Source organism: Ranitomeya variabilis, chromosome 2 (genome assembly GCF_051348905.1).
Source record: "Ranitomeya variabilis isolate aRanVar5 chromosome 2, aRanVar5.hap1, whole genome shotgun sequence".
Classification (NCBI taxonomy): Eukaryota; Metazoa; Chordata; class Amphibia; order Anura; family Dendrobatidae; genus Ranitomeya; species Ranitomeya variabilis.
In genome coordinates, this window is record NC_135233.1 from 401011653 (window position 1) to 401069566 (window position 57914).

A 57914-nucleotide genomic window follows, 5' to 3' on the forward strand; every position below is an offset into this window, starting at 1 on the left:
ATTTTCCTCTGAGCTGCAGTGGACTACAATTCCCAAGGACCCTTGGACTACAATTCCCAGGGATCCTTGTTTCAGTCAGATGACAGCCTGGATTGGATGAGGAGGGACTTGGAGGGAGGAGCTGGGCAGAAAGTGAAAGCAAGAATTCAGAGAAAGAAAAAGAGCGTGGCATCTTGCTGGGAGAGACTGAGCATGGTGGATTTGCATCGCACCACGCTGCAGGGTTGCTGTCCCCTCGGATATACCCGCGCTGCTGGAGAGACCGCGGCTTTGTTTTACCCTCTGGAGCAAGTTGCATCAAGAACTTGGAGAGTTCTGCCAGCACTCCCACCGTATAAAGGACTGAATCCGGCCTCCCCCAGCTGGTGTCCAGAGAACCATCCGACCATTGGAGACGTGCAGTGAGTGCCCTTCTGAGACTTGTGGTCCTACCAGCGCTATTTACAGTGAGTACATTACAGCCCAGACTATTTCCATTAATATTCGTCTAAGTGCACCAACTGTTCTAATTTGCGCGCCAACATCCGCGGCAACTGGGCCCCAATGTTTGGACTGAGTTAAACCTGGAAGAAACAAAGAAAACCCTGCTACGTTATACTTGCAGGGTTGAAGGAGAATTAGAGTGTGACGTGTATATGACTTTGACAGAGCACAGTTACTTGTATTGCATGTTATTCTTTTAAATCCATCTCATTTATGCTGCATAGCAATAAACCTATTAAACTGTTTTAGTCCTGATCCCTGTGAGTGTGTACTGAGTGTGGCAGGGGCTTCCCGAGTCAGTGTTACACTGGCATTTGACAAATATTGATAATTATGGTAATTCTAATTGACTTAAAACATGAAAGGTTTATTCTGATTTCAGAATATTTTTCAGATATTGAGAAATACCTGCAGATGTGTCTTTATATATAGTGGATGGAAACTTTTGCTTTCAACTGTACATGATCTAGGCGAGCAGAAAAGTCAGTGACTATCGGTGGTCAAGTGCCTGCAGCCGTGCTGTGTCTAAGGCAAATTACAATGGGCACAGCCACTTGTGACCTCAGTGATGGAGATCTCACTCTGTCCCTTTTGGTACAGGATAACATTAATGGGGTTATCCAAGATTTTAAAAACGTGTTTATAGCAATAAATGAGCTAATCCATAAAGTAGGCATTCTTACACAATAATCCCCTCTCCCACTGTCAGTCATTCCAGCATTTAGAGGTCCTTTCTGGTCCTGCAGCGATGTCACCACATCCATCATTCATGACTGACTTCATTGAAGGTGCACTGTACATTTCAGCATGGCTGCTGAGGTCAGTGACTGGCTGCAGCAGTCACATGAGTTTCTTTTCTTCCTCGAGAGGTTTTACTTTATGTGAACGCAGCTCAGACCCGGTGCAGAACTGCAGGACCAGGAATAGTCAATATAAAAACATCCACAATAATGTAAAAAATAAACCTGTAAAAGTCGACAGAACGATCTGAACCACATTCTGTGAATACTGTTTGGTCTTCATATCCGAGAGTTTCGTCTCCTCAGGACCAAAATATTTTTCTTTGATGTTTGCTCGCTCTTTGGTTCCTCTGAGTGGTTGACTATAAAGCTCATGGTCGCAGGTATCATCCGTCTTGGCTGGTGACTTCTGCCGGCTGCTCGGTCTCCGGATGCTTCTTGATCATAGAGTCATCTATGGACAATCCTCGAAAGTTTTGCTCTGTGTTGTTGAGGTCGGACTCGTCTCTGCTGTTCTCCAGGTTCTCCGGTCCCTCGTAGCAGCCCGAGTCTCGGGGAAGGTGACAGTCTTGACTCACAGATGATGTCTCTGCTACCTCTTCATGTTCACTGCCGGCTGTAAGAAGCAAATTATCAGTCAACACAAGGAAAGAATGTTTCTAACCCTTCAGATACAGTAAAAATAAGAGCTCAATTCTTCTAGGAAAATATTTAGTATTCCTGAGAATTTCTATCCTTTTAGCCTCTTAATAATTTCCTTTTTCTTTTTTTGCATCCGTTAAGGCGCCTCATGCAACAGAGCTGTGGTTATCCAATGCTGTGACATACGACCTACAAGGTGGGTTTTACTGGGTGGAAAGTGTGTTGAAGAAGGGGGGGATGGCTGGAAAAAGAGTCTTCCTGCTTCTCAATAGAGCAGCGAAAAGAGAAGAATCATCTGGGTAGAAAGGCAAATGAGCAATTGTAAGTGCAGAGTGCTGTAAATATAATGACGGCAATATATTAAGGGGATAAACATTGATGGGATGAGGAGGATGAGGACGGCCTCTTTAATAATATCTGCGCTCCTGCCAATATACTGCACAGTTATTGTATATAAAAAAGTGCGACCCCGAAAACATATTACTAAGGATTTTGATATCTACACTGACCTACAGTAATAACTACTTTCTTTCAGGACCAATTGCTCTGACAACAGATGGGGCTTTGTTAACTTATCATTGTGACCACCTTACAGCTAGTGATACCAGAATAGACCCCTAACCCCATCTGGCCTCTAGACCCTCCATCATCCTATGTCCTGGCCTTCTTGTCTTCCATCCCATTGTTTTCCCCCTCATCCCATGTCCTGTCCTTCTTTGCTTCCATCCCATTGTTTCCGCCATCATCCCATGTCCTGTCCTTCTTTGTTTCCATCCCATTGATTCCCCCCTCATCCCATGTCCTGTCCTTCTTTGTTTCCATCCCATTGTTTCCTCCCTCATCCCATGTCCTGTCCTCAGCTTCCATCCCATTGTTTCCTCCCTCATCCCATGTCCTGTCCTCAGCTTCCATCCCATTGTTTCCCCCCTCATCCTATGTCCTGTCCTATTTTGCTTCCATCCCATTGTTTCTTCCATGAACATGACCTGCAGCTTCTCTACATGCGTCACATATGGTTTCCTTACTGTCATAGTCCAGCAGGAATTCCGCGGCGGTGAGGAGCTTGACTACGTGCTGGGGGTCTGTTATATTCAGTTCCAGTAGATGACTCTCTGTCAGGTCCTTAAAGTCTTCAGTCGTCTGGTAGCCGTTGAGCATGAGGGTTGCAATATGTTCCTATTGATAAAAACATGAAGATAATCCTAAACACAATGCAATACCTGACGATGAGAGATGGGACAGATACAGAAGAGCAGCACGGTGATAATCAGTGCAGGATGCAAAACTCCGCCCTACATGACCCAAAAAATAGAGGAAGGGTCCTGCATCTGAGCCTGAAAGCTGATGTCTCAAGTGAGTACAAATCTATAGGGTCCATGGAGAAATATCTCCCTTATCTTCGACAAGCCCTGACACTTTGGCCCTGCATGTCCATAGGTGCCACAATAGATAAGAGGGAACATCTTGATAAATGGTGATCTTTAGTTATGGACAAAACCATTAGAAGGGGGACCCCCATTTGGATTTCTGGTATGGACCCCACTTTCCTCTATGCTCCCCTTTGTGCATATGAACGTTTCTTTTAAAGGGTAACACAAACAAAGGAATATTCCAGTCTGTGCAAGCAATCACCTGTCCACTGGACGGTTAGATCGGTGTGGACGTGACTGGTGGGACCCAGACTGATCACCAGAATGGGGGGCACAAGACTGCAGAAATGAGGAGGTAAATAGGTTATCGGGATGTGCAAGCACCCTGCCGTTCCACTCAGAGTCTATGGTACAACAGATAAGAAGATGCCCAAGAGCTGCATTACTCTCGGCTATCATACATGGAGCGGCAGGGCGGCCATTCAACTGCTCCTGGACGTGGTTTTATGACCAGTAGAGGATGAGGGACAGAATTCCATCATTCTGGTGTTTTGCAAGGTGCAATGGACACCAACCTGACGATCACCACCTACTGATTGGATAGGTAACACCTTGCTCTCCTAAAAATCAGCATGGAGGAGGTGAAGTCTGACCTGCATGTTAATCCGTTCCAGAAGTTCCTGTAGACTCTTCGGCTGGGATTTTTTGCTCCGTCCTTGTGTCCGGACTCTTTTTGGGTGAACAGTCTCTTCCGGAAGAATATCAACATAGATGAACTTGAAGGATCCAACCTTGTTCTTTAGCATTCCTGACCAGGTGCCGTCGGGCGGTTTGTCAATGATATCGATGATGTCTCCCACCTGAAGACCATAAAAGACAAGTCAGCCCTCTGTGTGAGCGGATTACTGCATGGGTGAGGTCCACATGGCTGCATGCCCACTATCCCCTACTTATCAGTCCCCACCTCCTCCCTCGACTTTGTCCTTCTTGTCTGATTCTCCTGAAACCCTCCTGTCAAAGCCAAGATTTGGAGTCATTGTTGCATTTTCTCCTTTTCTTGTCAAGTTTTTGTTGTTTTTCAAATATTTTTCATTTGCATCAAATTCTCTGAATTTCTGCTTTTCCTAAAGTCTATTTCATATGTGATATATTATTCTGCACAAGGTTTGGGGTTTCCAGATGTTTTCAGCAGATCAATTTGGACTACTTAAAAAGTCACAACATTTTTGACCCAAATGTTTCCCCGTCCTCCCCATCCTCTTCCCTTCCCCCTCCTGGTGTGATCTATTTTTTTTTATTCTGCTTAAAATTAATGAACTCGGTGCATGGTCTCGAAGAATTTGGCAAAAAAAAAACCTATCAATAACTAAATCAGCAAAAAAAATAGAAAAGTGACTTAATAATGCAAATGAGGAATTGGGCTCTTTGTGTCAATTATAAGGGACTGACATGGAATCCCCGTACCCAATACGCAGATGATGCGGCTCATTAGCTTATTTTACATTCATAACCTCTCCCAATTTGGGGTCATTTACCCCCTATGACCCCGACCGTGCAGCAGGAGTGGGATTTAGTGTATCGCCGCACTGAATTCTCCCTACAGGGAACTATCGGGTCTGTGGCGTCCAGACACGTGGGACGGGGGGCACTGCTGCTGAGAACACAACACGCTCCACATCCCTATGTAGTGATGTGTGCATCCTGCCTGTCTGTCTCCTGCAGTAATAGACGCCGTTCAGTCATTAGGAGCCTTGTTTCCTTCATGACATTCCTTTATAACACCCATATTATTTCTTACGGCATATTCTCTCTATTGAGCATTCTTACTCTGAGCTTCAGAGAATCCTTCTCATAAGGACTTGGTGTGAAGTCTGTATGGACTTTTGCTTTTCCACAAAATGGACCAGTATAGGGAGGAGCGAGGTTCTCCATATTGATGCTGTCTCTATAACTGAGCGATAAAGGGCTGCACAGCTCGCTGCCTGGAGAGAAACACACAGAGAAGGAAGGGTTAATAATAGCGGCTCATTATAATACAGCACCATGCAGAGATACAAGAGCCATCCATCAGTGAATGATGAAGTACAATCGACTCTTAGCCGGCATACGCCTTGTGTTTTGGGGTACAGATATTGGGGTTCCTTGGCTTTCATTTTCCACCAGATATTTTGTGTTCGCTTGGACTTCAGAAGTGATCTTAGACACCGATCCAGGGATCATTCTGGATTTGGAGAAGCAAATGTTAATGTACAGAACTGGTGAAGCCATGGCAGCGCTGAGCCTGACCGGGACACGTCACATCCACTGCTGGAATGTGCAGAGGATCCAGAACTGGTGAAGCCATGGCAGCCCTGGGCCTGACCGGGACACGTCACATCCACTGCTGGACCGTGCAGAGGATACAGAACTGGTGAAGCCATGGCAGCCCTGGGCCTGATCGGGACAAGTCACATCCACTGCTGGACTGTGCAGAGGATCCAGAACTTCAAGCAAAGACTGCACATGAATGAGGGAGAATGTGTTACAATCTATAATTTATTTCCGCTGTATTCCACTATCACATCATGTGTCCAGTTCAACATGAAGAATTTGGTGAAAAGTCGTATTAACACAAAAAAACGTGAAATCTGAACTGTATCCTGAAGGATGATTGGAATTTTATATGTAATATGAGGATGAATGAAAGTTTGATGTAGAAAATGTACTGAACTCACCACTGGAAGTCTGTCTGCTGACTGCTGTGTGATTGTTGTCCTCAGAATCTGAGAATTTTCTTGGAAAGTTTCCATCCATGCTCCCATCGGGGGAAACTGGTGACATAGACCCTTGTTCTCCATGTTCTCCCTACAACAGACCATTATTAAAAATGAAATATCTAAAATGCATAAAAATGTGCACTGTTCACATACAAAATACAAGAAATGAAGGATAAATGGAAAGCACAAATAGTTATGTTTAAAATTTCTCAATACAGGGAGCTCCCCCTAGTGGTGGCTGTAGACAGTATATTATCATGTTTCTCTGTATACAGGGAGCTCCCCCTAGTGGTGGCTGCAGACAGGATCTTATCATGTATCTCTGTATACAGGGAGCTCCCCCTAGTGGTGGCTGCAGACAGGATCTTATCATGTACCTCTGTATACAGGGAGCTCTCCCTAGTGGTGGCTGCAGACAGGATCTTATCGTGTATCTCTGTATACAGGGAGCTCCCCCTAGTGGTGACTGCAGACAGAATCTTATGCATCTCTGTATACAAGGAGCTCTCTAGTGGTGTCTGCAGACCGAATCTTCTGTATCTCTGTATACAGGGAGCTCCCCCTAGTGGTGGCTGCAGACAGGATCTTATCATGTACCTCTGTATACAGGGAGCTCTCCCTAGTGGTGGCTGCAGACAGGATCTTATCGTGTATCCCTCTATACAGGGAGCTCCCCCTAGTGGTGGCTGCAGACAGGATCTTATGCATCTCTGTATACAAGGAGCTCTCTAGTGGTGTCTGCAGACCGAATCTTCTGTATCTCTGTATACAGGGAGCTCCCCTAGTGGTGGCTGCAGACCGGATCTTATCATGTATCTCTGTATACAGGGAGCTCCCCCTAGTGGTGGCTACAGACAGGATCTTATCATTTATCTCTGTATACAGGGAGCTCCCCCTAGTGGTGGATGCAGACAGGATCTTATCATGTATCTCTGTATACAGGGAGCTCGCCCTAGTGGTGACTACAGACAGAGTCTTGTCATGTATCTCTGTATACAGGGAGCTCCCCCTATTGGTGACTGCAGACAGAATCTTATCATGTACCTCTGTATACAGGGAGCTCCCCCTAGTGGTGGATGCAGACAGGATCTTATCATGTATCTCTGTATACAGGGAGCTCCCCCTAGTGGTGGCTGCAGACAGGATCTTATCATGTATCTCTGTATACAGGGAGCTCCCCCTAGCGGTGACTGCAGACAGGATCTTATCATGTGTCTCTGTATACAGGGAGCGCCCCCTAGTGGTGGCTGTCCATAAATGTGATACCATACCACCTATTAGACCAATAGTCTCGGGTATTGGCTCAGCCAACGAGCATTTATGTGAGTGGGTTGATTCTCTATTAAAACCTTTGGTGTATAGAATTCCTGGATATATAAAAGATACCAAAGAAGTGTTAAAAGTGTTTTCGGAGAAAATCTGGCGTTGTAATTATTCCTGGCTATGCTGTGATGTAATTTCATTGTACACGTGCATTCTGCATGATTTAGCGATGCGTGCCCTTCAATTTCATTTGGATGGATTTAGTAGTTATTCTGTTGATTTAAAGAATTTTATTTTACAGGTAATTTTTTTTCTCATGACCCACAATTTTTTTTCTTTCAATGGAGAGTTTTTTTTGCAAAAATCAGGTGTGGCCATGGGTGCGAAATTTTCACCTTCCCTGGCTAATTTGGTAATGGCGTTTTGGGAACACGAATTTATTTTTTCTGCGTCCAATCCGTTTTTGTCCTGTTTAGTATGGTATGGCAGATACATCGATGACCTACTCATGGTGTGGGGCGCCGATGTATCTGCCATACCAGAATTTATAAATTATTTAAATTCCAATGAATACAATATTCGGTTTACATATAGACATAATTCGGACCACATTCAATTTTTGGATCTTAATTTGAGTGGCACAATAGATTGTTTTATTTCAACTAACACGTTTCATAAGTCACTTAGTGGAAACACTATTTTGCATGCCAGTAGCGGACACCCTAGGCATACCATCCGTTCTGTTCCAGTGGGTGAATATGTCAGAATTAAACGGAATTGTAGTAACGATCTTGCCTTAAATAGAGAATTAGAATTGGTATTAAGCAAATTAAAAAGACGTCAGTATCCAGAATGGACACTTAATAGAGCCCATAAAATCCTTAGTCACAAAAAACGTGAGGATCTTATTGCCCGAGAACAATCTAAAACTACGGTCTCTACGGATATTAATAAACCCTATGTGTGTTTTCAATTCAGCCCGCAGTTCCAACAAATTAAGGGAATTATTAATAAATTCCTTCCTATCCTATATGAAGATGAAAAGTTGGCCAGGATATTGCATGCTGGCATTAATGTTGTTGCTAGGAGAGCTCCGTCTATAGGCAACAGGATTTCGCCAAGTATGTTTGGAGCTAATCGAAATATAAATAAAAATAAAAATAAAACTTGGTTGGATTGCAGCGGATTCTATAAATGCGGGTCTAATATTTGTAGAACGTGTGCACATGTAAATATTACCAAAATTTTTTAGAATCATGATAACTCACAGAGTTTTAACATTAAACAATATATTAATTGTAATACTGAGTTTGTTATTTACAAAATTGATTGCATTGCCTGTCATTTATCCTACGTTGGATGCACGTCCCGCAAATTGAAAATCCGCATTGGCGAGCATTTATATGACATCGGTTACACTGGTAATTCCACCCGTACGATTTCTACGGTTTCCAAACATTTTATCTCAGTCCATTCACGTAGCACAAAGTTTTTTCGAGTTCAGGGAATAGAAAAAGTAAATAGACCCCCACGAGGTGGGGATTTGAGACGGATTTTACATACCCGTGAAGCCTTCTGGATTTATTATTTAAATACTCGGTTTCCAACTGGCCTCAACAAACGCAATGAATTGATGTTTCATTATTAATGTTTTTGTTATTATTATAAGTTCATGTATGTTTCACTTTGTTATTTATGTTAAATTATGTATAATTTTAAATATCATGTTTAGGCATTGCGATGTGCAATAGATAGGGGATTCCTTTATATTTGTAGGACCTTATATCGGATCATGTGATCATCATTCTTGATCCTGATTGGTCATGAGGGGATATATACGGGATTCACAATTCTGTGTATATAGCTTTGATAAAGATCAGTAGATCGAAACGCGTCGCTGTTTGTGCCCTGGTGTGTTTAGAAGAGCGTGTTACCACTGTTTTTATTCTGGCAAAAATAAAGTTACAAGCCTGGATTTAAAAAAAAAAAAAAAAAAAAAAAAGGTGCTGGAACAAGTTTTTTCGTTTCCTTACAGGGAGCTCCCCCTAGTGGTGACTGCAGACAGGATCTTATCATGTATCTCCGTATACAGGGAGCTCCCCCTAGTGGTGGCTGCAGACAGGATCTTATCATGTATCTCTGTATACAGGGAGCTCCCCCTAGTGGTGACTGCAGACAGGATCTTATCATGCATCTCTGTATACAGGGAGCTCCCCCTAGTGGTGACTGCAGACAGGATCTTATCATGCATCTCTGTATACAGGGAGCTCCTCCTAGTGGTGTCTGCAGACCGGATCTTATCATGTATCTCTGTATACAGGGTGCTCTCCCTAGTGGTGACAGCAGACAGGATCTTATCATGTATCTCTGTATAAAGGGAGCTCCCCCTAGTGGTGACTACAGACAGAATCTTATCATGTATCTCTGTATACAGGGAGCTCCTCCTAGTGGTGGCTACAGACAGGATCTTATCATGTATCTCTGTATACAGGGAGCTCCCCCTAGTGGTGACTGCAGACAGGATCTTACCATGTATCTCTGTATACAGGGAGCTCCCCCTAGTGGTGACTGCAGACAGGATCTTACCATGTATCTCTGTATACAGGGAGCTCCTCCTAGTGGTGGCTACAGACAGGATCTTATGTATCTCTGTATACAGGGAGCTCCCCCTAGTGGTGGCTGCAGACTGGATCTTATCATGTATCTCTGTATACGGGGAGCTCCCCCTAGTGGTGTCTGCAGACCGGATCTTATCATGTATCTCTGTATACAGGGAGCTCCCCTGGTGGTGGCTGCAGACCGGATCTTATCATGTATCTCTGTATACAGGGAGCTCCCCCTAGTGGTGGCTACAGACAGGATCTTACCATGTATCTCTGTATACAGGGAGCTCCCCCTAGTGGTGACTGCAGACAGGATCTTATCATGTATCTCTGTATACAGGGAGCTCCCCCTAGTGGTGACTGAAGACAGGATCTTACCATGTATCTCTGTATACAGGGAGCTCCTCCTAGTGGTGGCTGCAGACAGGATCTTATCATGTATCTCTGTATACAGGGAGCTCCCCCTAGTGGTGACTGAAGACAGGATCTTACCATGTATCTCTGTATACAGGGAGCTCCTCCTAGTGGTGGCTGTGCGTACAGACTCCTATCATATAACTTTATGCTGAGGATTTGGATCTTTATATAAGAAAAAAAATGAACTCTGTCCCGATAAAGATATATTAAACAGTTATGGAGTTGATGCATATGAATGGAGATCAAGGTCACCCCATTATCCACAGTACCATTCAGAATATAATGATTCTTGGGGTAAGAAACTGAGTGAGAGGGTGCTGGTCCAGGATGGTCTCATAATAGCCTTTGATTTCGATGGTCATATGACCACTGATATGAGGCTGCTCTCTATTAAAATGATTGAATACAGGAAACTACAATTGGGGCTGAGTCATCACAGCATACAGTTCATTCACTCATCTTATTCTCACCATTTCATCAGCCATCGCCTTCATCATAACTTTTCCTGACTTTCTGTTCATTGTCCGAGATATAACGGCTCGCCATTTCTTGCTGAACTTGCCTCCGCTAGTTTTACCTTCTTCTGCTACTTGGGCATCAGATGGATTCTCATTTTCAGGAATCTGCAGTGAAAAAAAAGATCAGAAATAAAAGAAATGAATAATTTGGATGAAAAAATGTTTAGTATGAAGAGTAGGAAGCAGTTGGATAATACGGTGTGGATGAACCTGTCAAAATCCCTTCCTGAAGCTGTTGTCAAATGATAATGTCCGCTGCCGCCTCTAGAGGGAGCTCATTGCTGACAGAATTACTATTGTGTCTATGAGAAACGTGTACCCAGGGGCGTAACTACAAGAGGTGCTGGGGTTGCAATCGCATCTGGGCCCTGGAGCCTAGGGGGTCTTAAAAGTCCCTTTGGTCTATAGAAAAAGACTATTGCTATTAAAGATTTAAAATATTTGGGGGCACCGTTGGCGCTTTCACATCGGGGTCCATGAGTTTCAAGTTAGTCCACTGCATGTACCAGCCATATAAGTGGAACGCAGCAGGTGGGGGTCTTACTAGAGGTCCTGCCATGGGTCCTTGTAACGTCTCACGCAGTCAGCGTCCTGTTTTGGGGCTTTTGAATGTTACTCTATTTGGAATCAAACCTTTGATGTCTCCATGTGCAGGATTTCTTATTTGTGGATAGAGCCATACACATTGAAGAGCCACTCACTACTACAGTCTATTTAACAACGTTTTCTCCAGATGCAAAATAACAAAAAGGTTAAACACCCTGCAACATTGCAGCACAATACCAGTAACCTGCTACATCCGCCCTTCTACCCACTGATTCCTGCCACATCTCTTTGAAGTAGAAGCAGTAAAAAAGACAATAAGCTGTGAGAGCAGAGCAGGCAGGATGGCTGATCACCATTGTGCAACCGCAGCAGGTTCAGCTGCAATCGCAATCACTGAATTTGCCAGAAAAACAAGTTTTCTGCAGAACAATGATTTCAACATGTAGCAGAGCTCACAAGTAGAACTAGTAATGCAGCAGAGCTCACGCACAGCAGTTGTAGTGCAGCAGAGCTCACATGTAGTAGCAGCAGTGCAGCAGAGCTCACATGTAGCAGTAGCAATGCAGTAGCAGTCACATGTAGTAGAGCTCATATGCAGAAGTACAGCAGAGCTCATTTGTAGTAGTAGCAGTGCAGCAGAGGTCACATGTAGCAGTTGTAGTTTAGCAGTGCAACAGAGCTCATATTTAGCCGTAGTAGTGCAGCTCACATGTAGCAGTGCAGCAGAGCTCACACTAGTAGCAGCAGTGCAACAGAGCTCAAATGTAGCAGTAGTAGTGCAGCAGAGGTCACATGTAGTAGCAGCAGTGCAACAGAGCTCACATGTAGCAGTAGTAGTGCAGCAGAGCTCACGTAGCAGCAGCAATGCAGCAGCGGTCACATGTAGTAGAGCTCATATGCAGAAGTCACATGTAGCAGTTGTAGTTTAGCAGTACAACAGAGCTCATATTTAGCCGTAGTAGTGCAGCTAACATGTAGCAGTAGCAGCGCAGCAGAGCTAACATGTAGAAGAACAAGAGCAGCAGATGTCACATGTAGCAGAGCTCACACATAGCAGCTGTAGTGTAGCAGATCTCACATGTAGTCGTGCAACAGAGTTCACATTTAGCCGTTATAGTGCAGCAGAGCTCAAATGTAGCAGTAGCAGAGCAGCAGAGTTCATAATTAGTCATAGTAGTGCTGCAATGTTCACACATAGCAGTAATTGTGCAGCAGAGCTCACATGTTGCAGGGCAGCAGAGCTCACATGTAGCAGTAATAGTGGAGCAGGGTGCAAACGTACCAGTGCAGCAGAACTCACATTTAGGAATAGAGCTCATACCTAGTAGCAATAGTGCAGCAGATCTCACTTGTAGCAGCAATAGTGCAGCAGAGCCTACATGTAGCAGTAATAGTGCAGCAGAGCTCACATGTAGCAGTAGTAGTGGAGCAGAGCTCACTTGTAGTAGGGCAGCAGAGCTCACTTGTAGCAGTAGTAGTGCAGCAGGGCGCAAATGTACCAGTGCAGCCGAACTCACATTTAGGAATAGAGCTCATACCTAGTACCAATAGTGCAGCTGATCTCACTTGTAGCAGCAATAGTGCAGCAGAGCCTACATGTAGCAGTAATAGTGCAGCAGAGCTCACATGTAGCAGTAGTAGTGGAGCAGAGCTCACTTGTAGCAGTAGTAGTGGAGCAGAGCTCACTTGTAGTACAGCAGCAGACTTCACTTGTAGCAGTAGTAGTGCAGCAGAGCTCACTTGTAGCAGTAATAATGCATCAGAGCTCACTTGTAGCAGTAGTAGTGCAGCAGAGGTCACTTTTAGCAGTAGTAGTGCAGCAGAGCTCACTTGTAAGCAGGAGTAGTGCAGCAGAACTCATTTGTAGCAGCAATAGTACAGCAGACCTCATTTCTAGCCGTAATAGTGCAGCAGAGCTCACTTGTAGCAGTGCTAGTGCAGCAGAGCTGACTTGTAGCAGTACTAGTGCAGCAGAGCTGACTTGTAGCAGTAGTAGTGCAGCAGAGCTCACTTGTAGCAGTAATAATGCATCAGAGCTCACTTGTAGCAGTAGTAGTGCAGCAGAGCTCACTTGTAGCAGTAATAATGCAGCAGAGCTCACTTGTAGCAGTAATAATGCAGCAGAGCTCACTTGTAGCAGTAGTAATGCAGCAGAGCTCACTTGTAGCAGTAATAATGCAGCAGAGCTCACTTGTAGCAGTTGTAGAGCAGCAGAGCTCACTTGTAGCAGTAGTGCAGCAGAGCTCACTTGAAGCAGTAATAATGCAGCAGAGCTCACTTGTAGCAGTAATAATGCAGCAGAGCTCACTTGTAGCAGTAATAATGCAGCAGAGCTCACTTGTAGCAGTAATAATGCAGCAGAACTCACTTGTAGCAGTAATAGTGCAGCAGAGCTCACTTGTAGCAGTTGTAGAGCAGCAGAGCTCACTTGTAGCAGTAATAGTGCAGCAGAGCTCACTTGTAGCAGTACTAGTGCAGCAGAGCTGACTTGTAGCAGAAGTAGTGCAGCAGAGCTCACTTGTAGCAGTAATAATGCAGCAGAGCTCACTTGTAGCAGTACTAGTGCAGCAGAGCTGACTTGTAGCAGTAGTAGTGCAGCAGAGCTCACTTGTAGCAGTAATAATGCATCAGAGCTCACTTGTAGCAGTAGTAGTGCAGCAGAGCTCACTTGTAGCAGTAATAATGCAGCAAAGCTCACTTGTAGCAGTAATAATGCAGCAGAGCTCACTTGTAGCAGTAATAATGCAGCAGAGCTCACTTGTAGCAGTAGTAGTGCCGCAGAGCTCACTTGTAGCAGTAGTAGTGCAGCAGAGCCTACATGTAGCAGTATTAGTGCAGCAGATCTCACTTGTAGCAGTCATAGAGCAGAAGAGCTCACTTGTAGCAGTAATAGTGCAGCAGAGCTCACTTGTAGAAGTAGTAGTGCAGCAGAGCTCACTTGTAGCAGTAATAATGCAGCAGAGCTCACTTGTAGCAGTAGTAGTGCCGCAGAGCTCACTTGTAGCAGTAGTAGTGCAGCAGAGCCTACATGTAGCAGTATTAGTGCAGCAGATCTCACTTGTAGCAGTCATAGAGCAGAAGAGCTCACTTGTAGCAGTAATAGTGCAGCAGAGCTCACTTGTAGAAGTAGTAGTGCAGCAGAGCTCACTTGTAGCAGTACTAGTGCAGCAGAGCTGACTTGTAGCAGTAGTAGTGCAGCAGAGCTCACTTGTAGCAGTACTAGTGCAGCAGAGCTCACTTGTAGCAGTAATAATGCAGCAGAGCTCACTTGTAGCAGTAATAATGCAGCAGAGCTCACTTGTAGCAGTAATAATGCAGCACAGCTCACTTGTAGCAGTAATAATGCAGCAGAGCTCACTTGTAGCAGTAGTAGTGCCGCAGAGCTCACTTGTAGCAGTAGTAGTGCAGCAGAGCCTACATGTAGCAGTATTAGTGCAGCAGATCTCACTTGTAGCAGTCATAGAGCAGAAGAGATCACTTGTAGCATTAATAGTGCAGCAGAGCTCACTTGTAGAAGTAGTAGGGCAGCAGAGCTCACTTGGAGCAGTAATAATGCATCAGAGCTCACTTGTAGCAGTAATAATGCAGCAGAGCTCACTTGTAGCAGTTGTAGAGCAGCAGAGCTCACTTGTAGCAGTAGTAGAGCAGCAGAGCTCACTTGTAGCAGTAGTAGTGCAGCAGAGCCTACATGTAGCAGTATTAGTGCAGCAGATCTCACTTGTAGCAGTAATAGTGCAGCAGAGCTCACTTGTAGAAGTAGTAGTGCAGCAGAGCTCACTTGTAGCAGTAAGTCTACGTTCACATTTGCGGTCGGCGCCGCAGCGTCGACGCATGCGTCATGCGCCCCTATATTTAACATGGGGGCGCATGGACATGCGTCGCACTTGCGTTTTGCGCCGCATGCGTCCCTGCGGCGCCCGCGTCCGGGTGCAGAGGATGCAGCAAGTTGCATTTTTGCTGCGTCCAAAATCAATGAAAAAAAGGACGCATGGGCCGCAAAACGCAGCGTTGTGCATGCGTTTTGCTGCGTTTTTGTTTGCGTTGTGCGTTGCGGCGCCGACGCTGCGGTGCACAACGCAAATGTGAACGTAGCCTAATAATGCATCGGAGCTCACTTGTAGCAGTAATAATGCATCAGAGCTCACTTGTAGCAGTAATAGTGCAGCAGAGCTCACTTGTAGCAGTAATAGTGCAGCAGATCTCACTTGTAGCAGTAATAGTGCAGCAGAGCTCACTTGCAGCAGTAATAGTGCAGCAGAGCTCACTTGTAGTAGTGCAGCAGTGCTCACTTGTAGCAGTAGTAGAGCAACAGAGCTCACTTGTAGCAGTAGTAGTGCAGCAGAGCTCATTTGCAGCAGTAGTAGTGCAGCAGAGCTCACTTGTAGCAGTAGTAGTGCAGCAGTGCTCACTTGTAGCAGTAGTAGAGCAGCAGAGCTCACTTGTAGTAGTAGTAGTGCAGCAGAGCTCACTTGCAGCAGTAGTAGTAGTGCAGCAGAGCTCATGTAATAATTATAGGGGATAACTCAGGAGACTCTTTGCATGAAACAAGACAACTACAGGACACAGTTTTATAAGTGGTAAAGTCTATATTATCACATGGTGATTCAAACAGGTGCAGAGAGAAACTCAAGTCCACAACACTTGATGCAAATATCAAATGCAGCTCAGCAGACTATAGGAAACTTCAGAGGAAAATGCAATCATGTAGAAAGTCTATGAATCACAATTATTCTTGAGGATACTTGACACGAATAAGTCCTTGCTTAGTCCAAGAAACAGATAGATATGCTTATAAGGCAGTTCAAATAATATCTTAGCTCAACCAGGGAGGTCTAGGTAATAGTCTCAGGTTCTTGCAGAGCAGAAATAGTTTACATGTCCAGCAAATGCAGATGAAAGCAAACACGAGCAGCAGATGAAGGAGGATTACTGGAACTGGTGTATGCAGCAGGAACTCAGAGCAGAGTAGCAGGATAACCCCACAGGTTCACATGAGCAGGTATATAGCCAGGGAGTCACCAGAGGTCAGGAGCTGGATGCAAGGCAGAATACTCTAGCACAGACTGAAGGCTGGGGTGGAGTTTTATAGCAGGAAGACACAGTGCACATGAGACCAAAGACGCCATCTTGGAAAAGGGCAGTAATGCACAAAAAGGTAATAAAAAATGTTCAGAGTCCTGACATTACTCCCTCCTTAGAAGCGGCCTCAGGACGATCCTGGACCTGGTTTCTCAGGGAATCTCTGATGAAAACGAGAAATCTTCTGTTGGGCATTGATGTTTTCCACAGGTTCCCAAGAGTCTTCCTCAGGGGGATATCCCTGCCATCTTATCAGATATTGGAGCCGATTCCTGCGAATCCTGGAATGAACAATTTCCTCCACCACAAATTGTTCTTGCCCATCAATCACCACAGGCTGCGGAGGTGGCACAACACGTCCCTGGAAGGTATTAGGAGATACAGGCTTTAGTAAAGATACATGAAAAACTTGGTGTACCTTCATAGTCCTAGGCAGCTTCAGCCGACAGGCCACAGAGCTCACAATACCGTTGATCTTGAAAGGGCCAATGAATTTCTGTCCACGTTTTTGTGAAGGAACGTTTAACTTCAGATTCTTAGTTGCTAACCACACGGAATCTCCTGCCTTGAACATGGGTGCAGGTTTACGGAATCTATCAGCCGATCTCTTATAACGTTCTTGAGCTGTGGTCAGGGATTCCTTCAGAACCTCCAGATTTTGCCTCATCGCAGTCAGCCTTTCCTCCACTGCCGGAACCGGAGAATTAATTGGAGACCTAGGTAAGATACACGGATGATAACCCAGATTGGCAAAGAAAGGTGTAAATTTAGTGGAGGCGCTCTGAGAATTGTTATATGAAAATTCGGCTAACGGCAGCAACTCCAACCAATCATCCTGGAGATGGCTGACATAGCATCTTAGATATTGTTCCAGCGTCTGGTTGGTACGCTCAGTCTGACCATTTGTCTGGGGATGGTAAGCGGAAGAGAGACAGACATTAATATTGAGTGCAGAGCAATACCCCTTCCAGAATCTTGAAGTGAACTGCACACCACAGTCAGAGATGATCTCATCCGGAACTCCATGCAACCGAAAGACATTCTGTATAACCAAGTTCACTGTATCTTTAGCTGAGGGGAGGCCGATGCACGGAACAAAATGAGCAGCTTTAGTCAGGGAATCAACTACCACCATGATTGTATTCATGCCCCCCGATGTAGGCAGCTCCACAATAAAGTCCATTGATATATGGGCAGCACGGTGGCTTAGTGGTTAGCACTCCAGCCTTGCAGCGCTGGAGTCCTGGGTTCGAATCCCACCAAGGACAACATCTGCAAAGAGTTTGTATGTTCTCTCCGTGTTTGCGTGGGTTTCCTCCGGGCACTCCGGTTTCCTCCCACATTCCAAAGACATACTGATAGGGAATTTAGATTGTGAGCCCCATTGGGGACAGCGATGATAATGTGTGCAAAGCTGTAAAGCGCTGCGGAATATGTTAGCGCTATATAAAAATAAAGATTATTATTATTATTATTATTATATAGACCCCAAGGGCGGGACGTAACAGGTAATGGTTGTAGAAGACCCGTAGGTGCCACATGAGGAGTCTTGTAACGAGCACATACCTCGAAAGATAGACCATAGTCCTTGGTATCCTTCAGGCAAGTTGGCCACCAGAAGAATCGGCTCAGGAACTCTTGTGTCTTCTGTACCCCCCTGTGACCAGCCAACTTGGAGTCATGTACCAACTTGAGGATCTGCAGACGGACTACCTCAGGGACGTAGATACGTTGATCTCTGAACCACATACCACCCTTAAAGACAAGATTAATATCCACAGGTGGGTTGGCCAGAAATACATCACCGTCATAGGCCTCCCTGCACTCCTTTCACAAGTCCTGATCGTGGAAAACTCCGATGAAATTGGCATCAGATAGAATGGTCTTGGACGGGGCTCCAGGTACGGAATCCGCAGCATGGATTCGGGATAAAGCATCAGCCTTCCCATTACGAGAACCTGGACGGTACGAGATAACAAAGTTAAATTGATTTAAAAATAAGTTCCAACGAGCCTGACAAGGAGAAAGACATCTAGCGGATCTAAGGAACTCTAAATTGCGATGGTCAGTTAGCACTATGATCTGTTGTGCAGCTCCTTGCAGATGATGCCTCCATTCTTTGAAAGCCGCAATAATAGCCAGCAATTCCTTGTCTCCCACGTCGTAATTCTTCTCTGCTGAGGTTAGTTAGCAGACCCTTCTCTCCAGTTCTTTGGGAGAGAATAGCCCCCAAAGCATTATCAGAAGCGTCCACCTCCACAATGAAAGAAAGTGTTGGATCTGGGTGTATCAACAGCGGTGCTGATGTGAAACAGATCTTAAGCCGATCAAAAGCTACTTGAGCCTGTGATGACCACTTAAAGGGCTTTTCCTTCTTTGTCAAGGAAGTAATGGGACGGACAATATCAGAAAAATTTTGAATGAAGCGTCTGTAGAAATTTGCAAAACCAATGAAACGTTGGACCTCCTTAACGTTCTTGGGTACCGGCCAGTCAAGGATAGCCTGAATCTTACCAGATTCCATGTTCAGCCCCTGGGGAGAGATGATATAACCTAAGAACTGTATCTCAGAACAATGGAACTCACATTTCTCCGGCTTAATATACAGATGGTTCTCTTTCAGACGTCTTAAAACAGTTTTGTCATGTTCTTCATGTTCCTGTAGAGAGTCAGAAAAGATTAGTATATCATCCAAATAGATCACTACAAACTGGTCCAACAAATCTCTGAAAATGTCATTAGCAAGGTGTTGAAATTTTGCAGGGGCGTTACAAAGCCCGAAGGGCATCACAAGAGATTCAAAGTGTCCATACCGGCATCTGAATGCTGTCTTCCACTCATCCCCTGGACGAATACGCACCAAATTATAAGCCCCACGAAGATCCAGTTTAGAGAACACCTTAGCATGGCGGACTCTTTCCAGTAATTCGGGAATCAGAGGAAAAGGGTAACGGTTTCGTACGGTTACCTTATTGAGTTCCCGATAGTCAACACAGGGTCTCATCCTTCTTCTTTACAAAAAAGATAGGTGCCCCTGCTGGTGAGGAAGAAGGACGTATGAAGCCTTTGGCCAGATTTTCATCAATATACTCCTTTAAGGCTTGAAGCTCAGGTGCCGCCAAAGGGTATACGTTACCAAAAGGAATAGCTGCCCCAGGAAGCAACTCAATGGGACAGTCATAATGCCTGTGTGGAGGAAGCTGATCTGCATTCTTCTTGTCACAGATGTCAGAGAACTCTTTATATGCTGGAGGTAAAGAAAATACCTGTACATGTGGTTCCGTAGCCGTGGACTCAGGGACAGCTTCTGTTAACGCTGAGTTGCTCTTTGTTGGAAAGGTAATTGGTCTCTCAGTTGATAATTGGGTTCTGAGAACGCAACCAAGGAATGCCTAAAATCACAGGAAAATGTGGAGAAGAAATTAGCAAGAAAGAAAGTTGCTCCTGATGATTAGGCTCCAACAAAATTTCAAGGGGTATGGTCTCCTGATCCACAGGCCCAGAGATTAAAGGTGACCCATCCACTGTTTCCATGGTAATTGGAGAGGCTCTTTGCTGAATTTCAATACCATGTTCCTTGGCAAATGCGATATCCATGAAATTGCCACCTGCACCAGAGTCAGTCATAGCTCCACTGTCCTGAACACAGGATCTTAATAGGGAGAGAACAGTGAGAGTTCTTTTCCTTAAGCTCCTTGGGGGTGAAGTCATAGAAAGTGAATGGAATACAGCGTTTAAAGGCAGGCTACATTTAGAGATGTCAGATTCATCATCACAGTTGTCATACTCCCCTACTGCTTCTAGCACCTTGTTAGGCCGTCTAGGACACTTAGGACAATTGATCAAGAAGTGGTCAGACTGGCCGCAGTAGAAACATAGACTTTCACGAAGGTGATGCTCCCGGCGCTCATTGATCTCACGCCTCTGAACGGAATCAATTTGCATGGGCACCTCCTCCACCTCCCGAGATGTTTTACCTGCAGGCTCTTTGGAAGGAAGTGAAAAGTTAGAAATACGGTTATATGCAGCAAACTTCTCCTGCCTACGCTCAGTAAGGTGAATGTCAATGCGCACACAATGCTGTATAAATGTCTCTAGCTCTTGTGGTGACTCAGAGCGAGCTAGTTCATCCTTTACAATACTAGACAGACCCCTTTTAAAAATAGGCAATTGTGCATAACTGTCCCAATTGGTATCTACCGCTAATCTCCTGAATTCAGTAGCATACTCAATAACAGAATGTTTTGCCTGGCGTAAAGACAATAAAGCAGATTCAGCGGTTGCACGGCGATTAGGATCATCAAACATTAATGCCATAGCGGCAAAGAAATCATCCAAGTTATTTAACCGTGGGTCACGAGACTCAATCATCGGATTCGCCCAGGTGAGCGCTCATGCGGTCAGCAGCATTATTACACACAATACTTTGGATCTATCATTAGGAAAACAGTCAGCATGCACATCAAAATATAGCATACATTGATTCACAAAGCCACGAAATTTGTCACGATCACCATTAAATCTGAATGGGGGCAACTTAGGTGGGCTAGCTGGTGGCGGTTGCCCAGAGGGAAAAGTCGCTTGTGCAGCTATTTGCGTGCTTATGTCCTGAAAAGCCCGTCCATACTGGGACTCTATGCCAGCAAGTTTGTTTTCCTGTGCTGCCATGCGGGTGCTTAAGTCCTGCAAAGTCTGTCCAAACACTTGTTGATTGAGTTCAAAGCTTCCAAACTTCTTTTGCAGACCTTCCACATCTTTCTGCAGTGATCTAATTATGGAAAACACTTGCTCTAGTCTGCTTTCTGCAGTCATTGTTCCAGCAGTCTCCTTTTTTTTTTAGGCTAGAGTATCCTGTAATAATTATAGGGGATAACTCAGGAGGCTCTTTGCGTGGAACAAGACAACTACAGGACACAGTTTTATAAGTGGTAAAGTCTATATTATCACACGGTGATTCAAACAGGTGAAGAGAGAAACTCAAGTCCACAACACTTGGTGCAAATATCAAATGCAGCTCAGCAGACTATAGGAAACTTCAGAGGAAAATGCAATCACGCAGAAAGTCTATGAAGCACAATTATTCTTGAGGATACTTGACACGAATAAGTCCTTGCTTAGTCCAAAACACAGATAGATATGCTTATTGTTACGCCGCCGCCATCCGCTTCCTCCTGCTATACTTACCTGTCCTTGGCGTCCCGGCGCGGCTCTGCTGCTGCGGTGTCCCTCCTCCAGCGCTCGCTCCCGGCGTCAGCTGATCGTCGGTTGTGCGCGCACGCCGGCTTCCGTTCTGCCTTGTCCCTTCTATGATCTTGGAGGACCCTCTCCACCCGGAAGTAAGCTCAAGCGTTACTATTTCTTCCTGTCTACTCCTTGCCTCTGTGCCTGATGATCACTTGTGCTTCGCAAGTGCTCCTGGTCGCACGTACTCTCTGTGCATCGTTTTGTGCTCTGATCTTGTGCTCTGTTATTTGTTTCTTCCCGCAGTTCCTGCGTCAGTCCTTGGCCTCGGCTCCTGCATTTCTAGTCTCATCGCTGTTCCTGTGTTTCCAGCTCTCCTTGTGTCTCTAGCGGTACCGTGTTCCTTCTAGTTCCCCGTCTCCCTGCGGTCCTCCTGTGTCCTTCCCTCTACCCCCGGGTCCAGGCTCTCTTCTCCAGGCCTTTTCTTGTTTTCCGTTTCTCTCTTCCTCCTTGGTCCTCCAGCTTCCGTGGCGATAGTCCCTCACGCTCCTGCCCCTAACACTCCCTGTATAGGGGGTGGTCCACCTGGTCAGCTCGTCCGTGAGGGGATCGTCGTCACGGTCTCAGAGGGTCCACCTATTTTTCCTGAGATTTCTCACACTTATAAAGCAGTTCAAATAATATCTTAGCTCAACCAGGGAGGTCTGGGTAATAGTCTCAGGTTCTTGCAGAGCAGAAACAGCTTACATGTCCAGCAAATGCAGATTGAAGCAAACACGAGCAGCAGATGAAGGAGGATTACTGGAACTGGTGTATGCAGCAGGAACTTAGAGCAGAGTAGCAGGATAACCCCACAGGTTCACAGGAGCAGGTATATAGCCAGGGAGTCACCAGAGGTCAGGAGCTGGATGCAAGGCAGAATACTCTAGCACAGACTGAAGGCTGGGGTGGAGTTTTATAGCAGGAAGACACAGTGCACATGAGACCAAAGACGCCATCTTGGAAAAGGGCAGTAATGCACAAAAAGGTAATAAAAAATGTTCAGAGTCCTGACAGCTCACTTACAGCAGTAGTAGTGCAGCAGTGCTCACTTGTAGCAGTAGTAGAGCAGCAGAGCTCACTTGTAGCAGTAGTAGTGCAGCAGAGCTCACTTGCAGCAGTAATAGTGCAGCAGAGCTCACTTGTAGCAGTAATAGTGCAGCAGATCTCACTTGTAGCAGTAATAGTGCAGCAGATCTCACTTAGCATTAGTAGTGCAGCAGAGCTCACCTGTAGTAGTGCAGCAGAGGTCATTTGCAGCAGTAATAGTGCAGCAGAGCTCACTTGTAGCAGTAGCAGTGTAGCAGAGCTCATATGTAGTAGCAGAGCTCACTTGTTGCAGTAGTAGTGCAGCAGAGCTCACTAGTAGCAGTAGTAGTGCAGAAGAGCTCACTAGTAGCAGTGGTAGTGCATCAGAGCTCACTTGTAGCAGTAAATGCAGCAGAGCTCACTTGTAGCAGTAGTAGAGCAGCAGAGCTCAATAGTAGCAGTAGTACTGCAGCAGAGCTCACTTGTAGCAGTAATAGTGCAGCAGAGCTCACTTGTAGCAGTAATAGAGCAGCAGAGCTCACTTGTAGCAGTAATAGTGCAGCAGAGCTCACTTGTAGCAGTAATAGTGCAGCAGAGCTCACTTGTAGCAGTAGTAGTGCAGCAGAGCTCACTTGTAGCAGTAATAGTGCAGCAGAGCTCACTTGTAGCAGTAGTAGTGCAGCAGAGCTCACTAGTAGCAGTAGTAGTACAGCAGAGCTCACTAGTAGCAGTGGTAGTGCAGCAGAGCTCACTTGTAGCAGTAAATGCAGCAGAGCTCACTTGTAGCAGTAGTAGAGCAGCAGAGCTCAATAGTAGCAGTAGTACTGCAGCAGAGCTCACTTGTAGCAGTACTAGTGCAGCAGAGCTGACTTGTAGCAGTAGTAGTGCAGCAGAGCTCACTTGTAGCAGTAATAGTGCAGCAGAGCTCACTTGTAGCAGTAATAGTGCAGCAGAGCTCACTTGTCGCAGTAGTAGTGCAGCAGAGCTCACTTGTAGCAGTAATAGTGCAGCAGAGCTCACTTGTAGCAGTAATAGTGCAGCAGAGCTCACTTGTAGCAGTAATAGTGAAGCAGAGCTCACTTGTAGCAGTAATAGTGCAGCAGAGCTCACTTGTAGCAGTAGTAGTGCAGCAGAGCTCACTAGTAGCAGTAGTAGTGCAGCAGAGCTCACTTGCAGCAGTAAGGCTACTTTCTCACTAGCGTTTTTTTGCATACGTCGCAATGTGTCGTTTTGGCGAAAAAACGCATCCTGCAAAGTCGTCTGCAGGATGCGTTTTTTCCCCATAGACTAACATTAGCGACGCATTGCGACGTATTGACACACGTCGCAACCGTCGTGCGACGGTTGCGTCATGTTGTGGCGGACCGCCGGCAGCAAAAAACATTACATGTAACTTTTTTTGTGCCGACGGTCCGCCATTTCCGACCGCGCATGCGCGGCCGGAACTCCGCCCCCACCTCCCCGCACCTCACAATGGGGCAGCGGATGTGTGGAAAAACAGCATCCGCTGCCCGCGTTGTGCAGCGCTTGCACAGTATGCGTCGGTACGTCGGGCCGACGCAGCGCGACGGCCCCGTACCGACGCTAGTGTGAAAGTAGCCTTATAGTGCAGCAGAGCTCACTTGTAGCAGTAATAGTGCAGCAGAGCTCACTTGTAGCAGTAGGAGTGCAGCAGGAAGATTACAGTATGAAATTTTTGGTGCAGCTTTATATAGGTGTCTTTCTCTTGCACCCTGGTGAACTCTCTAATATCAGTAAAAACACAATAATTTTCTAAGAAGCAGAGTATCGGCTGGGGTCCTGGGGACGCTCATCAATGTGCGGCCCATGTAATACATTCTCATTCTCTGCTCTTGTGCTGAGGACCAGATCCATCTAATCTAAAAGCAAATGTCTGCAGATTTCTCCTGAACTAGTTCTGCACACTGATCTGCCAAACTGTCTCAGATCGGCCTGAAATCCAATCTGAAAGAAAAATACAATTAAACAAACTGGATAATATTCTAACATTTACTGCTGAGTAATAATCTTGTATCTCCGGCCGCCAGGGACCAGCCTGCTAGCCCATCATTGTTACCTGATGTGGTCACATGATCTGTTTAGTTTGATGATGGAAAAACCCATCGGGTGACCCCCAGTATCTGTGGCCACAGGCTGGGGCTGATGGTTTCTGTTTTATTCCTTTCAAGAAATCTTCTATAAATAAAGCAAACTTTCCACCGCTCATTTCTAAATGCAAAATGTAATATCACACTGGTAAATTAAAAAGTTGCTAAATATTTTTATATTAAAAGTATTAAAGCGGCCCCCAGACGCAGGGCAGCGGGGTACTCGGTACCGGGTCCCTCGGTCTCAGTTCTAGGGGTGTCACAATGGCCCGACCCGGTCCGTGGCCCTGCTAAGGATGGCCCAAATAAAGGTGTAGGTGAGAGTTTGTCTAGTGTTCGTGACGCCACCTGTGGTATTCGGTCAGGGTGACCGACGCTGCTGGGGGTCCGCTGGGGTGATGGAATGGCAGCTAGATGGTGTAACTTCCCACAGGTGAAGTATGTCCCCAGGGCTTCCCTTGATGAGTAGATGGTAATGGTGTAGGTCGTAGTAAATGACGAGGACACAGGGTTGCGGTCTCTTTACCTCTTTACTGAAGGCTTCGGCATCTGCAATCCAGAGTACGGTTAACAGGGCTGGCTGAGACCGGCCAGTCCGAAGGCACATCCACAGTTCCCTTTGCAGGTGGAAATCAGTAGCCTTCCTACTAGCGCCTGTGTGTTGTAGTACTTCCCTGCTGAGCACCACGGGATAGTCCTCACAACTGTCGTGTATGTTTCTGTTCTTTGTCCGTCCCCCAGATGGTTTGGATAGGACGCACCCGTATGACGGGGTAGGCCTGGAGTTATTTTATAGGGACCCTAGAGACGCCCCTCTCCCACAATTACCTCCGTTGTCTTCATTAGGTGTAAAGGTGAGACAGCCAACCTAGAGTTAACTGCCCTGCCGTAGTTCAAAGTAATGCGTAGAGCCTATTACTTCCTCGGCGTTCCGGCCACCGGCTACGCGCCTCAGAAAGATGTTGCCGATCTTGGGGAACGACTCCTCCTGGTTCTATCTCCTTTGTTCTGTGATCTCGTTTCTCACTTCTCCACAATATACTTCGCTTCGTGTCCTTTCTTAAGATGCCGCCGCAATGAGGTGCAGGCACGGCTCCGTAACGATCTGTCTCGTGCTGGGCCACTGCCAGGATCCCACCCCTGACAGGGACCTCCCTGAGTCTTCCCAAGCAACTCTCTCTCTCACTAGATGTTACCTGGGCAAAACCCAGTCAGCTTCTCTCTAACTTCCTATCCAACCCCCAGTTTTACCAGAATGTGAGGAGTGGCCTAATACATAGAACCTTTTGCTCCCCCTGGTGGCTGGAATGTGAAGTGTAATGTGTGACTGTGATACCTGGTCAGGTGAACTCTTTTAGTGCCATCAGACGTATCATCACTCCCCCTTGTGGCAGAGCGACAATACTGCAACGACCAGGACTCTGGGGCGCTGCACTATAACTTTTGCATCTTACAGCAACATTTTCTGCTTTTGAGTCACAACGCCTATAAATGAAGCTGCGGCATCCTGTGTTTATGTGATACTTCATAAATTATATCACCTGATAGCAAAAAAGAGGAAGTCGATGTAATTTTGCTGAAGTGTGAGTAGATGCAGTATGTGGAACATACAATGATCTGCTGCTAGTATACAATGTATATATATTAAATATATGTGTGTGGGAAAAATACTGCGGGGTATGAAGCTTCATACATAGAAGTGTTTATAATAGTTTGTTTCTACCAATAAACAAAATACAAAGTGAACGGAGAAAAGAGAAATGTAAATTCATCAATATCTGCTGACCAATCGTCTCCTCCATAATTAGTATTTGAGGACATAACGTCGCCTCCATCATCAGCATTTGGTGACCGCCTGTCACCTCTATCAGTATTTGGTGACCTTCCGCTGTCTAAATGATCAGTATCTAGTGACCAACTGTCTCATCCATAATCAGTATTTGATGACATCATGTCACTTCCAATACCCGTATCTAGTGACCAACAGTCTCCTTCATCATCAGTATCTGGTGACTGCCTGTTGCCTCCACCATTAGTATCTAGTGACCTCCTGTCGCCTCATTGCCTCCATCATCAGTTTCTTGTGACCACCTTGTGGACTCCATTATCAGTATCTAGTGACCAACCGTCTCCTCCATAATCAGTATTTGATGACATCACGTCACCTCCATCACCAGTATCTAGTGACCAACCGTTGCCTTCATAGTATCTGGTGACCTCCCATCTCCTCCATCATCAGTATCTGGTGACCGCCCATCGCCTCCATCACCTCTTCTCCTCACTTGTACTCAGTATACAGATCTCGGTAGGACATCTGACAGGCCGGATCATCACCTCCAGGACTTCTCATTATTAATGACATTGGCTGGATGTTGGGGGTTGTTGTCCAGACTAAATCTGGAGCTGATCAGACACCTCCTGATGGCTTTACATGAAGGGTAATTATCTGATGGGATTTCTCAGCATTGAGGACACTATTAATCCTGACCAAATCCACAACCACAAATACTGAAATGCAGCCCCAGACCTGCAGGACCGGCCTTGCTGATGTGCCACTCTCCTGCAGAGCCTCGCTGATGTGTCGCTGTCCTCCAGACCCTCACTGATGTGCCGCTCTGCTGCAGACCCTCGCTGATGTGCCGCTTTCCTGCAGACCTTCGCTGATGTGCCGCTCTCCTACAGACCCTCGCTGATGTCTCACTGTCCTCCAGACCCTTGCTATTTTGCTGCTCTTCTGAAGACCCTCACTAATGTGCCGCTCTTCTGAAGACCCTCGCTGATCTGCTGCTCTTCTGCAGATCCTCGCTGATGTGTCGCTGTCCTCCAGACCCTCGATAATGTGCCACTCTGCTGCAGACCCTCGCTGATGTGCCGCTCTCCTGCAAACCATCGCTAATGTGCCGCTCTCCTCCAGACTCTCGCTGATGTGCCGCTCTCCAGACCCTCGCTGATGTGCCGCTCTGCTGCAGACCCTCGATGTGCCGCTCTCCTCCAGACCCTCACTGATGTGCCACTCTCCTGCAGACACTCGCTGATGTGCCGCTCTCCTGCAGACCCTCGCTTATGTGCCGCTCTCCTCCAGATCTCCGCTGATGTGCCGCTCTCCTACAGATGTTCGCTGATGTGCCGCTTTCCTGCAGACCCTTACTGATGTGCTGCTCCCCTCCAGACCCTCGCTGACATGCCGCTCTCCTCTAGACCCCCGTTGACGTGCCGATCTCCTTCAGACCCTTGTTGATGTGCCGCTCTCCTCCAGGCCATCACTGATGTGCCGCTCTCCTGCAGAACCTTGCTGATGTGCCGCTCTCCTCCAGACCTCCGCTGATGTGCCGCTCTCCTGCAGACACTCGCTGATGTGCTGCCTTCCTGCAGACCCTAGCTGATGTGCCACTCTCCTCCAGACCCTCGCTGATCTGCCGCTCTTCTGCAGACCCTCGCTGATCTGCCGCTCTTCTGCAGGTGTTGGCTGATGTGCCGCTTTCCTGCAGACCCTTGCTGATATGTCGGCTTCTCTGAACAGTAGATGGTGCAACTGGTCCCGCTGGTCGCTGCCAGTTCTGAGCTGATGGCACTGCTGGACATCTTCTGATTTCGAAGAGAAGTACATGAAGTGTCTTATCTGCTACGCTACGTTTCCTTGGCTGACCACTACGTCAGCTATCCTTAACTTTTCTCATTTCTTGGTGTCCTCAATGCTCAAAATGTATTCTGCAGCCATACAACAACCCCCAACATTCAGCCAATGTCATTAACAACGAGGAGTCCTGGGACTGATGGATTAACATTACTCTTTTCTTCACACACTTTGCATTTTATTAATTGATAAAAGCAAACTATTAATTCTTCTATGTTTGAAAACATTTTGCTCTGCAGTATTTTCCAACACCTGCAGAAAACTTTAGCAGAGAACTGTATATATTATTTATATAATCAGATCATTAATATTTCACAGTGCAGCGCCCCAGAGTCCTGGTCGTTGCAGTATCATGGCTCAGCCACTAAGGGGGGCCATGGTGCGTTCGATGGCACTGAAGGAGTTCTCTGAGCAGGTATCACAGTCACCAATACATTTCACAGCTGGGCCTCCGGGGGGAGCTAAGGGTGCTATTCATTAGGCCACTCCCCACCATAGTGGGTAAACTGGGGGTCAGGCAGGAAGTTAGAGAGAACGCTGACGGGATTGAACGGAGCAACACCCTGTGGCAGGGGGTGTTGTGAAGGGAGAGACTGTAGGGTCTCTGCCAGGGGTGGGATCCTGGCAGAGGCTTGGCATTGAAAGAACGTAACGGGTCCGCGCAGGCTCCTGGAAGCGGCGGGACTCAAGAAAGGACTAGAAGCGAGATAGATTGTGCTGAGTGAGAAACGAAGTCAAGCGAAAGGAGATACCAGTGAGGGTTGTGCTGAAAGAGGCAGCACCTTACTGAGGCGCACTACCGGTGGCCGGAACGCCGAGGAGGTAAAGAGTTTCAAGCCATACCTCAGACCTACGGCAGGGCAGTTAGCTTTAGGCGGACTGTCTCACGCATCACCCAGGAAGGCAAAGGGGGGTACCAACAGGAGAGGGGCGCAGATAGAGTCCCGGAAGATCTCCGAGCCTCCCCGTCATACGGGTGCGTTCCTACCATAGTATCTGGAGGGACGAGGAAGATCATTGCGAATTAAGTTGTTGTGAGGGAACACGAGAAACAGACACAACAGTTGTGGGATACTTTCCGTAAGCACAGCAGGGAAGGACTGCAACACATAGCGCTAGAAGGAAGGCACCGATTTCCACCTGCAAGGAGAGCTCTGGAAGTGCCATTGGACCGGCCGGACTTGCGCAGCCTGGTGAGCCGTATTCTGGACTGAGGACCCAGAGAGCTTCAGTAAAGAGGTAAAGAGACTGCAACCTGGTGTCCTCGTTATTTACCGCGACCTGCACCCCACAACTGCACCGCTACACCGTTACTACACCACTTATTGCACCGGACGTCCCCCACTGACAGACAGGGCCACGGACCGGGTCTAGCCACCGTGACAACCCCAGGACTGAGACCTAGAGGCCCGGCTCCGGGTACCCCTCGGCCCTGCGGCGGTGTGGGGGCGCTCCAAACTTGGCGTCACGAACAGGATCTACTTAAGCCTGAAGAATCGGGTCATGTGTGCCTAGAGACTGTGATTTGTTGTGCTTGGACTGTACTTTATTGAGAGAACTGTGTGCTACTGCTTGCCGTTGAGAGTTCGCGCCAAAATCCGCCGCCATTGCAGCGCTGAGAAGAGCGCAGGAAGAGAAGAAGAGAAGAGGGGCGTGGAGTGGGCGTAGACGAGCTGCAGAGCGCGAACAGCAATGGCCGCCCAGTCTAAGTATTTCTGTGTCCTGAGGACGTGCCCGTCAACAGCCGAGGTACGCCTCCTGATCCTGGTTGGAGGGTGGAGACCATGGGGACGGGGCCGCCCACGAAAGAGACCGCGGGAAGAAAACGCGGAAGAGGAGAAAAAGATGGCGACATCCAGAGTGCCACGCGGAGCTGACCCGGCTCGGCCTGAGGATACGCAGCCTGAGGTAGCCTCAGGGACGCCCACGCTGCGGGGTTCGGCCTTGGCAGGGCCACCGATGGGACGACCCCCTCCGCCGATGTCCGCGGAGTGTGCGGCTGCAGCCGAGACCCGACAGCTGGCACGCCGCCTAAAGGTTGACACCCGTGTGCTAGCTCGGATGGGGCAGCCAACAGAAATCCGCCTGTCCCCAGTGTCCCTTGCTCCTTCCCACCTGGCCGCATCCGAAGATACACCACCGACGCCGGACTTGAAAATAATCCCGGATGCGGAACACTACCGGCGTCCGATGGCAGCCTGGCGGAGCCGGCCCCAGCCCGCTGAGCAGATTGACCTGGTGGCCCCTGTGGAGCTTGCCGCTGGAATCCGTGTCACAGTGACCGGGGTCCAGGAACCAAAGCCACCGGAAGGAGAATAAACCTCGATACCATGAAAATGTAAATAGTTAACTGTTCATTCCTTTAACTGTTCCTGTTTGCTGCTAAACCCGTTTAGGGTTAAAGGTGACCCCTTTGTTGACCCGGGGTCACTGTTGTTTTCCTGAAGTTTATACAAGTTTTAAAGTTACACAAACTGCAGAAATCATGGACTGTGCATGATTCGAACTTTCTTTTGTAAATAGTTTGCACCTTCTTAAAGGTGCTCCCTACTGGTTTTAGCCAAAGACACTTTGCGAAGATATTTGCCCTATTGGTTTGAGCCAAAAGACACTTTGCGAAGATTCCTTCTCTACTGGTTTTAGTTAAAGACACTTTGCGAAGAAACCTTTCCTACTAGTCCTAGTTAAAGACACTTTGTGAAGATCCCGGGCTGGAACTTTGCATAAGACTGGTAGGCTGAGAAGACGAGCTACCTCAGAAAGACTTGGTCCCCTCTTAAAGGGGATGTGACGAAGTAAATTTGAAAGAGATACTGTTACCGAACAGTAATGTGATAATGATGCCTTGAAAAAGAAAATGTAACTGTTTTACATGCCGAGTTATATGTGTTGAAGTTGTTGAAATGTGAAATCTGAATAATGTTTTGTAGAAAGGAAAGATGCAGAGAGCCCGTAGGGGTAGATGTAGAAGCCTGCACAGTTGAAAGTAAAAGAAGTAATAATGAAGGTGAGGATAGAAGGTAAACCCCGCGTCCCCATTGAAAAGTTACTTTGTTACTAAGGACAGAGAGTGAACCCGTAGGGGTTAGAGAGTGAGTCCTTAAAGGAGCCGAGTAGAGCGGGCTCAGAGTTCTTTAAATGAAAGGAATGTTATGTCTATACTGTGTATAGTAGCGAAAGGCAGTAGGCCCTGGCTGAACAGGGCGGTCCTGTAAAAGAAAGGAGAGGCAGTAGGTCTGGTGCCGTAGGGACAGGCGGTCCTGCAGGTTCACAAGAAGGAGAATGTAAAGTTGAAATGCCTTATAATGTGATTATAGGAAGGCCTTTGATAGACTAAGAGTGTGAGTTTCTTAAAGGCAATGTTAAGTTATTGTTCTAAAAATTGCACTAAGTAGAATACCCGGTTGGGTAACAGAAGTTATTTATGCTCTGTAATTTATAATGTTGATTATGTTTGTAACGTTAAAAGTGTCCTCACCTCCCATAAAGGGAAGCCTACTTAAGTATACTTACTGTTATTTGCACTCAACAAAATTGTATGTCTTTTTGCTAACCTGTATTGTTGTTTTTCTTCCCAGTCCCGGAGTACTGTGTTTAACCAGGGGGGAGTGCAGCGCCCCAGAGTCCTGGTCGTTGCAGTATCATGGCTCAGCCACTAAGGGGGGCCATGGTGCGTTCGATGGCACTGAAGGAGTTCTCTGAGCAGGTATCACAGTCACCAATACATTTCACAGCTGGGCCTCCGGGGGGAGCTAAGGGTTCTATTCCTTAGGCCACTCCCCACCATAGTGGGTAAACTGGGGGTCAGGCAGGAAGTTAGAGAGAACGCTGACGGGATTGAACGGAGCAACACCCTGTGGCAGGGGGTGTTGTGAAGGGAGAGACTGTAGGGTCTCTGCCAGGGGTGGGATCCTGGCAGAGGCTTGGCATTGAAAGAACGTAACGGGTCCGCGCAGGCTCCTGGAAGCGGCGGGACTCAAGAAAGGACTAGAAGCGAGATAGATTGTGCTGAGTGAGAAACGAAGTCAAGCGAAAGGAGATACCAGTGAGGGTTGTGCTGAAAGAGGCAGCACCTTACTGAGGCGCACTACCGGTGGCCGGAACGCCGAGGAGGTAAAGAGTTTCAAGCCATACCTCAGACCTACGGCAGGGCAGTTAGCTTTAGGCGGACTGTCTCACGCATCACCCAGGAAGGCAAAGGGGGGTACCAACAGGAGAGGGGCGCAGATAGAGTCCCGGAAGATCTCCGAGCCTCCCTGTCATACGGGTGCGTTCCTACCATAGTATCTGGAGGGACGAGGAAGATCATTGCGAATTAAGTTGTTGTGAGGGAACACGAGAAACAGACACAACAGTTGTGGGGTACTTTCCGTAAGCACAGCAGGGAAGGACCACAACACCTAGCGCTAGAAGGAAGGCACAGATTTCCACCTGCAAGGAGAGCTCTGGAAGTGCCATTGGACCGGCCGGACTTGCGCAGCCTGGTGAGCCGTATTCTGGACTGAGGACCCAGAGAGCTTCAGTAAAGAGGTAAAGAGACTGCAACCTGGTGTCCTCGTTATTTACCGCGACCTGCACCCCACAACTGCACCGCTACACCGTTACTACACCACTTATTGCACCGGACGTCCCCCACTGACAGACAGGGCCACGGACCGGGTCTAGCCACCGTGACAACCCCAGGACTGAGACCTAGAGGCCCGGCTCCGGGTACCCCTCGGCCCTGCGGCGGTGTGGGGGCGCTCCAACAGCACATAAAGAGAAAAGGCAAAGAAGAAATGATGAACCTCATGGCCCTAATCAAAATAAAAGTGTCTCTGCCAATGACCCAAGGAGCAAATAATCAAATAATGAATAAAGTATTTGGGTGGATTCCCCTTTAAAATCAATTTTGTCCTAAAGGAAATTTGTTAGCACACAATGACTGTCCAAACCAAGCACAGTCGCTCATAACCCAACAATTCAGTACCCCTTTCACCTACTTGTATTCCCTCCCCCCTTGCTACTTGTGGATGCACAAGTAGATTTACAGGAGCACTGAACGGCTCTCCCCCACCATGAGTGCCCCCTGCTCCTGTGCTTGGTTCGGACAGTCATTTTTTGCTGACTGACTATATATTGTTTCACTTAGTGTTGTGATTTACTTGGTTATGGGATACATGAAGTCTCTCTACTAATAGAGATAATCTGTGATCAGGAGCGGAGGACTCACGTCATTCTCCAGGTTGAATTCTTTGTCGCACACTGGAGAGCTGCTCTTCGATTTCCCAAAGTCCTTAAAACTGCTGGAACGTTGTAATGACAGCTAAGGAGGAGTAAGGAAAGAAGAAAGAAAATTACAAAGTTGCATTAATTCTCCAGACCATGACTTGTGAAAATCCAAAAACTAACATAGAAGACTCTTACATTTTTTTAATCCATAGTTTTTACCTCTAAAAGTCATGATCCGATTATTATTGACGTTTCTGTGATTGTTTTGCAAAATGTTTTTGTTTCATGTCTCATAATAAGGTGCCACCATTTGACCACAAATTAGTCTTTATCTGTAGAGCGGTGAAAAAGTTTCATGGGGCAAATAGTTTTCGACATCTCTGTATAAATCTAATATTACCGTCCTAGAGATCCCTGCGACAAAGAGCGCTAGCTCAACATAACCTCTGCACTTGTTTCTCTTCGTCACCTCAAAACTCCACTCAAGTTCCTCCTTAGGCATTTGAAAAATCCCAAAAAAGCAAGGAAGATTTCTACAATTATCTTTTTTAGTGTAATAAAACCTCACCCTAATAACAAATTAGTTCCTCTAAGCTGGAAACACAGCAGTAATAATTTACAACCCCAAAACAACAACACAAAATTCTGACTTATTGAAGAAAGCACCAAGAAGACCTCAAAAGTATCAAAAGTCAAACAAGTAGTTATATTCTTTTACACCATGCACAGAATTATTGGGTACGGTAATTTGTATTTGTGATGATAATGTTATTACTGATCATCTCCGATGTCGACAGTCCAGAAGGTGAATAAACCTGACAGATGAATATGTAACAATTAAGTAACAGTGCGGTTTTGTCTCCAGATAATATATCTAGATAATATTTCTATGTGCAGAATTATTGGGCGACTTATGAGAAACCTGAATTTTACATCTTACTTCTTTCTTTCCATCTGTTACAGTGGGAATAGGTGTAACGTGGCGCGGGGCGGCAGCCATGGGCGAGATTCTCGTCTTTCACACCCGGCATGCTATAAGAGGATGGAGTTAATTGCTGCTTGTGTGGACTTTGTCTATGATGGCACTAAGTTCTTGCAGGCCTCATGATGCCGATGACTTTGGGTGGCCAGGACCGGATGTTGAACAGTTCAATGGCAAAGACCACCACTCAAAAATAGTCTTTTACTCAAAATTAACTTCGTGGGAACTAGACAGAAGGGGGGCATCACTTCACGCACGTTTCTTTCACAATATGGAGCATCTTCACACATGGTCTCTCTACCTTTTCAAGTTTACTTGTTTCTGCCTCAAGTACTTCTGTCTTCTCCACCACCCAGGACACTAATAAGGTCCAGTTAGTGAGAGTCCTATTCTCAACCCAGGGTTCCGCTTCCTCTTTCTGCTTAAGGGAACAAATTAGCCATAATAGTCTGGACTTAGCTTCTCTGCTTACTGACACCTTAAAACTCCTGCCCAGAGCACTCTCTTAGTTTCCCGATTCCTGTTCCATCCTGACCAGTTATCTCTCTGACTCGACCCTGTCCCAGGACCCGTCTCAGTCCATCACTCTGTCCTTCTGTCACATTTCCTTTCTCTGCTCAAGATCACACTATCCACTTCCTTGGTCTCCACTCAATTTGGGGACACCTAACTCATGCAGCTCTGCTGAGCACTCAGGCCAAAGGTCTGCTCTAAAGGTACCTTCACACGAAGCGACGCTGCAGCGATAGCGACAACGATGCCGATCGCTGCAGCATCGCTGTTTGATCGCTGGGGAGCTGTCACACAGACCGCTCTCCAGCGACCAACGATGCTGAGGCCCCTGGGTAACCAGGGTAAACATCGGGTTGCTAAGCGCAGGGCCGCGCTTAGTAACCCGATGTTTACCCTGGTTACCAGCGTAAAAGTAAAAAAAACAAACAGTACATACTCACCTGCGCGTCCCCCAGCGTCTGCTTCCTGACACTGACTGAGCTCCGGCCCTAACAGCACAGTGGTGACGTCACCGCTGTGCTTTCACTTTCACTTTAGGGCCGGCGCTCAGTAAGTGTGAGGAAGCAGACGCTGGGGGACGCGCAGGTGAGTATGTACTGTTTGGTTTTTTTACTTTTACACTGGTAACCAGGGTAAACATCGGGTTACTAAGCGCGGCCCTGCGCTTAGTAACCCGATGTTTACCCTGGTTACCAGTGTAAAATATCGCTGGTATCGTTGCTTTTGCTTTCAAACACAACGATACACGGCGATCGGACGACCAAATAAAGTTCTGGACTTTATTCAGCGACCAGCGACATCACAGCAGGATCCTGATCGCTGCTGCGTGTCAAACTAAACGATATCGCTAGCCAGGACGCTGCAACGTCACGGATCGCTAGCGATATCGTTACAAAGTCGTTTCGTGTGAAGGTACCTTAACTAGTGATGGGTCAATCGTGAACAAACTGAGACATAGAGCCGGCTCCCTGTTGTGAACGGAGGGGGAGCTACTGAATTCTCTGAATGGCTCTCCCTGGGCATAAAATTCCTGTGTTCAGCAGACATAACTGCCAACCTGACCCAAACTCAGCCCATTCATCAATTTAATTGGCTGACTGCAAGTAGGCGGTGTTTTAGCCATGGGTGTGTGGGTTTTCGACCACTTTCACATCATTTTGAATATGTGTTCACATATTGTGAACACATATTTAATAGGGATCCATTTAGGATCCAAAAGAGCTGGCTCTTCTTGGTGAGAGCCAACTCACCAAAAAGAGCCGGACTGCCCATCAGTAGCTCCAACTGCAAGCTACGCCTTGTTTGACTCACTACCAGGAAGTCATCTACAATCTTGCTACAAAGCCCCTCCCTCTCTGGGCTAGACTCGACTCTTAACTTATAAGTTATATATACATAGTAATATGGATACTCTTCTCCTCAGTGATGATATAGCAATATATACATATACACAGTTGTGCTCAAAAGTTTACATACCCCAGCAGAATTCTTGCTTTCTTGGCCTTTTTTCAGAGAATATGAATGATAACACCAAAACTTTTTCTCCACTCATGGTTAGTTGTTGGGAGAAGCCATTTATTGTCAAACTCCTGTGTTTTTCTCTTTTTAAATCATAATGACAACCCAAAATATCCAAATAACCCAGATCAAAAGTTCACATACTTCATTTTTTAATACCGTGTATTGCCCCCTCTAACATCAATGACAGCTTGAAGTCTTTTGTGGTAGTTGTGGATGAGGTTCTTTATTTTCTCAGATGGTAAAGCTGCCCACTCTTCTTGGCATAACGCCTCCAGTTCCTGTAAATTCCTGGGCTGTCTAGCATGAACTGCGCGTTTGAAATCTTCCCAAAGTGGCTCAATGATACTGAGGTCAGGACACTGAGATGGCCACTCCAGAACCTTCAGTTTGCTCTGCTGTAGCCAATGACAGGTTGACTTGGCCTTGTGTTTTGGATCGTTGTCATGTTGGAACATCCAAGTACGTCCTATGTGCAGCTTCGGAGCTGATGAGTGCAAATTTGCATCCAGTGTTTGCTGATAATGTGCTGCATTCATTTTTCCTTCAACTCTGACCAAGTTTTCTGTGCCTTTGTAGCTCACACTTCCCAAAAACATCAGTGATCCACCTCCATGCTTTACAGTAGGAATGGTGTTCCTTTCATCATAGGCCTTGTTGACCTTTCTCCAAATGTAACGCTTATGGTTGTGGCCAAAAAATTCCATTTTGGTCTCATCACTCCAAACTACCTTGTTCCAGAAGTTTTGAGGCTTGTCTCTGTGCTGTTTTACGTATTGTAGGTGGGATACTTTGTGGCATTTGCACAGTAATGACTTTCTTCTGGTGACTCGACATGCAGCCCATTTTTCTTCAAGTGCCTCCTTATTGTGCATCTTGAAATAGCCACACCGCTAGTTTTCAGAGGGTCCAGTATTTCAGCTGATGTTGTTTGTGGGTTTTTCTTTGCATCCGTAACAATTCTCCTGGCAGTTGTGGATGACAGTTTTATTGGTCTACCTGACCGTGGTTTGGTTTTTTACAGAGTCCCTGATTTTCTATTTGTTAATCACAGTTTGATCGCTGTTGATTGGCATTATCAATTCCTTGGATATCTTTTTGTATCCCTTTCCTGTTTCATACAGTTCAACTACCTTTTCCTATAGATGCATTGACAATTCTTTTGCTTTTGTCATGACTCACAATCCAGAAATGTCAGTGGCTGGGTGATAGATGCAAGAGTCTGTCTGGATCCCAGAAACTCGCTCAGCTTTTATGCACACACACTGATTACAAGCAAACAGGTCACAGGTGAGGATGTTACCTTTAGTAGCCATTCACACCCAATTGTGTCAATTTCTGTGCATGTTATCAGACCAAAATCACCAGGGAATGTGAACTTCTGATCAGGGTCATTTGGATATTTTGGGTTATCATCATGATTTAAAAAGAGAAAACACAGTAGTTTGACAATAAATGACTTCACCCAACCACTAACCATGAGTGGAAAAAAAACATTTTGGTGTTATCATTCATAATCTCTGAAAAAAGGCCAAGAAAGCAAAAATTCTGCTGTGGTAAGTAAACTTTTGAGCATAACTGTATATTTAGGGAAGGAAATAAGTATTTGATCCCTTGCTGATTTTGTAAGTTTTCCCACTGACAAATAAATGAACAGTCTATAATTTTAATGTTAGGTTAATTTTAACATTGAGAGATAGAATATAAAAAATAAAATCCAGAAAATCACATTGTATAAATTATATAAATGTTTTTGCATTTTGCAGTGAGAAATAAGTATTTGATCCCTCTGGCAAACCAGACTGAATAGTTGGTGGTAAAACCCTTGTTGGCAAGCACAGCAGTCAGACGTTTTTGTAGTTGATGATGAGGTTTGCACACATGTCAGGAGGAATTTTGGTCCACTTCTCTTTGCTGATCTTCTCTAAATCTTTAAGATTTTGAGGCTTTCGTTGCCAACTCGGAGCTTCAACTCCCTCCATAAGTTTTCTATGGGATGAAGGTCTGGAGATCTGGAGACTGGCTAGGCCACTCCATGACCTTAATGTGCTTCTTTTTGAGCCACTCCTTTGTTGCCTTGGCTGTATGTTTTGAGTCATTGTCTTGCTGGAAGACCCAGCCACGGCCCATTTTTAATGTTCTGGCAGAGGGAAGGAGGTTGTCACTCAGGATTTTACGGTATATGGCTCCATCCATTCTCCCATTGATGCAGTGAAGTAGTCCTGTGCCCTTAGCTGAGAAACACCCCCAAAACATAATGTTTCCACCTCCATGCTTGACAGTGGGGACGGTGTTCTTTGGGTCATAGGCAGCATTTCTCTTCCTCCAAACACGCGAGTTGAGTTAATGCCAAAGACCTCAATTTTTGTCTCATCTGACCACAGCACCTTCTCCCAATCACTCACAGAATCGTCCAGGTGTTCACTGGCAAACTTCAGATGGGCCTGCACATGTGCCTTCTTGAGCAGGGGGACCTTGCGGGCAGTGCAGGATTTTAAAACTTTACGACATGAGATACCAATGGTTTTCTTGGTGACTGTGGTCCCAGCTGCCTTGAGATCATTAACAAGTTCCCCCGTGTAGTTTTAGGCTTATCTGTCACCTCCCTTATGATCAAGGATACCCCACGAGGTGAGATTTTGCATGGTGCCCCAGATCGATATTGATTTACAGTCATTTTGTATTTCTTCCATTTTCTTACTATTGCACCAACAGTTGTCTCCTTCTCACCCAGTATCTTACTTATGGTTTTGTAGCCCATTCCAGCTTTGTGCAGGTCTATGATCTTGTCCCTGACATCCTTATAAAGCTCTTAGGTCTTGCCCATGTTATAGAGGTTAGAGTCTGATTGATGAATGGAGTCTGTGGACAGGAGTCTTTTATAAAGGTGACTATGTAAGACAGCTGTCTTTAATGCAGGTAATGAGTTGATGTCTTTGTCAGTGGGCAAACTTCCAAAACCAGCAAGGGATTAAATAATTATTTCCTTCACTGTATATATAGTAACTAGATGGTGGCTCGATTCTAACGTATCGGGTATTCTAGAATATGCATGTCCACGTAGTATATTGCACAGCCCACGTAGTATATTGCCCAGTCACGTAGTATATTGCCCAACCACGTAGTATATTGCCCAGCCACGTAGTATATTGCCCAGCTACGTAGTATATTGCCCAGTCACGTAGTATATTGCCCAGTGATGTAGTATATTGCCCCGCCACGTAGTATACTGTATTGCCCAGTTACGTAGTATATTGCCCAGTGATGTAGTATACAGCACAGAGCCACGTAGTATATTGCACAGCGACGTAGTATACAGCACAGAGCCACGTAGTATATTGCCCAGCCACGTAGTATATTGGCCAGTCACGTAGTATATTGCCCAGCTACGTAGTATATTGCCCAGCCACGTAAGTCACAGGTTAAAAAATAAAAAATAAATATATACTCACCTTCCGAGGGCCCCTTGTAGTCCTGTCGCCTGCGTGCGGTGCACGCTGCAGCTTCCGGTCCCAGGGTTGGTATGAGCGCAGGGCCTGTGATGACATCGCGGTCACATGACCATGACGTCATGGCAGGTCTTTCTCGTGCAGGCGCGCAGGACCTGTGATGACGTCGCGGTCACATGATCGTGACATCATGGCAGGTCCTTCTCGCATAGCATCCTTAGCACCGGAACCTGCAGGCGCGAGCGCATCGTCGAACTATGGAAGGTGAGAATAGCAGGTTTTTTGTTTTTTTATTATTTTTAACATTAGATCTTTTTACTATTGATGCTGCATAGGCAGCATCAATAGTAAAAACTTGGTCACACAGGGATAATAGCGGCGGTAATGGAGTGCGTAAACCGCGGCATAACGCGGTCCGTTACCGCTGGCATTAACCCTGTGTGAGCGGTGACTGACTGACTGGAGGGGAGTATGTGGGCGCCGGGCACTGACTGCAAGGGAGTAGGGAGGGACTAATCGGACTGTGCCCGTCGCTGATTGGTCGCGGCAGCCATGACAGGCAGCTGGCGAGACCAATCAATCAGTGACGGGCACAGCATGGCGACGATGATGTCATAAAGGTTGCCTCGACCAATCAGCGACAGGTACAGTCTGCCGCGAATTCGCCTCAACCAATCAGCGACGGGCACAGTATCGACGTAGATGTCATAATGGTTGCCATGGCGACGATGATGTCATAAAGGTTGCCTCGACCAATCAGCGACGGGCACAGTCTGCCGCAAATTCTGGAATCATCATTGTCCATATACTACGGGGACATGCATATTCTAGAATACCCGATGCATTAGAATCGGGCCACAGTCTAGTATTATATAGAGGACTAAGCACTGAATTTACTAAACGGAGGACTATGGGAGTGCATTATACTATATGGAGGACTATGGGGAGTGTATTATACTATAGGATACGATAGTATGGGATACTTCAGGAAAGCATTTGATAAAGTATCTCATACTATATTGAAAAAATTACCAAGTATGGGATTGACAAGGCTATGGTTAGGTGGATTCATAACTGGCTCAGTGATTGTACACAAAGAGCAGTAATAAAAGGCTGTACATCCAATTGGAAAAGTAATTCATGTGAGATACCACAAGGTTTTGTCCTGGCCCCAGTGTTGTTCAACATTTTTATAAATGATCTAGATAAGGGAACTGAAGGTAAACTAATTAAATTTGCAGACAATGCAAATCTAGGAGGGATAACTAAGGGTACTGTCACACAGTGGCACTTTGGTCGCTACAACGGCACGATCTGTGACGTTCCAGCGATATAGTTACGATATCACTGTGTCTGACACGCTACTGCGATCAGGGACCCCGCTGAGAATCGTACGTCGTAGCAGATCGTTTGAAACTTTATTTCGTCGTCAAGTGTCCCGCTGTGGCGGCATGATCGCAGCGTGTAACAAAGGTGTGCACGATATTCCCAATGTCCCGTATGACTTCTACATCGCAACTACGTCATGAAATTATCGCTCCAGCGCCGTGCATTGCAAAGTGTGACCGCAGTCTAAGACGCTTGAGCGATAATCAAGCGACGCTGCAACGTCACGGATCGTGCCGTCGGAGCGATCAAAGTGCCACTGTGTGACAGTACCCTAACACTAGAAGAGAGAAAAAGGATTCAGAAGGATCTAGATAAGCTTGAAAAATGGGCACCGACTAACAGAATGGTATTTAACGGAGAAATGGGAGCAAAAGTACGTGTGAAAAAGACTTGGGTATACTAATAGATCACACACTACACATGAGTCAACAGTGTGATGCAGCAGCAAAAAAGGCAAATGCAATTCTGAGACGTATTAACAGAAGCACACAGTCTAAATCACGTGAATTAATTATCTCCCTCTACTCCTCCTTAGTCAGGCCTCATCTGGAATGCAGTGTCCAGTTCAGGCTACCACATTTTAAAAAATGACATTGAAAAACTGGAGCATGTTCAGAGAAGAGCTACCAGGATGGAAACATGAGAAGCAATGGGATGAAACTGAAAGGGAGAAGATAGAGAATAGATATTAGAAAAAACTTTTTGACAGTGAGGGCAATCAGTGAGTGGAACAGGCTGTCTTGAGAAGGGGTGAGTTCTCCTTCTATGGATGTCTTCAAACAAAGGCTGGACAGACATCTGTCTAAGGTGGTTTAGTGAATCCTGCACTGAGCAGGAAGTTGGACACGATGACCCTTGAGGTCACTTCCAACTCTAACATTCTATGATTCTATGATATGGAGGACTATGGGGAGTGCATTATACTATATGGAGGACTATGGAATATGCATTATACTATATGTAGGACTATGGGGAGTGCATTATACTATATGAAGGACTATGGGGAGTGCATTATACTATAAGGAGAACTATGGGGAATGCATTATCCTATACGGAGGAATATGGGGAGTGCATTATTCTATATGGGTGAATATGGGGAGTGCATTATTATACTATATGGAGGACTATCAGGAATGTATTACATTATATCGAGGACTATGGGAACTGTATTGAAGTATATGGAAGACTATGAGGAGTGCAGTATACTATATGCATGACTATGGGGTGCATTATACTATATGGAAAGGCTATGTGGTTGCCGCTATAATAATTAGAGGGCTATGTGGGAGCATATTTACTTTATCTATGGCTATGTAGGGGCATTATACTGTATGCAAGCAATTATACATTTTGAAGGTGTGTGTGAGGCCCATCATACTGTGTGGTTGGCTCAGTGGGGGCAATTAAACTGTTTGGAGTGTTAGTGGGGCCATTACACATTGTAGAGAAGTGCGGTAGCCTTTATACTTTATTTAGACCCATTATACTGCATGGAGGACTGTGTGGGGTCATGGGGATCATACTGTGTTGGGGTCACCATACTTTGCCAAAGGATTTGAGGGGGGTACAGTAGGGTCTTCATACTGTGTATGTGGAGGGTACTGTGGAAGACCTCACTAGAGGGCTATCATATAGTATTTGGGGGGTATTTTTTGGCATTGTGCTTTATGGGCGCAATGAAAAGGGAATTTAGGGCTTCAGTAGGAGGAACATTACTTTGTAAAGGCTGCAAAGTTGTTAAATATGCTGTTCTGTGACCATGCCGAATATTATTTCTTTATTTTTTTTTGTGCAGGGAGAGGCAATCAGAATTTCTGCTATGGGCCCTTTGAATGTACTCACCTGTCTGCTTGTGCAGTCATTGTGTACATATAGTATGTAACTTATGTGACAAGTAGAAGATGCATTGATTATTTAGAATCATCCTGCAACTACAGGTGTTAAAGTGGTTACAGAGAGTGGTTAGCAAAGCCCCAGGGGATTCTGGGAAAGTTGTTGTTATGACCAGGACCTGCAGGAAGAAGCAGTGTCAAAGAGAGTCCCCTGCCAGTCTGATCTAAGGCTACCAAAACCAGTCCTTTCAGGGATGTGACTGCTGGAAGCATAGAGGCAGTCAGGACAGCCAGGAGCAATCATTGTTGCCTCAAGATAAGAGTGTGATAGAGAGCAGACAGCACCAGACTCATCCCCCCACCCCACCTCACTGCATGATGAAAGTATAGTGCTACTCTACCTAAAAACACTGTGTGTGAAGAGAAATTGTCTGTAAAGAAACTTTCATATATGTTTGCTGGAAGCATTATATAAAGAGAATTGATTCTGTGTGATCAGTAGCGTAGCTACCGGGGGGGGGGGGCAGAGGGGGCCATCGCCCCAGGCCCAGCGCTCTGAGGGGGCCCACCCGGAGCTACACTACTGTAACTGCATCGGTGCACGCAGCACGCCGATGCAGTTACATTCTGCGGTAGAGCAGAGAGAATCAATCTCCCTGCTCTGCCGCTATGGGGCCCCTGAGCAGGCGGGGGGGGGGGGGGGGGGCGGTGCCAGTAGTGGGCCCCCTGCCATCAGCGCATGGTGAGCTGTATCGGCATCTAGCCGATACAGCTCACCGCATTGATGAGGGAAGGAGCGCTGTGCTGCGCTCCTTCGCCCATCATCCCCCTGTCAGCGTCTGACGTCATTCGCAGACGCCGACACTGCAGTGGGCATGGTGACGTCACCGCCCTGCGCCCAATGTCAGGACAAGAGCGGGAGCAGGGAGCACCGCTGGAACAAGGAGGAAGAGAGGTATTGTGTGTTCTTGTTATGGGGGGCTGCTGCCTAATACACTACAGGATCTGACTATGGTGGGGCTGCTGCCTAATACACTACAGGATCTGACCATGGGGCGGCTGCTGCCTAATACACTACAGGATCTGACTATGGGGGGGCTGCTGCCTAATACACTACAGGATCTGACTATGGGGGGGCTGCTGCCTAATACACTACAGGATCTGACTATGGGGGGGCTGCTGCCTAATACACTACAGGATCTGACTATGGGGGGGCTGCTGCCTAATACACTACAGGATGTGACTATGGGGGGGCTGCTGCCTAATACACTACAGGATCTGACTATGGGGGGGCTGCTGCCTAATACACTACAGGATCTGACTATGGGGGGCTGCTGCCTAATACACTACAGGATCTGACTATGGGGGGGCTGCTGCCTAATACACTACAGGATCTGACTATGGGGGGCTGCCGCCTAATACCCTACAGGATCTGACTATGTGGGGCTGCTGCCTAATACAGTACAGGATCTGACTATGGAGGGCTGCTGCCTAATACACTACAGGATCTGACTATGGGGGGTGCTTCCTAATACTACAGGATCTGCCTATGGGGGGGCGCTGCCTTATACACTACAGGATCTGCCTATGGGGGGTGCTGCCTTATACCACAGGGCACTTATTGTTATAGGGGAACTCGGGTTACTGTGACTATCAAAGGGGCACACAGGGCAATATTACTTTCTAGGGGGCAAAATATGGGCAATGTTTTCTAGGGCACTTGCACCTGGCATTACTATATTATAGAGGGGTGCTTTAGAATTTACACAGCAGGTACAGTAATAGGGACACATACGGCAGCAGCGGTTCAGTATTGGGGTATCAGGTGCAGTAATAAGGACACATATGGCAGCAGTGGCTCAGTATTGGGGTATCAGGTGCAGTAATAGGGACACATACGGCAGCAGTGGCTCAGTATTGGGGTATCAGGGGCAGTAATAGGGACACATACGGCAGCAGCGGCTCAGTATTGGGATATCAGGTGCAGTAATAGGGACACATACGGCAGCAGCGGCTCAGTATTGGGATATCAGGTGCAGTAATAGGGACACATACGGCAGCAGCGGCTCAGTATTGGGATATCAGGTGCAGTAATAGGGACACATACGGCAGCAGCGGCTCAGTATTGGGATATCAGGTGCAGTAATAGGGACACATACGGCAGCAGTGGTTCAGTATTGGGATATCAGGTGCAGTAATAGGGACACATACGGCAGCAGCGGCTCAGTATTGGGGTATCAGGTGCAGTAATAGGGACACATACGGCAGCAGCGGCTCAGTATTGGGATATCAGGTGCAGTAATAGGGACACATACGGCAGCAGTGGTTCAGTATTGGGGTATCAGGTGCAGTAATAGGGACACATACGGCAGCAGCGGCTCAGTATTGGGATATCAGGTGCAGTAATAGGGACACATACGGCAGCAGTGGTTCAGTATTGGGATATCAGGTGCAGTAATAGGGACACATACGGCAGCAGCGGCTCAGTATTGGGGTATCAGGTGCAGTAATAGGGACACATACGGCAGCAGCGGCTCAGTATTGGGGTATTAGGTGCAGTAATAGGGACACATACGGCAGCAGCGGCTCAGTATTGGGGTGTCAGGTGCAGTAATAGGGACACATACGGCAGCAGCGGCTCAGTATTGGGGTGTCAGGTGCAGTAATAGGGACACATACGGCAGCAGCGGCTCAGTATTGGGGTATCAGGAGCAGTAATAGGGACACATACGGCAGCAGCGGCTCAGTATTGGGGTATCAGGGGCAGTAATAGGGACACATACGGCAGCATCGGCTCAGTATTGGGGTATCAGGTGCAGTAATAGGGACACATACGGAAGCAGCGGCTCAGTATTGGGGTGTCAGGTGCAGTAATAGGGTCACATACGGCAGCAGCGGCTCAGTATTGAGGTATCAGGGGCAGTAATAGGGGCACATACGGCAGCAGCGGCTCAGTATTGGGGTTATCAGGGGCAGTAATAGGGACACATACGGCAGCAGCGGCTCAGTATTGTAGTATCAGGGGCTGTAATAGGGACACAAGGCAGCGGCTCAGTATTGGGATATCAGGTGCAGTAATAGGGACACATACGGCAGCAGTGGTTCAGTATTGGGGTATCAGGTGCAGTAATAGGGACACATACGGCAGCAGCGGCTCAGTATTGGGGTATCAGGTGCAGTAATAGGGACACATACGGCAGCAGCGGCTCAGTATTGGGGTATCAGGTGCAGTAATAAGGACACATACGGCAGCAGCGGCTCAGTATTGGGATATCAGGTGCAGTAATAGGGACACATACGGCAGCAGCGGTTCAGTATTGGGGTATCAGGTGCAGTAATAGGGACACATACGGCAGCAGCGGCTCAGTATTGGGGTATCAGGGGCAGTAATAGGGACACATACGGCAGCAGTGGTTCAGTATTGGGATATCAGGTGCAGTAATAGGGACACATACGGCAGCAGTGGTTCAGTATTGGGGTATCAGGTGCAGTAATAGGGACACATACGGCAGCAGCGGCTCAGTATTGGGGTATCAGGTGCAGTAATAGGGACACATACGGCAGCAGCGGCTCAGTATTGGGGTATCAGGTGCAGTAATAGGGACACATACGGCAGCAGCGGCTCAGTATTGGGATATCAGGTGCAGTAATAGGGACACATATGGCAGCAGCGGTTCAGTATTGGGGTATCAGGTGCAGTAATAGGGACACATACGGCAGCAGCGGCTCAGTATTGGGGTATCAGGGGCAGTAATAGGGACACATACGGCAGCAGTGGTTCAGTATTGGGATATCAGGGGCAGTAATAGGGACACATACGGCAGCAGTGGTTCAGTATTGGGATATCAGGTGCAGTAATAGGGACACATACGGCAGCAGAGACTCAGTATTGAGGTATCAGGTGCAGTAATAGGGACACATACGGCAGCAGCGGCTCAGTATTGGGGTATCAGGTGCAGTAATAGGGACACATACGGCAGCAGCGGCTCAGTTTTGGGGTATCAGGGGCAGTAATAGGGACACATACGGCAGCAGCGGCTCAGTATTGGGGTATCAGGTGCAGTAATAAGGACACATAAGGCAGCAGCAGCTCAGTATTGGGGTGTCAGGTGCAGTAATAGGGACACATACGGCAGCAGCGGCTCAGTATTGGGGTATCAGGGTCAGTAATAGGGACACATACGGCAGCAGTGGTTCAGTTTTGGGATATCAGGTGCAGTAATAGGGACACATACGGCAGCAGCGGCTCAGTATTGGGGTGTCAGGTGCAGTAATAGGGACACATACGGCAGCAGCAGCTCAGTATTGGGGTATCAGGGTCAGTAATAGGGACACATACGGCAGCAGCGGTTCAGTATTGGGATATCAGGTGCAGTAATAGGGACACACACGGCAGCAGCGGCTCAGTATTGGGGTATCAGGTGCAGTAATAGGGACACATACGGCAGCAGCGGCTCAGTATTGGGGTATCAGGTGCAGTAATAGGGACACATACGGCAGCAGCGGCTCAGTATTGGGGTGTCAGGTGCAGTAATAGGGACACATACGGCAGCAGCAGCTCAGTATTGGGGTATCAGGTGCAGTAATAGGGACACATACGGCAGCAGCGGCTCAGTATTGGGGTATCAGGTGCAGTAATAGGGACACATACGGCAGCAGCGGCTCAGTATTGGGGTATCAGGTGCAGTAATAGGGACACATACGGCAGCAGCGGCTCAGTATTGGGGTATCAGGGGCAGTAATAGGGACACATATGACAGCAGCGGCTCAGCATTGGGGTATCAGGTGCAGTAATAGGGACACATACGGCAGCAGCGGCTCAGTATTGGGGTGTCAGGTGCAGTAATAGGGACACATACGGCAGCAGCGGCTCAGTATTGGGGTATCAGGGGCAGTAATAGGGACACATACGGCAGCAGCGGCTCAGTATTGGGGTATCAGGTGCAGTAATAAGGACACATACGGCAGCAGCGGCTCAGTATTGGGGTATCAGGTGCAGTAATAGGGACACATACGGCAGCAGTGGCTCAGTATTGGGGTATCAGGTGCAGTAATAAGGACACATACGGCAGCAGTGGCTCAGTATTGGGGTATCAGGTGCAGTAATAGGGACACATACGGCAGCAGCGGCTCAGTATTGTGGTATCAGGTGCAGTAATAGGGACACATATGGCAGCAGCGGCTCAGTATTGGGGTATCAGGTGCAGTAATAGGGACACATACGGCAGCAGCGGCTCAGTATTGTGGTATCAGGTGCAGTAATAAGGACACATATGGCAGCAGCGGCTCAGTATTGTGGTATCAGGTGCAGTAATAGGGACACATACGGCAGCAGCGGCTCAGTATTGGGGTATCAGGTGCAGTAATAAGGACACATATGGCAGCAGCGGCTCAGTATTGGGATATCAGGTGCAGTAATAGGGACACATACGGCAGCAGCGGCTCAGTATTGGGGTATCAGGTGCAGTAATAGGGACAGATACGGCAGCAGCGGCTCAGTATTGGGGTATCAGGTGCAGTAATAGGGACAGATAGGGCAGCATCGGCTCAGTATTGGGGTATCAGCAGGATGAGGAGTTTGTGCAGGTTGGGAATAGATGATGATGGGGCTGGAATGTGAGAAGTGAAATGTGTCTTTGCTGTATTATCTGCAGACGAGTCCTGGCTGGAGTTGTCATGTCGGTCTGGGCCAGATGGAAAAGACGGGAAAAGTGAACGATTCTATCAGAAAACATAAGCGGTAACATTATCTGGAACTGTGCTGTGATCTCTTATATGTTCTGTAGGACTGTATTTACCACTGACCGTATGGTGGTAATATCTATGTTGGTTCTCCTCCACTATTAGGGCGCATCACCAAATTGTAATCAAGGTTACCTGGTTAGGGGCCCACTCAGAAGCTTCGCCTCCCTGAACCAAAACCCTAGCTACGCCTCTGTGTGTGATGGAAAGAAGCTTGATTAAAACTTCAAAATCAATCTGTGCTTGGAACAGTGTTATAGCTGCTTCTCTAAAGGCTGTTACCTCACATCCACCATGAAAGATCCTGGTTAATGATAGCCCTGAATAAAATCTATTCAAGATTCGAAAGAACTCATGTTCCTTTGTCCTGCCTCCATATACTGATCCTGTACTGATTCTGGGTCAACTCCTGTATTATACTCCAGAGCTGCACTCACTATTCTGCTGGTGCAGTCACTGTGTACATACATTACATTACTGATTCTGAGTCAACTCCTGTATTATATTCCAGAGCTGTACTCATTATTCTGCTGGTGCAGTCACTGTGTACATACATTACATTACTGATCCTGAGTTACCTCCTGTATTATACTCCAGAGCTGCACTCACTATTCTGCTGGTGCAGTCACTGTGTACATACATCACATTACTGATCCTGAGTTACATCCTGTATTATACTCCAGAGCTGCAGTCACTATTCTGCTGGTGCAGTCACTGTGTACATACATTACATTACTGATCCTGAGTTACATCCTGTATTATACTCCAGAGCTGCACTCACTATTCTGCTGGTGCAGTCACCATGTACATACATTACATTACTGATCCTGAGTTACATCCTGTTTTATACTTTTTTATGGGCATGGGATTGTTCTACCGGAAAGTCCGACTGTAAGAGGCAGGGGGACCCGAGGCTTTTGAAGTGGTAAACTAAAGGACATTTCATTACTCTGTGAGGAAGCGGAGAAGGAAGTTAACCTGGTGATGAGCAAGTCTATATAGAGTTCCCTTGCATACATTCTAGTCCTACATATGTATTGTATGCAGACATAGCCTGTAAAATAACATGTGCCCCTTTAAGGCTACTTTCACATTTGCGTTAGAATCCGCAGCGTATCATCCGCAACCAAAAACGCATGCAAACGTCTGATAACGCAGCGTTTTTTATCCGGATCGGCTTACGCATGATGGTAAAATAAATGCAGCGTCTGCATGCATTTTTACATGTGTTTGCGCTTTTTATGCGCATGCGTTTGATATTTCCAGGAGGGTGTGTCTTTAATGGGCATGCGCAGTCCGAAGTACGCAGGCGCATCAAACGCATGCGTACGCAAAGACATGTGTACGCATGCATTCCCATAGATAGTAATGCGTTTTTTTGCCGCATTCCTTGCGCTAACAACCACATAAGTTTCTAGGCGGCAAATTGACGCCTCTAAAATTACTACATGTTGAGTTTACCGCGCCAAACCGCAGACGCCGAAACGACGCATGCGGCGTCAAACGCGGCAAAACGCAACCAATCACAGACTCATGCGTCCCTAATGTTAAATATAGGAAAACACAACGCATGCGGATAATTGCGGAAGAAACGCTGCGGACACAACTGCAAATGTGAAACCGGCCTAAGTGGAGCAAAGTGTATGATTCTATAGAATGATGATGAAACGATACAATGTAACACTGTGGAGCTCCAGCTCTGCAGTCAGTGCTGCTACCGTTTCCTCCAGAATGTGGAGTGCGGTTTTTTCTTCTCACTTCTGGGAAGGTTGCTGAAGTCTCCTGTTCTCTGGTCTATAGCTGCCATGCACAGATATGAGATCTTATTAACCCCTTGTCTCCCTACACCACCTGCACTCTGTACTTGGCAGGAAGCATATTACACTGTGAAAAGCTGTGAGGAAGTGACACCACCAATAACAGGGTCTGAGTGAACAGACAAGCAAATTATGACCGAGACAAAAAAAAATAGTTTTGGGTTTTATTTTTTTTCTACTAAATTAAAAAAAATTTCTGCAGATGCCGAAATGTAAATGATTTTGGTCTAGACAAAGAGAAGGAAGTCATTGACCTTCCTTTATTGGTAAAAGATAAATTCAACTGTGCAAAAACTATGAGACGGAAAATTAGTAAAATGTAAATATTCACAAAAGCTCAATGAATTCTATCCAAAAAGGGGTAAAGTGCTTCCCATAATATTCATAGCAGAATAATAGATGAAATACTACATTAAAGGGAACCTATCAGGTGTCACAAGCCTCCATGTGGCCCTATAACAATGTACAGCCATAATGCAGATGTTCAATCCTGTCCTTGACTCTCAATACTGTTTTTGAGATGTTCACAAACCAACTTTTCTTGCAGGATATTTAATCTATTTCTGATGGGTCTGTCAGGGCCTCACTTCCACAGAACAGTCCAGCGTCTTGACCTTCTCCATCATTATACTATATGGAAGACTATGGGGTATGCATTATGGTATATGGAGGACTATGGGGCACATTATACTATATGGAGGACTATGGGGTATGCATTATGATATATGGAGGACTATGGGGCACATTATGCTATATGGAGGACTATGGGGTATGCATTATAATATATGGAGGACTATGGGGCACATTATACTATATGGAGGACTATGGGGTATGCATTATGATATATGGAGGACTATGGGGCACATTATACTATATGGAGGACTATGGGGTATGCATTATGATATATGGAGGACTATGGGGCACATTATACTATATGGAGGACTATGGAGTGCATTATGCTATATGGAGGACTATGGAGTGCATTATACTATGTGGAGGTCTATGTGATGCATTTTACTAAACGGGCAAAATGCTGCCTATTTACCGAGTAATTGGATTGTTTATGGCAGAACAAAAATCATTGCTCTTGGCAGCACATTGCCCAGTGAAAGTTGCAGATATGCTGCAAAGAACATTATACTGTATGTGGACAGATTGATCTACTAGTGATCGTTCTGTGCCCTTTATTCTTATTCTGTAAAGAGGACGAGAAACAAGCATTGAATGACTTCAATATTATTGATTGCTCGTTTAACGGTCTCAACTTAGCGCTTGTAAATACAATTGAAATTTTTTTTGTGATGGAGCAATATGTGAGCATTTTGGGCCCCATTGAGCATGTGCAATAAAGCTGGGCGACCAGTCTCCTGCACATGCCCAGAAAAGCATGGCGGGCCATATCCAGCCCAACCAACAGCCACATCAGTACTAGGAGGGAAAACAGATGGATTCTTGAGAATTCGATTGCTGCAGAGATGATATGAAGCTCGGAGAAAGTCAATCACGTCTAAGCGATGGCAAAAAAAATTGTTTTTCCAGACAAACGGGACAGTTTGGGACATTACTGAGGTAATTTTGGAGGACCTGATGGGCTTATTCTAACTACCTCTCCCAGTATACAGTATAGATAGGACATTACTTGTACTCTTTCTCCTCGGCAAACAAGTTCATCACTTGTCCCCTTGGCAGTAATGGTGTGGTGAACATCCATGGTAACTATGCTACTACTTCTCTATAGTCTCTACCTTTATAGTATCAGTTATTCCTATATCAGGTTGTCTTTAATAAAACATTCTCTTGTCCCCAGAAGACCCCAACCCGATCTTCCGATTCCTCATCTATGTCCGCACCTTCATGTCATATCTGCTCCTGAAAGAGCTGAAAACTGCAGAAACCAGGCTAAAAAAAACACCACAAAATGGCTAAACGCAGACTTGAACCCTGCAGGTACCAGATGACGGAGGGAGGGGTGGTTTACATTCATTTTTGTGTCGTCTCTCTTTAGTGTCCGCTCCTGGTTATCAGTAATCAGTGTTTTCTGATGGATTCATTACTTTACTTCTGGCTTCTTCGCATCCTCTTATCTCCGGTCACATTTGCTACATGTAGTTGTGGAATTGGTCACTGGATTTCTTTCTGCTGTACAGGAGACTGCCTCCCCAGACCAACAGACTTGGACAGTATAAGGATGATACAATTGGTTTTCCAGTGTGAGGTTTACAGTAAAACAGATTAATTCCCATTCAGCAGGACATACGGGGAAACTGATTTTATGGCAGAAAACAAGCACGTCGGGGGGAAGGTGCAAAACTGGGCAGCTATGGGGAGGAAATGCCAGATAATGGGACAACTTTCCATCCAGGTTAGTCTGATAGACAGCCCAACAAGGACATGCAAATTTCCAAAAGTCACAGCTCCACCACTACTACTCCACTACAAGTTTCAGCACTGTCAGCTATTTTTTTCAGTATATTCTAAACGATGTTAAAACTAAGCACACCATTGTTTTTCTTGTGAAAAATTTCAATAAGTAGGATGTGTCACATGAGCCTCTTGCCATTGGAAAAAATTAAGTTGGATCCAAAATGGCCGACTTCAAAATGGCCGCCATGGTCACCACCCATCTTGAAAAGTTTTCTCCCCTCCCATATACTAATGTGCCACAAACAGGAAATTGATATCACCAACCATTCCCATTTTATTTAGGTGTATCCATATACATGGCCCACCCTGTACTCTTAACAAAATATGTAATCAGCACAACTGTATCAGGCCAAGAAAACAGAAACCGAATGGATCTGTTTAACATGGAATCTATGAAAAACAAATGAGATCTACTGTATGCGAAATTGATAACAACGAAAGGTTGTCTGTTACCGGATCCATTATGTCATCAGTCATGTCATCCGTTCATGGATCCATTTTTATACGTAGGTCTGCGCATGCCAAGAGCACTAGAGGGGTCCTGAGGTGCCGCTAGTAGGAGGCGAAACGTTACTTTAGTTTCCATTCCTCGTTCATTTTTGCTCCATTTCTGAGGAACACATTTTTTTTGTTTTAATTCTGCATCTGAAGTAAACTGATGATAACTGGACACATGAACAGAACCTTAATCTTAATATTTTATCCCCTGGAAATCTTAGCAAAACAGGCAGGATAACATTTTACCTCACAGAAAGCAGCAGCTGCGATTCCCGGCTGTCCTGTCTGTAAACGCCTGTGTGATCCTCGCCTGGGCAGGAGCTGTGGTATGTGAGACTGCAGCATCTAACCCTGTCAGCTACACTCCAGCAGAACTGGGAATGCAGCTCCGGGTCACTTTTCACAGTGACTTATATTATCTGTTTCTTTTTCTCTTGCATTTTTATGGCCGTCATGATTTCCCGTTAATAACAGGTAGCAACTTCCTTCCAGAGAACACGACAATTGCGGTTTTATAAGAAATCTAGGAGTGAAAATGTCGCCATGATTTTATCTAGATCCTCGAGATAAGAGCGGCCTGTGCATCCAGGGATTATACCGGGGTCTCAACCCTACATGTGGTATCAAACCTGCAATGGGGTATCCAAGCCAAGATATGGGGGCTGCATATAGTTACATGTCTATACTGTTACCTTCTAAATATATTCATGTACAGGCGGCCCCTAGAAGCCTCAAGCACGGGGATAAAAGTGGAAATGACAAAGTTTGATTACATTTTATTCACCTTTGTTTGAATGTAATTTGTATTAATTACAAGATGAAAAGTGACCTGTGCACACTGTCCGCCGGGAGGAGAGTGCAGCCGCTGAAACCCTGGAGGCTCCGCAATAAGTGGAAACCACTCATCTTATGGGATCTCCACCCTGGCCCCAATACCAGTAGTCACACATGAGGAGATTAGATACACATCTCAGCAGATGGCATCAGTCAGAACAGCATTAGATACACAGCTCAGCAGACAGTATCACACAGGATAGGATTAGATACACAGCTCAGCAGTCAGTATCACACAGGAGAGGATTAGGTACACGGCTCAGCAGACAGTATCACACAGGATAGGATTAGATACACTGCTCAGCAGACAGTACCACACAGGAGAGGATGAGATACACGGCTCAGCAGACAGTATCACACAGGATAGGATTAGATACACTGCTCAGCAGACAGTACCACACAGGAGAGGATTAGATACACAGTTCAGCAGACAGTATCACACAGGATAGGATTAGATACACAGCTCAGCAGACAGTACCACACAGGATAGGATTAGATACACAGTTCAGCAGTCAGTATCACACAGGAGAGGATTAGATACACAGCTTAGCAGACAGTATCACACAGGATAGGATTAGATACACGGCTCAGCAGACAGTACCACACAGGATAGGATTAGATACACGGCTCAGCCGACAGTATCACACAGGATAGGATTAGATACATGGCTCAGCAGACAGTACCACACAGGAGAGGATTAGATACACAATTCAGCAGACTGTATCACACAGGAGAGGATTAAATATACAGTTCAGCAGTCAGTATCACACAGGAGAGGATTAGATACACAGCTCAGCAGACAGTATCACACAGGAGAGGATTAGATACACAGTTCAGCAGACAGTATCACACAGGAGAGGATTAAATACACAGTTCAGCAGCCTGTATCACACAGGAGAGGATTAGATACATTAGGTTACCAGTTCTCCTTCATTTGAGTTGCATTGTAAATAATTTCCATCGCTTTGAGTTATACAGCGCTGTGCCGTCACCAGATGATGGGCTTAGATAAACAACTCTGCTACATCTGTGGAGGTGGTACAAGCGGACACATCGCCCTCACAGTACACACACATTATTCCGCTTCCTACCTTCTTCTTCTGCGCCGGGTCCTTGTCGGAGGCGTTGGACGGTTTCCGCCGTAACATCTCTGATTGATAGATACAATGTATCGATGTATCAGGACTGCAGGTCGCTGGGACTTGTGCACTTTGCTTTGGAAGGATATAAATCATGCAACACATTACAGGAAGCCGGGTCACATGACCTGCCCAAAAAGTTACTTCTCGCTCACAATGTCACCGCAGGCCGAGGAGACCTGTAAATGAGGAAGGAAACCGCAGCAGCAATAAACGCCCCCACAAGGGACTGCAGCACTAAGAAGAAAGCCCCAAAACGGCGTACAGTCACCAATATGGTGGGAATGTCACCCAAAAGCCTGGACCCCAACTGACAGCAGTGGACTGTGTGATAATATAATAATAATAATTTTTATTTATATAGCGCCAACATATTCCGCAGCGCTTTACAACTTAATGAGGGGCTAGGACCAGGTGTTTTGGTGTATGAGAAACTGATCGCTCCCCACCACCCCTCAAGCAAAGGAATGGGTCAGAGTCTAAGGTTACAGCACCCAAGGACAGGACTCCTCTCTGCTAACTGCACCCTTAACCCAATCCCACCTCTACCCTCCCTTGTCATCTTCTCTTTTGAAGTCCACTCTGTCCGCATCTACTCTCCCGCCAACCTCCAAACGGCCATCATATACCAATCTCCAGGCCCGACCACTGCCTTTACTAGATCAATTCTCCACCCGGCTTCTTCACTTTCTCTCTGCTGACATTCCCACCATCATCATGGGTGACTTCAACATCCCCACTGATACCCTTCAGTCAGCAGCCTCCAAACTCCTGTTCCTTACTTCATCTTTTGGACTTACTCAGTGGTCCTCGGCAGCCACCCACACACACGGACATACACTAGACCTGGTATTCACCCTTCTCTGCTCCCTATCTAACCTCACAACCTCCCCTCTCCCTCTATCCAACCACCATCTGCTCACATTCCCATCATTGTTCTCCTCACTTGTCACCCATGTCCAGCAACATGCACACCCCAGCAGAAACCTCGCACACTTAGACACCCACACACTCTCCGATTCTATCCTACCACTGGCATCCATAACCTCACTCCACGACACAGACAGTGACACTGCTTTTTCAATGCCACTCTCGCTTCAACTATTGACACGGTCGCCCCTCTCATCCATGGCAGAGTGCGATGTATCAATAGACAACCCTGGCACAATAACACCACTACAAAGCTCCGGCAAGTGTCCAGGGTTGCGGAGCAGCGTTGGAAGAAAACACATTCGCAAGATGATTTCAATGCATTCAAACAGGCAACACTCGCATTCAAATCTGCTCTCACCTCTGCTAAACAGGCGACTTCACAACCCTCGTATCATCCCTATCCCATAACCCCAAACAGTTATTCAAAACCTTTAACTCCCTCCTCCGACCACCCTCATCTCTGCTGAGGACTTTACCACGAACTTCAAAAATGAGATCTCCCTAATAAGGCAAATCGTTATTGTTCGACTACCACAACACCTTTGTATACCAGACCAATGCCCAAACCCCATAACCTTATAAAGTCCTATGGCTTCCAGTACCATCTACAGTGGGTACAGAAAGTATTCAGACCCCATTAAATATTCCACTCTTTCTTTCATTTCAGCCATTTGGTAAATTAAAAAAAAGTTCATTTTCTCTCATTAATGTACACTCTGCACCCCATCTTGACTGAAAAAAACAGAAATGTAGAAATTTTTGCAAATGTATTAAAAAAGAAAAACTGAAATTTCACATGGTCATAAGTCTTTTGACCCTTTGCTCAGTATTGGGTAGAAGCACCTTTTGAGCTAGTACAGCCATGAGTCTTCTTGGGAATAATGCAACAAGTTTTTCACCCCTGTATTTGGGGATCCTCGGCCATTCTTCCTTGCAGATCCTCTCCAGTTCCATCAGGTTGGATGGTGAACGTTGGTGGACAGCTATTTTCAGGTCTCTCCAGAGATACTCCATTGGGTTTAGGTCAGGGCTCTGGCTGGGCCGGTCAAGAATGGTCACAGAGTTTTTCTGAAGCCACTCCTTTGTTATTTTAGCTGTGTGCTTAGGGTCATTGTCTTGTTGGAAGGTGAATTTTCGGGCAAGTCTGAGTTCTAGAGCACTCTGGAAGAGGTTTTCATCCAGGATATCTCTGTACTTGGCTGCATTCATGTTTCAATCAATCACA

At 46.4% G+C, this 57914-nt stretch overlaps 1 protein-coding gene across 1 annotated transcript; it reads right to left on the reverse strand.

Moving 5' to 3' along the window:
• Positions 1–914: 914 nt before the first annotated feature.
• Positions 915–55827, reverse strand: SASH3 (SAM and SH3 domain containing 3). The gene is made up of 8 exons (XM_077292585.1): positions 55709–55827; positions 33621–33713; positions 10745–10897; positions 5950–6079; positions 5063–5217; positions 3889–4095; positions 2891–3041; positions 915–1839 (listed from the first exon to the last, which is right to left on the reverse strand). The coding sequence occupies exons 1-8, from the start codon at positions 55763–55765 to the stop codon at positions 1610–1612; spliced, it is 1176 nt and encodes a 391-aa protein (XP_077148700.1). The 5' UTR covers positions 55766–55827; the 3' UTR covers positions 915–1609.
• Between the last annotated feature and the right edge of the window lie 2087 nt (positions 55828–57914).

Coding starts and splice junctions, on each gene's coding strand:
- SASH3 (XM_077292585.1), bottom strand. CDS start 55,765: ATGTTACGGCGGAAACCGTCCAACGCCTCCGACAAGGACCCGGCGCAG. Junction 6,080..10,744: donor AGGCGATGGCTGATGAAATG/GTGAGAATAAGA, acceptor GGTCTGTTGTAG/GGAGAACATGGAGAACAAGG. Junction 4,096..5,062: donor AGGATTCTCTGAAGCTCAGA/GTAAGAATGCTC, acceptor TATGGTCTTCAG/GTGGGAGACATCATCGATAT.